This window comes from Nicotiana attenuata, unplaced genomic scaffold, assembly GCF_001879085.1.
Source record: "Nicotiana attenuata strain UT unplaced genomic scaffold, NIATTr2, whole genome shotgun sequence".
Classification (NCBI taxonomy): domain Eukaryota; kingdom Viridiplantae; phylum Streptophyta; class Magnoliopsida; order Solanales; family Solanaceae; genus Nicotiana; species Nicotiana attenuata.
The window spans coordinates 1-63,244 of record NW_017674595.1 but is presented as its reverse complement, the minus strand read 5'-3'; the positions used below and the strand labels follow the sequence as shown (position 1 = coordinate 63,244).

The 63,244-nt window shown below is 38.3% G+C and overlaps 4 protein-coding genes across 4 annotated transcripts; 3 read left to right on the top strand and 1 right to left on the bottom strand.

Annotated features, from left to right (window-relative positions):
* The first annotated feature begins 16,087 nt into the window (after positions 1–16,087).
* On the top strand, positions 16,088–17,526 carry LOC109218972 (craniofacial development protein 2-like). Its single transcript, XM_019383374.1, has 2 exons — positions 16,088–16,697; positions 17,066–17,526. The coding sequence occupies exons 1-2, from the start codon at positions 16,088–16,090 to the stop codon at positions 17,524–17,526; spliced, it is 1,071 nt and encodes a 356-aa protein (XP_019238919.1).
* A 10,321-nt stretch (positions 17,527–27,847) lies between these two features.
* LOC109218973 (cytochrome b5 domain-containing protein RLF) lies at positions 27,848–34,313 on the top strand. The gene is made up of 6 exons (XM_019383375.1): positions 27,848–27,986; positions 28,732–28,815; positions 28,950–29,334; positions 30,799–30,933; positions 33,086–33,136; positions 33,896–34,313. The coding sequence occupies exons 2-6, from the start codon at positions 28,783–28,785 to the stop codon at positions 33,970–33,972; spliced, it is 681 nt and encodes a 226-aa protein (XP_019238920.1). The 5' UTR covers positions 27,848–27,986; positions 28,732–28,782; the 3' UTR covers positions 33,973–34,313.
* A 1,462-nt stretch (positions 34,314–35,775) lies between these two features.
* LOC109218974 lies at positions 35,776–38,620 on the bottom strand. The gene is made up of 3 exons (XM_019383376.1): positions 38,366–38,620; positions 37,150–37,650; positions 35,776–36,565 (listed from the first exon to the last, which is right to left on the bottom strand). The coding sequence occupies exons 1-3, from the start codon at positions 38,445–38,447 to the stop codon at positions 36,045–36,047; spliced, it is 1,104 nt and encodes a 367-aa protein (XP_019238921.1). The 5' UTR covers positions 38,448–38,620; the 3' UTR covers positions 35,776–36,044.
* A 1,849-nt stretch (positions 38,621–40,469) lies between these two features.
* On the top strand, positions 40,470–44,413 carry LOC109218971. Its single transcript, XM_019383373.1, has 6 exons — positions 40,470–40,521; positions 40,603–40,676; positions 40,734–40,899; positions 41,425–43,015; positions 43,084–43,672; positions 43,775–44,413. Exons 1-6 carry the CDS (start codon positions 40,470–40,472, stop codon positions 44,411–44,413), a joined length of 3,111 nt encoding a protein of 1,036 aa, XP_019238918.1.
* The last annotated feature ends 18,831 nt before the right edge of the window (positions 44,414–63,244 follow it).

Sequence of the window (63,244 nt, the reverse complement as noted above, 5' to 3'; positions counted from 1 at the left end):
AACCCTAACTATTCGAGGTTTTCTTCGATTTTTCTTAGATCTGTTGTGTATCCATTTGAGTTTTCAAACGGTTTCCCCAACTTTCTTTCAAAAATTCTCTATACCCTGCTCCCACATGTTTATCTCACTGTGTTTCCTATATCATGTTCTCGCATGCTTTCTACTGTGTTCTTGTGCTTTTTCTTTTACCATGTTCTTGTATGGTCTTTTACTGAGTTTTATACTCCGTTATTGAATGTTCTTTACTGTGTTCTATATGTTCCACGCTTGTGTTTCTTCTACCATATTTTTCATATTATGTTCTCATAGGCTTTCTACTATGTTCTGGTATTTCTTCTACTATGTCCTACTATACCTTTCTACTGTGTTCTTTGATATTTTCCTTCTACTGATCCTTGTTTAGGTTTTTTCTGAGAAAAAACTTTCTTAAGCATGTTTCTTCTACTCTTTCTACTGTGTTTGCATGTGTTCTCATGAGTTCTGAAAGAAACCCCTAAGCCTGTTTCGACTACTTGCTTCCTCATCTCTGTATAGAACCCTTGACTCTCTCAGACTAACTTTTGAGTTTTTTGAACTAAGTCTGAACTTCTTTGCTTATATACAACTCTGAACTTTTAAATTTCTTCTACACTAGACTCTTCTACTGATTAGCATGACAGTTCTTTCATGTGTAAACGTGTCTGTATGCTTTATATGTGTGATAAATCTTTCTTCAAAGAGGTTTTCAAACTAGTGATTGACTCAGAATTCCTTTTTAATAGGTCATTGTTTACCGATTTTCCTTAAGTGAAAACCTTTTCCATCTTTCTGACTTGGTTCATTCATACCAAATCTCAGACTTTGCGCTTTCTTGGCTGTTAATTGATTTTTTTTCCTTAAATTGTACAACCGTGTATTTCAGAGACCTTGCCCTTAAATAACCTTTATGTATTTACCCTCAATTGCATGCTTTACACAAGTGTTTGATTAATTTCTTTCCTCAATTGTTTTATACCCGTTTGAATTTGAATCCCTTAATTAAAGGGAGTCTTATGTGATTGATTTACAATCAGTCTTCAATTATTTTCTTACCTTATTTCCTCATGACATCCACACTATAAACACACAATTGAACACACGATTAGCACATTTCAGACCTCACAATTTCACAATCTCTCTTGAACTCACACTCATAGTATTGTGTCTTCCTGTTTGCACTTTGGCTTTTACAAGACTACTGCTCTTCTTACTTGTTTTCTTGAAACCGGTATGTCCTAATTTTAGTTTTCAGCATCACCCCAATGTGTTTACTTACAGTCTTCATATCCATGTCTACTTTACTGTCTATGTAGAGTTCAATATTTAATTTAGCATGCCTATGTTTTATTGCCTGTTTCTACTGTGAATCTTTGCTCCCTATCCCATTACCCCTATGTGTTTGTGAGTAGTGACTTAGGGCATGGCAACAGCAGTTGTTGTCCATGAGCTGGGTTCTAAATCAATGAGGTCTTAACCTCTAAAACAGGCTGGAGGGTATGCCAGCACATCCAATTACTAGGTATGCCCGTCAGCCTGCTCTTCTTGTGTTCTTGCAAATTCCCCACTTCCCTATGCCCCTATGTGCACTGATTTTAAGCTATTCCCTTTTCCTCTCCCCTTTCAGAGATTTCCCCTTCTGCACTTACACTCTCTCCTAGTTTCTAAGTTTTGCCCCTCTCTTGTAAGCCTTGCTTTGGGACCTTAAGTTCCCTCAGAACTTGGACACCTGAGGGCTGGCCCTTCCACACTACACTATGTCTTAATCCTGTAATGTATTTGGGTGTGAGCACTGCCCGGAGTCCACATGAGGCTCTTAGGGAACTCTAACACACCCCAAATGAGAGAAAGGCTTTTGAAATCGGATCTTTGGAGTTGGTTCATCTCATGTTTCAGACAAGGAGCCTGAATTAGGCTCCCCTTGGTTGTACTTTTAAGTCCTGATGTAATTTTGCTTTTCTTATCCATTCTGGGCTGTAATAACTTTGTAATAAACCTGCGGGATGTTTAGTGAAAAGGGAGGGGTGACTATGCATGAAAAGGGTAGATAATTTGCCTATAGGAATCTCTAATTTCAGCGTTTTCATATAGTTACCATGCCTATAAGATTTCTGCACTTTCATATAGCTACCATGCCTATAAGATTTCTGCACTTTCATATAGTTACCATGCCTATAAAATTTTTGCACTTTCATATAGTTACCATGCCTATAAGACTTATGCATTTTCATGTAGTTATCATGCCTATAAGATTTCTGCATCTCATTTAGCTATCATGTCTATAAGAAACTCTGCATTCTCATTTAGCTATCATGTCTATAAGAAACTCTGCATTCTCATTTAGATACCATGACTATAGGGATTCTACACTTTCATGTAGATATTATGTCTATAGCTTCTACACACGCACGTAGAGAATATGCCTATAGGTCTTGTCTGATTCTTGCATACCCGCTTTTCACTAGGCAAACGTGTTTATAGGCCTCAAGTAAAACAATGCAACACCTAGATATCATGTTATAGGATTTCTGCACTCTTCTATGTCTACAACAATATTCTAAGTTGGCAAACACATAGAAAGCATGCCTATAGGGGTTCTAATTCAAATATGAATAGCCTCACTCGCTTATGAGTCTAAAATTAGCAGTAATAATGCGTTACCAATAGCAGAACTCGTGTTTTCTAAAATTCCTTTTTAACGAGCAACTTCCCTTTAAATCAGCATGTAATCAGTTCATTTTCTTATTTCTGAAATCTGTAGACATCATGCCTATAGGTTTTCGTCTATCACTTGGGCAGGCCTTAGTGTAAAAGTAATAAACTGCACCAGTCTTTATTAATTACAACCAGCGGGCAGGTCTAACTCGGACTTCTTATCTGAAAATATGTGAAAAATCAGCCTGCTTTAACTTTTAAGTTTAATCAGACCCTAATCAGTACGTGCAAGACATGCTAAACTATATGCTTTCTCTGATCTAAGGAGGTCTGTTTGAGCGTTATGTGTTTGAATGCCTTTCCCATATTTGCTCTATGTGTTTTGATTGTCGCCCTAGAATTTTGTCCTTTTAAAACTATAAAACCTCATACCCTTTCCCTTTAGGATTAGTAGTCCCAAATGCCTCCGGGACTGATAGGATTGGGGCGGGTAATAGCATGCAATAAGTAAAACGAGACCATCCCGCATTTAATACCTTAATGGGGTGGGAAAGGGTAGATATGGATATGATGACCACGCGATAACACCACGTGTATAATTGGTTACCGGGTGTTGTGTGGGGTAATCCATATTATTTATAAACCTAGGACCCCCCTCTCTTTTACTGGTTTATTTCATTGTTTATTTTCAAATTTCTCAAACTATTTTTTTCCTCTCAAAATTCAGCTTTTCTTTCGTTTCTTTTCACTCCATCTATTTGCAACCTTTATGTGAAAATCCCCTCTTATTTGAAGCCTTATTTGTCTATATGTTATTTGTACCCTAAAGTCACAACAATAGCTTGGCCGGGAACCACACTAGTGGATTCTGAGGGGTGCCTAACACCTTCCCCTTGGAATAATTCCAAGCCCTTACCCAATCTCTGGTTATCCAAACAAAACACCCAATCTCTGGTTATCCAAACAAAACCCTTCTTAGTGTCCTAATGCACTTTAATCATTAGGTGGTGACTCTTCACTTCTCTTAAACCCAATTCCCAAAAGGGAACGAGTTGCCCTCCCAAATGTCATAAACCCGATTTTCGCGAAGGAAAAAGGGGGCATCGACAAGTTGTATATTTTTTTATCACGGGCTAAAACCCTCTTCCAGAAATGTGATAGATGCAGCTGCAGGAGGTTCAGTAATGGGAAAAACCACAGAGGAAGTATTGCAATTGTTGAATGAAATGTCTGAGAATGCCATCCAATGGCCATTTGAGCGTGTAATTATCAAGAAGGCTGCTGCAGTAAATCAGGCAGATGCTTTAAATACACTAACACAACAGATTGTTTCTTTGGCACAAAAGTTTGAATCTTTTCAGGTGAATACACAACAACCAAACCAGTCTGAAGTTTGTGATATGTGTGGAGGAAATCATCTAAACCATGAATGCCAAGCAATCCATCAAAATAATGAACAAGTCAATGTTATCGGCTACAAATCTTACCCTTTTGGAAGTCCAATGGCACATAAACATCCAAGATTTCAATGGAGCAATCCAAATGGTGGCAAGAACTCTCAAAACTTTCAGAAGCAACCTGTACAGGGTCCGCCCAGATATCAGAATCAAAATCGAGGGAAATTTAATTTTAAACCTTATCAGCAAGAAGCCCCATATCAACAAAGGCCTCAACAAGCTCATCCAAATCTTGATGACCTTATGTACAAGTACATTAAGGCCACTGATGAAAAGATGGAGAGTCAGAATTCTGCCCTTAAAATTTTAGAAATTCAGTTGAGCCAATTGGCAACTCTTGTGTCAGAAAAGATTCAAGGTCCCTTATCAAGTAATACAGAAAAAATCCAAAAGAGCACCTTAAAGCCATCACCTTACGGTCAGGTAAGGAGCTGGATGAACCCTATGCAGACCGATTAGGACAACAGGTACACAAGGGTAAGAATGTTGAAACACCCTCTGAACCATCAGAAGAGATGTCATGACCCAAAATACACTAAGGGTCGTGATGGCGCCGGACACCATTGTCAGGTGAGCCAACACCAAATAACTAGTAATTTCTCGTTTTAGATATTTCTGAAATCATTTCTTTTATACATTTAAACAATAGATAATAAATTCTATTGAATAAATGATGATACCTTTAACAATTTTAAAATACTGAATAATATCATAGACATCCCAAAATCCGGTGTCACAAGTGCATGAGCTATCTCTAGGGAACAATATAACACAACAACCATCCGGAATACAAATTGGACAGAAAGTAAACACAGTAATCTGAAAGAGACTCTGCTGGCTGCGGGTCATCACGAGAAGTGCATCTCACCTAAGTCTTCGTATCAATCATGCTGCTACGCCCACTAGGCCACTAGAGATACATATGCCTGTGCAAAAAAAATGAACAACAAGTGTAGCATGAGTACAAAAACAACGTGTACTCAGTAAGTATCCCGTCTAATCTCGAAGAAGTAGAGATGAGAGGTCGACTTCGACACTTACTAGTGGTCCAATAATAATATACCAATAATATAGTAAAGCGAGAATTTATGTAAAAATAGTTGTAACTCAATAGCATGAAGCAGGTGAACCATTCCTTTATTAATAGGAACTTTCCAAATTCATTTTCGTCATTTATGCATTTATCTCAGGCTAGGGAGAAACAAATATCAACATCAATGAATTTCAAAGCAAGCAATACAAGCATGCGCAAATCATGTCGAGGTCGTATGACCCGATCAAACAATATTTAAACTGTGCACTGCCAGAGGGTCGAATGGCGCGAACCATAGATGCATCTATTAGCCCGCTCGCGAATCATACATGCGACACAGTCAAATTTAAATAAACACACCAAATAGTCAATCAAGAATTCATCAGGGAATGAATTATCCAATAAAAGGCAACCTCTATTTTAAAAGTCAAGAAACGATGTCTCTTTATTTAGAAAATTCATTTACACATTCAATATGTTTTAAGCATTTCAAATTGACAACAAGATTTCAAATATTACAAGTAACACATGCTTTTGGGTCCTAGACTACCCGGACTTAAGCATAATAGTAGCTACACACGGACTCTCGTCACTTCGTGCGTACGTAGCCCCCCACATATAGAAGCACATATCCAATTAATTCACCTATGGGGACAATTCCCTCTTACAAGGTTAGAAAGGAGACTCACCTCGCTCCGAAGTTCCATAACCGGCATTCCACGCCCTTCCGAAGACTCAAATTGATGCACAACGCTCCAAAACTAGCCAATAATTATGTAAACCCACTAATACATGTTCAATTACTCATAATAATCCAATTCATAGCAATTTCTAACCCCGATAGAAAAGTTGACAAAAATGCCCTCGGGCCCACGTGCCCGGATTTCGAAATTTTTCGAAGATAAAGTTTGCCCATAACCTCACGAACTCAAATATATAATTTACTCTCAATTTCATGTCCAAAATCGTGGTCAAAATTCAAGAACACCAATTTCTAGGTTTTTCCCTCAAACCCCAATTTTCTACCAATTTTCATACTAAAACCTATACATAATCAATCTATTTAACTCAAGATAGGTGGGGATAGCTTACCTTGTCGTTGATGATGAAAATCCCCACTTGATGCTCTCCAAAAATCGTCCAAACAAGAGTAAAATGGAAGAGAATGGGCCAAACCCCCGTTTTAAAGAAACCTTACTGCCTCCAGCATTTTTGCACCTGCGGTGCATAGACCGCTCCTGCGGCCCCGCTTCTGCGGCGCATGTGCCGCTTCTGCGGTCCCAGGCTCAAGTCCAAAAATCTACTTCTGCGGTCTCCTTAGCACAGATGCGCACCCGCATCTGCGGGTAAAGTTCCGCACCTGCGGTCACTGCCCTTCTTCGCCCAAACCGCACTTGTGACCATTCTCCCGCTTCTGCGATCACGCACCTGCGGTCAAACTTGCGCAGGTGCGATTACACCAAAACTGGTGCACCTCAGCCATTCCTTATGTTTCATTTTCGATCCGTTAACCACCTGGATTCCACCCGAGGCCCCCAAGACCCCGTCCAATCATACCAACCAGTCCCAATACATAATGCGAACCTGGTGGAGACCTCAAATCACATCAAACGATGCAAAAATCACAAATCACACCCCAACTCGAGCCTTATGAACTTTAGAATTCCAAACTTCTACATTCGATGCTGAAACCTATCAAATCACGTCCGATTGACCTCAAATTTTGCACACAAGTCATATTTGACATAACAGGCCTATTCCAACTTCCCGAATCGGAATCCGACCCCGATATCAAAAAGTCCACCTCCGGTCAAACTTTTCAAAAACCTTCAAATTTCTAACTTTAGCCAAATGACTCCAAAATAACCGACGGACCTCCAAATCCACTTTCGATCGTGCTCCCAATACTAAATCACCATACGGAGCTATTCCCAGACTTGAAATCCCCAAAGGGATATCGATAACACTGAAATGCACTCCAACCCAAACTTATGAAATTCTTCCAAAATGCTAACTTCCACAATAGGTGCTGAAACGCTCCCGGGTAATCCAAAACTCGATCCGGACATACGCCCAAGTCCAAAATCATCATATGAACCTGCTGAAACCTTCAAATCCCAACTCCGAGTTCGTTTACTCATAAATCAAACCTTACTCAATTCTTTCAACTTAAATCTTCAGAAATAAGAGTTTCCTTTCCAAGTCAACTCCGAGCTTACCAAAATTCAATTCCGACCATGCGTACGAGTCATAATACCTGAAGTGAAGCTGCTCATGGCCTCAAACTACCGAACGATACGCTAGAGCTCAAAATGACCGATCGGGTCGTTACAAGAGAAAGAAGTCAAGAAAAAAGAAGAAAAAAATATTGAAAAAATGACTCCTCTCCCTGTGACTATTCCCTTCCACAAAAAATGAAAAGAGAAAAGCTTGACAGCCAATTTGCAAAAATTTTGGATATTTTAAAATAAATTCACATCAATATTCCTTTTACTGATGCTTCGTTACAAATGCCTTCATACGCCAAAATTTTAAAGAAAATTTTGTCAAGTAAAAGAATATTGGAAGAAGTTTCTGTGGTAGTTCTTATAAAAAAATGCATTACTATACTTCAAAATAAGCTACCACAAAAATTTGGTGATCCAGACAGTTTTAAAATTCCATGCACTTTGGGAGGAGTATAATTTAAAAAAAAATACTTTGTGATTCTGGAGCTTCAATAAATTTGATGCCATTTTCTATCTTTAAAAAGTTAGATCTTGGTGAAATGAAAGACACAAGTGTTTCTCTTCAGTTTGCAGATCAAAGTACTAAGAAACCTAAGGTAATAATTGAAAATGTACTCGTAAGAGTAGATAAGTTTATTTTCCCTGTAGATTTTATAGTCCTTGAAATGAAAGAATGTCCCAATAAACCAATAATTTTAGGTAGACCATTTTTCGCTACAGGAAGAGTAATTATAGATGTTCATCAAGGAAAACTAATTTTCAGAGTTGATGAAGAAAGAGTCATCTTTGATATGCAAAAAATACTAAGATATTCAGGAAATGAAACTTCATCTTCATGTTTTTCAATTGACATGATTAGTTATCTTACAGATGAATTCAAAGATGATCAATTAATTCCAGATTCAATGGAAAGATGCTTGATCAAATCAGGCACCACACAGGACGATGATCCCACCATCAGAAGAGAAGCTGAAATATTGGACAAAGATTCAGAGGAAGAAGAGATAAAGTCCGAAGAAGTTCAATCAAAAATTGAACTCAAAACTCTCCCTTCTCATTTGAAATATGTTTATCTTGAGCAAGAATTATTTCCAGTAATTATTTCATCTTCTCTTACTGCAGAACAAGAAAATAGTTTGATTAAAGGATTGAAAGCACACAAAGGAGCCTCGAGGTGGAATGTAGAAGATATTAAAGGGATTAGTCCGGCTATTTGTACACACAGAATCCTCATGGAGGACAGCTACAAGCCAATAGTCCAACCGCAAAGAAGATTGAATCCAGCAATGCAGAAAGTAGTGAAAAAAGAGATCATAAAATTGTTGGTAGCAGGTATTATATACCCCATTTCCGACAACCCGTGGGTAAGTCCCATTCAGGTAGTACCAATGAAAGGAGGTATGACAGTTATAAAAAATAAAAATAATGAGCTCATACCTACTAGGACTGTTACAGGAAGGAGAGTCTGTATTGATTATAGACGTCTAAATGATGCCACTAGAAAAGATCATTTTCCTTTGCCATTTATTGATCAAATGTTGGAAAGAATTGCAGGATATGTTTTTTACTGTTTTCTTGATGGCTACTGAAGATATAATCAGATACCAATCTCACCAGAATATCAAGATAAGACAACCTTCACATGCCCTCATGGAACTTATGCCTACAGAAGAATGCCATTTGGTTTGTGCAACACCCCCGCAGCATTTCAGCATTGCATGTCGGCAATTTTTGCTGACATGACTGACAAATTTCTTGAAATTTTAATGGATAATTTACACTCTTTGGCAAAACATATAAGGATTATCTTAACCACTTGACCTTAGTTCTTAAAAGATGTAAAGAAACAAACTTAGTTCTTAATTGGGAAAATGTCATTTTATGGTAATAGAAGGAATTATTTTAGGACATAAAATCACTGCTAAAGGGATAGAAGTTGACCTTCCTACAAATGTGAAACACATTAGAAGCTTTCTAGGTCATGCAAGTTTTTACAGACGATTCATAAAAGACTTCTCAAAGATTTCAAAACCACTAACTAACCTCTCGATGAAAGACATTAAGTTTGATTTTAGGGTGACTGTGTGAAAGCATTTGAAACCCTTAAGGAAAAGTTATCAACTACACCTATAGTTGGGTCCCCTAATTGGAACCAGCCTTTTGAGGTCATGTGTGATGCTAGTGATAAAGCAGTTGGAGTTGTTTTAGATCAAAGAAAGGATAAGGTTTTCCGTCCTATTTACTATTCTAGTAGGAGTTGAGTGAGATTCAGGTGAATTATGCCACAACAGAAAAAGAGTTACTAGCAGTAGTGTTTGTTTTTGATAAGTTTCGCTCCTATTTGATAGGAACCAAGGTTACTAATTTTACTGATCATGTAGCTTTAAAATACCTCTTAGCTAAGAAAGATGCTCGACCTAGATTATTAAGATGGATTTTACTTCTGCAAGAATTTGACCTTGAGATAAAGGACAAAAAAGGGATAGAGAACCAAGTAGCTGACCATTTGTCTAAATTACAAAACCCTCCCCTTGAGTTTAATGAGATAAAAGAAGAATTTCCTGATGAACATATTTTTTTAGTTGACAAAATTGTGACTCAACCACCCTGGTTTGCAGATATCGCAAACTACTTGGTTGGAAAGTGGATACCGCAAGATTTCTCCTACCAACAAAGAAAAAAGCTTATATCTGATGCAAAGTATTATCTGTGGGATGAACCTTACTTATTTAAAATTGTGCAGATAATATCATTAGAAGGTGTGTACCTAAAGAAGAGATGAATAAAATTCTATACCATTGTCATGATGGAGCAATTAGAGGATATTATCCAGCAAATCGAACGGCTTTTAAAGTTTTAGAAGCCGGATTCTTCTGGCCCACACACTTCAAAGATGCCCGAGCATATGTAGCACAATGTGACAGGTGTCAGAGAACAGGTAATACCACCAAGAGAGATGACATGCCACTGCAATCAATACAGGTATGTGAAATATTTGATGTTTGGGGAATATATTTTATGGGTCCTTTTCCTTCTTCTCACTCTTTTGAATATATCCTTGTGGCTGTGGATTATGTGTCAAGATGGCTTGAAGCCATCCCCACAAGAAAGAATGATGCTCGTACAGTGTTCAATTTTCTTAGAAAAAATATTTTTACCAAATTTGGCACATCGCGAGTCATCATTAGTGACCAAGGAACTCATTTCATCAATAGGCAGTTTTCTGCTTTACTGTCAAAATATAATGTGACTCACAAAACAGGAACACCATATCATGCAAACTCAAGGGCAAGTTGAAGTTTCCAACCGCGAGTTAAAAAGAATTCTTGAAAAAACTGTTAGAATCTCAAGAAAAGACTGGGCTTTAAAATTAGATGATGCACTATGGGCGTACCGATGTCACGACACAAAATGCAATAAAGGTTGTGATGGCACCGGACACAGCTGTCAGGCAAGCCAACCATAATTACTCAATTTAGTTCTCGTTTTAGTATTTTTGAAATCAAGATTTTTCTTCAATTCAATAGTAAAAAGATAAAATTTCAGGATGGATAATATTATTTTCAAACATGTCAATAATGAATAATCCATAATCATCCAAGAACCCGGTGTCACAAGTGCATGAGCATCAAGTAGGAAGAATAAAATGAATACAGCATCTGCCCGGAATACAATTTGGACAGGAATAGAAAATACAACTACTCTGAAGGACACTCTGTTGGCTGCGGGTCGTCTCGAGAGATGCAGCTCACCTAAGTCTCCGTATCAACCATGCCTCTGCGCCCATTAGGCCCTAGACATACAGGTGCCTGTGCAACAAAAACGCACAGCAAGTGTAGTATTAGTACGAAAACAACGCGTACCCAGTAAGTATCCAGTCTAAATTCGAAGAAATAGTAACGAGAGGTCGACTCCGACACTCACTATGGCCATCAATAATATAATCAGTCGTGGATTTATTAAAAACGAAAGTAAACTCAAGGAAATCATGAAGCAAGCAGACAATTCTTTTGATAATAAGAGATTTCCAAATTCATATTTCATCATTTATCAATTTATCGCAGACCAAGGAAGCAATATCATTATTTATAAATTACAGGGCAAGCAATCCAAGCATGCACAAATCATGCCGAGGTCGTACGGCCCGTCCAACATAATATTTAAATTGTGAACTGCCAGTGGGTCGAATGGCGCGAACCATAGATGCTTCTATTTAATCTACTGAGGCGACCCGTTCCACAAAAGATAAACACATTCAAACAGTTAATCAAGAATTCATCAAAGGATAATTATCAAAGGAAATGGCAATTCCTCTTTTATCGGTCAAGAAAATGTTTTTTAGCCTTTTAGAAGTTTATTTACCAAGTTCGATAATATTTAAGCATTTTAAATTGACAATCAGGTTACAAATATTACAATTAAAACATGCTTTTGGGTCCTAGACTACCCGGACTTAAGCATAATAGTAGCTACGCATGGACTCTCGTCACCTCATGCGTACGTAGCCCCCACAAATAGGAGCACACATTAAATTATTTCACCTAGGAGGTTAATTCCCTCTTACAAGGTTAGAAGGGAGACTTACCTCGCTCCGAAGTTCCATAACCGGCTTCCGAGCCCTTCAAACAACTCGAATCGATGCCCAACTCTCCAAAACTAGCCAATAATTATGTAAACCCATTAACATACGCTCGAATACTCATTATAATCCAATTTATAAATAATTTCTAACCCCGATCGAAAAGTCGATAAAAATCACCCTCGGGCCCACGTGCCCGGATTCCGAAATTTTTCGAAGATAAACTTTACCCATAGCCCCACGAACTCAAATATATAATTTATTCTAAACTCCATGTCCAATTTCGTAGTCAAAAACCAAAAATATCAATTTTTAGGTCTTATACCAAAACCCGCAATTTCTACTAATTTCCATGTTCCGATCCATGTATAATTCATGTATTTAACTCACAAATGGAAAGAAATCACTTACCTAGTGATGGTAACGAAGAAGCTCCTCCAAAATCGCCCTAAGCTCGGCTCCCATGAAAGATTTTGAGATAAAATGAGCCAAAACCCGTTTTTAAAACAACTCACTACCCAGTCCGACCCTTCTTCGCGAACGCGGCACAACCCTTGCGTTAGCGAAGCTCTACGACCTCGCGCCTAGAATTCTCACTTCGCCTTCACTACTCTTTGATCACGTCGTGAAGGCCAGCTGACCCGCTCCTTCGCATTCGCATTCGCGTTCGCGTAGGCCAAATGGCCTTAGGCACAGCTCCCTCATTTCTTCTTCGCGTTCACGGTTGGGCCTCCGCGTTTGCGAGACACTTCCAGGCCCACCTACGCGTTCGCAAGCCCCTCAGCGCGTTCGCGTAGGGAAAAAATCACCAGCCCAAAAACTCTTCTACGCGAACGCGATCTTCCCTCGCGTTCGCGTAAGACAAAACCAGCACCAGCAAACCAGCACCAGCTTTTCATCCAAAATCGATCAGATACCACCCCGAAACACAACACAAGCCCCTAGGACCCCGTCCAATCACACAACCCAGTCCCATAACATCACACGGTCGTGCTCGAGGCCTCAAATCACATCAAATAACGCTAAAACCATGAATCGCACTCCAATTCAAGCTTAATGAACTTTAGAATTTCAAACTTCTATATTCGATGCTGAAACCTATCAATCACGTCCAATTGACCTCAAATTTTGTACACAAGTCATATTCAATATTACGGACCTACTCCAACTTCCGAAATCAGAATCCAACCCCGATATTAAATAGTCCACCTCCGGTCAAACTTCTCAAAACCTTTAAATTTCTAACTTTAGCCAAATGACTCCAAAATGACCTACAGACCTCCAAATCCACTTCCCGATGCGCTCCCAATACCAGAATCACCATAAGGAGCTATTCCCAGACTCCGAATCCCAAACGGGCATCTATAACACTGAAATGCACTGCAACCCAAATTTATGAAATTCTTCCCAAAATGCTAACTTCCACAATAGGCGCCGAAATGCTCCCGGGTCATCCAAAACCCAATCCGGACATACGTCCAAGTCCAAAATCATCGTACGAACCTATTGGAACCTTCAAATCCTGATTCTGAGGTCGTTTACTCAAAATCAATCCTTAGTCAGATTATTCCCACTTTATGCTTCCGAAATGAGAATTCTCTTTCTAAATCAACTCTGAACTCCTCGAATTTCAATTCCGACTACGCGTACAAGTCATACTACCTGAAGTGAAGCTGCTCATAGCCTCATACTGTTGAACGATGCGCTAGAGCTCAAAATGACCGGTTGGGTCATTACAACCGAACGGCATTCAGAACGCCAATTGGAACATCTCCATATAGATTAGTCTTTGGAAAAGCTTGTCATTTGCCCGTAGAATTAGAACACAAAGCTTTTTGGGCATTGAAAGCACTGAACTTTGATTTAACCTTTGCTGGTAAAAACCGATTTATTCAGGTTAATGAATTGGAAGAACTGAGATTGGGAGCCTACCAAAATGCTAAAATTTTCAAAGAAAAAATAAAAATATGGCATGACAAGTTGACCCGACCAATGAGTTTCAAAATTGGAGATCAGGTAATTCTTTACAATAGCCGACTCAGGTTATTCCGGAAAAATTAAAATCCAGGAGTTTCAAAATTGGAGATCAGGTAATTCTTTACAATAGCCGATTCAGGTTATTCCGGGAAAATTAAAATCCAGGTGGACAGGTCCTTACAATGTTATAGGTGTAACTCCATACGGGACAATTGAAATTCAGAAAAATGGAGGAAACAAGTTTAAGGTAAATGGTCACATGCTAAAATTGTACTTTGGAAGACACTTTGAACAACATCCATTGGTTAATTTGATAGACTGATGAATTCTGCAATTAATAAGTCGAGCTGACGATGTTAAACTCAAAACTAAGATACAAAACCCGTAGCCATTGAGGGAGAAGCAATGGAGCCTCATAATCCCGACATAGATTTGGGTAATTAAATGCTTAGTCAATTGATCTGGTCAATATCCAGGTTGTTGTACAACCAGAACATCTCATGAAGGCCTCTACAAAAATAGAGTCACCTGTATAGGAGTAACTCCATGGTGATCGGTATGTCTAAGTAACTGGTTGATTAATCATTTAATGAATCAATTCAAAATGTTGGCACAGGTAAATTTGTTGGTTTATATATAACCAGGACCAAATGACTGATAAGGTCTTAAATTAGTCAGTCTATTACATATAAAAACATGTGTAGTCACACACTCTTTCAAGTTTTTTCTTCTCTCTCTCTCTCTCTCTCTCTCTCTCTCTCTCTCTCTCTCTCTCTCTATATATATACAACTTTTATTTTGTTCTTAATTGTTGTTCTTGTACAATATTAAAGTTTTAAAGTAAATGTTTGCATATTTTTAAAACATAATATTTTTCATTTATGCCATATAACTTCCAAGTTTGTGATTTTATTTTTGTGAAGGAAAGAACGAGTATCTCCAAATTTGAGAAAGTGTTGGAATTGAGAAGCATTATGATCTCAAGTCTCAACAGGTAGAATCAATAAAATTCTGCTAGCACTTGCCCCAAATGTCTATCAAGGCGAAATTCTAGACAACACTATTTTTAGAATGAAATTAGGCTTTCTTTGACACACTTTTTAGCCTATCTATTTTTAACCACAAATATTTATATTTTCCCTTTTAGCACCCAACTTTGAGCCAAAAAAAAAGAACAAAAAAAGAGAAAAAAAAAAGGGGGGATAAACCAAATTTTATTGATACACCATATTGGTTTATCCTACAAAAAGATCGATACTACTCCTTCCGGCTATAGTTGAGGAAAAAACCAGGTTCTAACGTTCCTACTCTATTACTTTATATTGCATATTTGTTCTTTGATATTGGTGTAATTGCACCCCTTTTTCTTTAAAGAATCTAAACAATCTGTTTCATCCTTTCAATACGTATAATTCCACCCTTTTTCCTTAAGAATCTAAACAATCTGTTTCTGGGTGTTAATCTTTTTAGTTATTATTTTTAAAGTTTTGTTCTTCTTAGTATTAGCCACTTTTAAATCTGTTTCTTGTTACAATTGAAGTGATATCTTGTTTGATTTGGCTGTATAGTGTAATTCTTCTGTTCACTTTAGCTTAAGAATGGGTATTTTGGATTTTTTTTTTAAAATGCAAAGTTTGGTTCTTTTTAGCATTCACCACTTTTAAATCTGCTTCTTGTTACAGTTCAAGTGATAACTTGTTCGATATGGTTGTATATTGGGATCTTTCTTTTCAATTTAGAAACTGCGTACTGGAATTTAAATTGTAGGTTTGGCTGGTATTAGTCACTTTTGGGTCTGCTTCTTGTTACAGTTTAATTGACATCTTGTTTGATTTGGTTGTACATTGGAATTTTTCTGTTCAACTTTGTAAAAATTGGTAGGGTTTCGTCTATCCATTTTAATTCTGTTTGTCACTCCCTTGAGTTGTTTTTAGCTCTCGGGTTCGTAGCTTGTAGTCCTTCGTTCCCGTTTTTTGTTCTCAGTGGCAGTGTTTGCCTAATACATTTTGCTTATAGTGGCGGTAGTGAATGATGTGAGAGTAAGGTCATGTCCTCGGCGGGGCTGGGGATGGGGTCCAGGGGTGAGAAGGGAGGTAAGAAAGCCTCTAGGTTGCGAATTGGGTCTTAGAACATTCGGACGTTGATGGTGAAGTCTATAGAGTTAGGTAAGATTCTTCAGAAGAGGAAGATCAACATAGCGTGTGTTCAGGAGACTAGATGGAAGGTTACTAAGGAACGAGATGTAGACGGGTTTAAACTATGGTACTCAAGGAGCGCTGGAGGTAAGAATGTTGTAGGTACTTTAGTAGACAGGGATCTCAGGGAGCTCGTGGTTGAGTTTAGGAGGGTAAATGATAGGTTGATGAGTATTAAGTTGGTAGTTGGTGGGTTTACTGTAAACGCGATTAGTGCATACGCTCCTCGGGTAGGTTTGAACCAGGAGGTCAAGAAGCAATTTTGGGATGATTTGGTCGAGATGGTGCGTAGTATCCCGCACACAGAGAAGTTGTTCATTGGCGGAGATTTCAATGGTCATATTGGGGCTGGTGCTGGGGGCTATGATGATGTGCATGGCGGGTACGGTTTTGGGGACAGGAATGAGGGAGGTAATTCGCTGTTGGAGTTTGCTAGAGCTTTTGATTTGGTTATAGCTAACTCGAGTTTCCCGAAGAGGGAAGAGCACCTGGTCACTTTTCGAAGTTTAATGGGCAAGACTCAGATTGATTATCTTCTCTGCAGGAAATGCGATAAAGGTTTGTACACTGACTGCAAGGTCATCCCGAATGAGCACCTCACGACCCTACATAGGCTCCTAGTTATGGACCTGGAGATCAAGAGGAGTATGAGGAAGAGGGTGGGGTGCAGGTAACCTAAGATCAAGTGGGGTAACTTGACCAAGGACAAAGCTCAAGAGTTAGGGGAGAAGTTGTTGGCTATGAAGGCCTGGACGAGTATGGGGCACGCGTTTAGTATGTGGTCCATGACTGCGGATTGCATTAGGGTAGCTATGGGAGAGGTCTTAGGGGTAACGAAGGGTTCTCCTAGGGGTCATATAGGGGACTGGTGGTGGAATGGAGAGGTTCAAGGTAAAGTGGAAGCTAAGAAAGCTGCTTATTTGAAGCTAGTAGAGAATACAAACGAGGAGGAAAAAAGGACTTATCGGAGTGTTACATAAAGGAGAAGAAAGAAGCAAAGTTAGCAGTTACGACGCCTAAGAACGCAGCGTTTGCTCGTTTGTACGAGGAGCTCGAGGGCAAAGGAGGGGACAAGAGGTTGTACCGGTTGGCCAAGGTGAGGGAGAGGAAAGCCCGTGACTTAGACCAAGTCAATTGCATCAAGGACGAGGATGGCAAAGTGTTGATGGACGAGGCACTCATTAGGAGAAGGTGTCAGACATACTTCCATAAACTATTGAATGAGGAGGGGGATAGACACATTGTGATGGGTGAGTTGGAGCACTCCGAGAGTCGACGGGATTTTGGGTACTGTAGGCGGCTTATGGTAGAGGAGGTGGAAGGGGCAATGTGTAAGATGTGCAGGGGCAGAGCAACGGGGCCATATGAAATCTTGGTGGAATTCTAGAAGAGCGCAGGGTTGGTAGGTTTGGAGTGGCTCACTGGGTTGTTTAATGTTGTTTTTAAGACAAAGAAGATGCCTGAATAATGGAGGTGGAGTACGATGGTTCCGCTTTACAAGAACAAGGGTGATATCCAAAATTGCAACAATTATAGGGGTATCAAGTTATTGAGTCACACTATGAAGGTTTGGGAGAGGGTGGTGGAGGCTAGGGTGAGGAGGTGTGTGTCTATTTCCGAGTATTAGTTTGGATTCATGCCGGGGCGTTGGCTACAGAAGCAGTTCATCTAGTAAGGAGATTAGTGGAGCAGTACAGGGAGAGGAAAAAGGATTTGCATATGGTGTTTATTGACCTTGAGAAGGCATACAATAAAGTTCCAAAGGAGGTCCTGTTGAGGTGTTTGGAGGTTAGCGGCGTCCCGATAACGTACATTAGGGTGATTAAGGATATGTACGATGATGCTAAGACTCGGGTGAGGACTGTGGGTGGTGACTCGGAGCATTTCCCTGTGGTGATGGGGTTACACCAGGGATCGGCTCTTAGCCCAATTTTGTTTGCCTTGGCGATAGATGTACTGTCGCGTCACATCCAAGGGGAGGTGCCTTGGTGCATGATATTTTCCGATGATATAGTGTTTATTGACAAGACGCTAGCGGAGTTAATGCGAGGTTGGAGGTTTGGAGACAGACCTTGGAGTCTAAAGGTTTCAAACTAAGTAGAACCAAGATAGAATACTTGGAGTGCAAATTCAGTGAGACCCATGATGCAGACGTAGAAGTTATGCTTGATGGTCAAGTTATCCCCAAGAGAGCGAGTTTTAAGCATCTCGGGTCTATCATCAAGGCTAACTGGGAGATTGACGAAGATGTCACACATCGTGTCGGAGCGGGATGGATGAAGTGGAGGCTCACTTCCGGTCCTATATGATAGGAATGTGCCGTAAAGACTTAAGGGTAAGTTTTATCGAGTGGTGGTTCGACCCGCTATGCTATATGGGGTTGAGTGTTGGCCAGTCAAGAACTCCCACGTGCAAAAGATGAGAGTAGCAGAGATGAGGATGTTGAGATGGATGTGTGGGTGTACCAGGCGAGATATGATTAAGAATGAAGCTATCCGGGACAGAGTGGGAGTGCCTCCGTGGAGGACAAAATGCGGGAGTCACGACTGAGATGGTTCGGACATGTTAGGAGAAGAAGCATTGATGCCCCTGTTAGGAGGTGTGAGAGGTTGGACATGGAGAGTTTGAGAAGGGGTCGAGGTAGGCCTAAGAAGTATTGGGGAGTAGTGATTAGGCAGGACATGGCGCTGCTTCAGCTCACTGAGGACATGACCCTTGATAGGAGGGTGTGGAGGTCGAGGATTAAGGTAGAAGGTTAATAGGTAGCTTATAGTGTTTGCCTATAGGCTTAGTAGCGTGCATGTCCCTTCATATTCTTAGATTTTTATTACGATATGTAATTTTGTTCGCCTCGGGTATTGTATTCCCTGTTGCTATTATTTGATACTACTTATCCTTTATCTCTCCCTTTTTTCTCTTCTATCTTTCTTCCTTCCTTGCTTCCCTCTTCTTCTTCTTGCCCTTCCTGAGCCGAGGGTCTATTGGAAACAGCCTCTCTACCTGCATTAGATAGTAAGGTCTGCGTACAGACTACCCTCCCCAGACCCCACATGTTGGGATCAAACTGGGTTTGTTGTTGTTGTTGTTGTTGTTGTTGTTGTTTATTTGGAGAAATGATGACTTAAGTGATATTAATTATGGAATTGGAGACCGGGACCTTTAGCCCAATCTCTAGAGTTATTTTCTTTATGTTGAGTTGTACATAGTTACTTTGGTAAAATAATCGGCTCTCATAATAAAGCTGGATGGAACAAAGTCACTACAAATATATCCCTTTACCTTACCATCATTAAGCCTATCATTACAAGCCTGAAAAAGTCCTAAAATATTAGAAATTAGTGTTTATTCTATATTAGTGGAGACTGACATGAAGGGCTTATGGACAAAAACTTGAGAAACTCGAAATTGTGATCATAATGTTATCAATCTCAAAAGGTTCATAAAAAGAGGAGTTGAAAGTTTTTGGCAAACAAAAGCAGAAACAGAAACAAGGTATAGATTTGGCGACTTGAAAAACTTATAGGTTTTGAATATGTAAAATTTTATTTTCTTACTTTTCTACTCTACAAGAAACAACAATTATTAATAAAATTATTGTCTCGAGGACGAGCAAGGATTCAACTCCCCCCTGAATTGACACTCCTCAAGCCGGGCTCGTAACAAAACCACCCGAGCTTGGATATCACTGCACTAGGCTTCGACTCCCTTGCTGAGCTCGAGTTCTTCCTCCTTTATCCCAAACGTCCCCACCAGGACGCTGCACTTCCCCACCATCCGCACCTACTCCTCATCTCTGGCCTTCAAGTCCTCCCTCAATTGGCGTATGTCGCCGCCCTCACGAAGCTAACACCAAAGCTCTCGGTACTTCTCAAGGACTCTGAAGTACTTGTCCTTCAACTTCATATAGATATCTTTACACCTCTGCTCCCTACGAGCACTCTCAATTTATAAGACGACCGTCTATAAAACAAACAAAGGAAGTTAGAGACAGTGAAAGAACAAAACCAAAGGAAAACAGCTAACAACGAATGTACTTACCCGAAGGGCAAGGCCAGCAATGTTATTCGACAAGCCGGTGTCATTCATAGTCTTGAGGGTCGTACCCTCAACATCAGAACTCATGGGGACAAGCTAGGGGATAATCTTCTTGGTTTCCACAAGACGATTGCGATCCATCAAGATCGTAATAGTCCTTGAACCTCCTCCAACCTCACTTGAAGTTGAGTAAGCCCCTCGTCGATCATCCTCAGCTCGTCTACATCCATGTCGGAATCGGATCCAACATCCCCCTCAGCAACAACCTTCCCTCTATCATTAGTTGAAGAACGAGCATCTGCCGTAACCCTAGAAGATGAGGCCTCTTCGCACCTTGGAAGAACAGGCTGTTACTTCCCACCACGCCTTCAACCGCATCCCTCAACGGTCGTATATCCATATCCTCCAAACATATGGCCTCGGGACTTTCTTCTGGGCTCTCCCCAATATGCACTGTGGCCGTCTCCCGGAGGACAAAACCATAGTCTCCTATATCGGTGGCCGCCGACCTCTCTCCCCCGGCATCCAGGCCCTCCTCTTACGAGGCATCAAATCTCCATCACTGAGCAAAGGTTCATCGTCCTCGTCTATAAGAGCATATAAGGGAGAAGCCGAGATCTCCACAGCTGACGTCTCCACGGATAAAGGAAGGACAGATCAGATGCAGCAACAGGAGGGACCAGGATAATGACAGGCTTAGGCGCAGTCGAAGCAGGGGTGGGAGCCGAGGACGTAGTAGCTTTCCTCTTTCGGAACGAGGGTGCGGGAGCTCTTGACCTCCTCGAAGATCCCCGGGCCGGAGCTAAGAAAACACAGGGAAAGGGAAAGGTCGACGAAGGTAAACAAAAAAAAAGCTAAGATACTGATGGTAAAAGGGGATTACTAGTCAAAGAAAGAGCGGGCCCAAACTTCTTGAAAAAAGTTGGCCATTCACGAATCCCGGCGATGTGAGGGAGGAGCTGGTCAACCTAGTCAGAAATGTGAGTGACCGAAGGAGAAGGCGAGGTCTTGGCTGCATAAGAAGAGGACGAGAAGGCAAAGCCCATGACCAAGCACAAGAGAAAAATTAGATACCTATAAGCAAGGAAATTAGGTACTTACGAGCATAACTCCAAGCCTCAGGAAAACCCTCGACATTGACCACCACGTTCTCGGTTCTAACAAAAAAGAAGTTGAATCAGAATTGGCAGTTGGCTTTGTCGTCCATCTTCACCTCCAAGCACTTTCCCCATAGGTGGTGAAGATTCAACATTGTTCCCCTATAAAAGCTAGGGGAGAACAAATGTATTAAGTGCTGAAGTGTCAACTCGACCCCGGCTATCTCGACAAATTTAGTAAGCATCTTTATAAGTTTATAAACGTACCGCACGATGTGAGCTGGGCAAACATCGTAATAACGATAGAATTCCTCCGCCAGCAGAAGGAGAGGGAGAGAGTAGTCGACTTGGAAGGGGTAGACGTAGAAGGCGCAATACACAAACGGTGGACCTGCACCGTATCCCATCCAGCCGAGATTATTTCAATGTGATTGGAAAGGCCAAAATTAGCCTTAAGTTCTTCCAATTCCTTTACCGTCATCACTGACTAAAAGGCTCCAGGTTCAGCATTAGGTGATTTACTGAAATCAGATCTAGTTGCGAGGAATAATCTCCTCCACCAACGGGAAGTTTCCATACTTAACGGTGGTAGGATCACTCTCCTTATGGGAAGGAAACACCACTGCTAAGGGGGCCACACGACTTCCCTCACTAGACTCAGAAGGCATGTTAGACATAGTTTGATAAAGGAAAGAGAGGTATCAAACGAAGATGAACTAAGAACGATACAAATCACTGGAACGAACAGAGAAGAGAAGTTCGAAGCAAGAAGAGCAAGAGAAAAATATGGGATTTTGAAACAACAGAAAACTTAAACCTCAAAATCGCGTCCAAATACCTATATTTATAAGGGTCTTGGCACCAGACCGAAAACGGTTCATCATTATTGGCATAAAAACTGAAGCGGTAGGTTTTAATTAGAGATCACACACGAAACGAAGCAACGCATCGGAAATTTATGTCATAATGACGCATGACGTCATGACATCATTCTAACTCATAGACAGCATGATTCCAGCAAATCGCCCGGGAAAATCGAAGCTTTTGAAATGTGCGGCCCACGTAGGGCCACGCTGCTAGTTTGCCAAAACCACCACGAGCTTCATAGCCCGCTCGATTGTTTCGACCATAAAGAACAAGATCCGCTCATCGAACCCTCCTGAAGTCAGCCTCAATAAGCGGTGGAACTAACTGTATGGGTCAAAATCTATCTTTAGAATATTAAAGCGAAGATACTACCAAGGGAAGAGCTTCCTAGTCGTCGGTTGTCGAAATGGCCTAATAAGCGGCAAAGTTTGAGGTCGAAGAGTCAACAAGGGCCGAGGTCGAGTACTTTTGAAGGAGTTATAACGGCTAGTTTCAAGATAGGGTATTAAAGAGAATATTCTAGTAAATATTCTCTGCACTTGTACTATTAGGTTTTTTTGAGGAGCATGTTCCCTATAAATATAAAACGGAAAAAGTCCTGAAATATCTCTATACTATTAAAAATTATTTAAAATTATCCTCCGTTATACTATTGGATCAGCAAAAACCCTTACCGTCTTACAATTCAAACATATATACCCTTTCTTTGATGGACTGTACATGTGGCACGCATCCAAGGCTCTTGGTCCATCTAGTTTTAAATTAGATTCCGCCCGCCCCATTACCCGGTACCCGATCCATTAAAGTTGACCCTCTCCAACCAAGTTTCTTCTCTTTCACTCAATAGAATACTCTCTCATTTCCTCCACACGAAAATATTATCTCTGCAGCCACTTTGTAACCCTAAGCCCGCCTCTCACTATTGTTCCTCCCTTACCCCTCCCAATTCTGTATCTCTCAAAACCCTAAAACTCATTCCCACTCCCAAACCTCCTAGAAACTTCTACCCTACCGTCCATTTCATCCTCCAGTACAACCGCAACCTCGACTCGTCGGATAAACCCCAAAAGTCGTCGTCATTGCCCCCGCAAAGACGGCATTGGTAAAACCACCACCATTGCCAATACCGTTGTTAAGGTTCTCAATGGCGATTGTTATCTCAATCAGGTCCTCGTACACGACAAGCGTTGGTCCGATTTTGAATATTTCCAAAAAACAACCACTATTTCCCTCTTAATGAGATTCATCTTATTCCTCAAAGTTGTCATCATTGAAGATCTTCATTTTCAGCATGGAATAACTGGACTTTGGTCATGGAATAACTAGATCCATCATGTCAATCATCTGGTTTTCTATTGCGGGATAATCAATGTTGGTTGCAATCTGATATGGCATGTCCTTTGCTTTCTTCTAGTTCTCAAAACCAGAAATGAAGTTTTATCTCACTGTCCTCTTCCAATTGTTGATCCATGTAATAACTAACTCCCACAATGTATAAGTATATAAATAAGTGATTGAATCATCTTTATATAAACGATCCATGCCACATTTCTTATTAACTATGGAGTTACTATCGTGTAATGAGGCGATTTGAATTTGTTGGTGAGAGTCAAATCTAATGACTCAGGTATTGGGTAATGGGTGGGTCAAGTCTAATTTAAGACTAGATGGAACAAGAGCCTTGGATACGTGCCACGTGTCTAGTCCGTCAAAGAAGGGGTATATGTGTTTAAATAGTGAGACGGTTGAGGTTTTTTCTGATCCAATAATATAACGGAGGGTAATTTAAACAAATTCTAATGATAGAGGGATATTTCAAGACATTTTATATAACGACCCGACCGGTCATTTTGAGCTTTAGCGCGCCGTTCACCGGTTTGAAGCCCTTAGTAGCTTCACTTCAGATATTATGACTTGTACGCTTGGTTGGAATTGAGTTCCGGGAAGTTCGGAGTTGATTGGAGAAGAATTCTCATTTCGGAAGCTTTAAGTTGAAAGAATTGACTAAGATTGGATTTTTGAGTAAACGACCTCAGAATCGGGATTCGAAGGTTCCAGCAGGTTTGTATGATGATTTCGGACTTGGGCGTATGTCCGAACTGGGTTTTGGAAGACCCGGGAACGTTTCGGCACCTATTGTGGAAGTTAGCATTTTTGGAAAAATTTCATGAGTTTGGGTTAAAGTGCATTTCAGTGTTACCGATGTCCGTTTTGGATTCCGAGTCTGGGAATAGCTCCGTATGGTGATACTGGTGTTGGGAGCGCGATCGGAAGTGAATTCGGAGGTTCATGGGTCATTTTGGAGTCATTTGGCTAAAGATAGAAATTTGAAGGTTTTTGAGAAGTTTGACCGGGAGTGGACTTTTTGATATCAGGGTCGGATTCCGATTTCGGAAGTTGGAGTAGGTCCATAATGTCGAATACGACTTGTGTGCAAAATTTGAGGTCAATCGGACGTGATTTGATAGGTTTAAGCATCGAAAGTAGAAGTTTGAAATTTTAAAGTTCATCAAGTTTGATTTGGAGTGTGATTCGTGATTCTAGCGTTGTTTGATGCGATTTAAAGCCTTGAGCAAGTCCGTATTATGTTCTTATACTTGTGCGGGTGGTTAGTTTGGAGCCCCGGGGGCTCGGATGAGTTTCGGAGTAGCTTCCGAGCATTTTGCTAAGAAATGGGATTGCTGGTACTGGTATGATCGCAATTGCGATGTTTTGGTCGCAAATGCGGTCATCGCATTTGCGAGGTGTTGTTCGCATTTGTGAACCTGGGCGGCTGAGGGGATGGTTCGCATTTGCGACAAATGGGTCGCTTTTGCGAGGCCTGAAGGGTTCGCATTTGCGAAACCCTTATCACATTTGCGAAATGGGCCAGTCCAGTCGGGGGTCGCATTTGCGATGCAATCTTCGCATTTGCGAAGCTCGCATTTGCGATCTTCTTGTCGCAAAAGGGGAGCAGGCTTCGCATTTGCGAGCCTTTTGTCGCATTTGCGAGCCTTTTGTCGCATTTGCGAACCTGGTGTCGCAAATGCGACATCAGAGGCTTGTGTCCAGCTTTTAAAAAACGGGACTTAGGCCATTTATTTCATTTCACTTCTACACTTGGGCGATTAGGGAGCTTTCAAAGAGGGGATTTCAACCTAGCATTGTGAGGTAAGTTATTTCTACTCAATGTGAGTTTAATACTTAGGTTTTGGGTAGATTAACACACAAAAATTAATAAAAATTATGGGAATTGAGTAAAACCTAGGGTTTTGATAAAAGCAAGATTTAACCACGAAATTTATTATGGAATGGAGTAGAAAATATATATTATTGATCCTTAGGTTATGGGTAACAACTTTCTTCAAAAAAAATTTCGAAATCCGGGCACGTGGGCCCGGGGATGAATTTTAGGAACCTTGTATTTAGGGTTGGGAAATTGGTTTAATAAGTAGAATATGAACTTTTGAGCATGAATNGACTAGTTCTTACCCCATTTGAATAGTTTTGGATCGTTCGGCTCCAATTTGGAGGTTTGAGCGCGTTCGTGTATTTGGATATAGGCTTCGGAGCGAGGTGAGTTTTTTTTCTAACCTTGTAAGAGGGAATTGTCCTCATAGGTGAATTAATTAAATATGTGCTGCTATTTGTGGAGGCTACGTACGCACGAGGTGACGAGAGTCCGTGCGTAGCTACTATTATGCTTAAGTCCGGGTAGTCTAGGACCCAAAAGCATGCTTTACTTGCAATATTTGAAATCTCGTTGTCAATTTAAAAGTGCTTAAAACATATCGAATGTGTAAATGAATATCTAAAAGACTAGTCATCATTTTCTTGATTTTTAAAAGTGAAATCTGCCTTTTACTTGAGTAATTGTTTCCTTGATGAATGTCTTGATTGACTGTTTGAATATGTGTTTATATGTGTACCTGCGTCGCATGTATGATTCGTGAGCAGGGTGATTGTTTATTTATATTTGACCGCGTTGCATGTATGATTCGCGAGCGGGGTAATAGATGCATCTATGGTTCGCGCCATTCGATCCTCTGGCAGTGCACAGTTTAAATATTGTTGGATCGGGCCGTACGACCTCAGCATGATTTGCGCATGCTTGTATTGCTTGCCTTGAAATTTATTGAAGTGATATTGTTTCTTTCCGATTTGAGAATAAATGTATAAATGATGAAAAGAAATTTGGGAATTTCCTATAAAAGAAAGAATTGCTTACTTGCTTCATTCTATTGAATTACAATCATGTTTATAAAAATCCTCGATTTATTATATCACTGACGTATCATTATTGGACCCCTAGTAAGTGTCGAAGTCGACCTCTCGTCTCTACTTCTTCGAAATTAGACGGGATACTTACTGAGTACACGTTATTTTCGTACTCATGCTACACTTGCTGTGCATTTTTGTTGCACAGGTACTTGTATTTCTAGCGGCCTACTGGGTGTAGCAGCATGGATGATACGAGGACTAGGTGAGCTGCATTTCTCGAGGCGACCCCGCAGCCAGTATAGTCTCTTTCAGCGTATTATATTTATTTTCTGTCCAAATTTGTATTCCGGACAGTTATTGTACTTTATTCGATTCCTTAGTAATTGCTCATGCACTTGTGACACCGGGTTCTGGGATGTCTATGGGATTAGTCAGTATTTTGAAATTGTTAAAGATAACATTATTTATTCAGTGAAATTTATTGTTTATTGTTTAAATGTATAAAAGGAGTGAATTCAGAAATATCTAAACAGAGAAGTTACTAGTAGTTAGTGTTGGCTTGCCTGACAATGGTGTCCGGCGCCATCACAACCCTTAGTGGATTTTGGGTCGTGACATTTTCTGAATACAAAAAGACACAATGGTAGGTGATAGGTGATATTCATTTGTAAAAAACACACTTTAACTTGAGAAAGCGAATCGGATCTGATTTGCTAAGATACAAACATCACCTTTTCACTGAGATTCTTGTCTATACTTTTCCACTAGATCCGAATAACTAAAATATTCAAGGGATTGTCTATCATTCATCATTGTCAGAAAGAGGATCCACTTATTCCATCCTTTCCTGGGTGACTCATTCATTCTATTTACTTAAATATCATTTATTGCTATTTATTGATATTGAATGCTACATTATTGCCTCTGATTTCTAGAATATCTATTGTATGCCACTGCACTGTCCGATTATATCCACATAGTATTTGTTGCTTCTACAAGAGCTCTATCTAGGGATATTATTGTTAGCTAAGATTAACCCTTGTTTATATAAATTTAATAATTTGACCAAGATCTATATTTTTTGTCAAACAGTATGGCTGTAAAAATTTTGAAACTTGTGGTGTGACACATGTCATATCACTAGTGTGGCTATAAATATTTTATATAAAAATATTGAAAGGTTTCAATCTTTTTGAAACTAATTAATAATAAAATAATATCAATTTTTTTAAAGCAAAAGGAGTACAATATATTTTTTTCTTCCCACGAAACGAGAAGATAGGTGAACATAACCTTTTACAATTTGAATAAAAAAAAAGTTATTTAAAAATTTATTTTATATTATTTTGAGATCTTTTATGTGTAAAAGTAAAATCTCTTATTAAAAATAACAAAATCAAGAGGGGTAAAAAAAGGAGTAAATGGGTAGTTTATTACTACAGTTGGTGGTACTCCTCTTTATGCACATGGTACAACACCAAATGCATAAGGAATCAGAAAAGGGAAAAGAAACTCAAGAATGTAGCGTAGCTAGTCCGCCCATCATCTTTGAACGAACATTGTGTCATTGTAGCAGTTAAAAAGAAAAGGTCAGCTTCCGGAAGCAGCAAGCAGGGAAAAACAACACATCAAGAATCACAAGAGAAAGGTGAATTTTAACACCCTCTGCAATTTTTTAACTATGTTTAGTTTCTGAATTATCTGAGAATTTGTAATTTGAATTGATAATTCGTCTTTGAAGAGTTGTGGCAATTATCTGACCATTTTAGAATTCTTTAACTTGATTCAATAATTGGTGAAAAGTTGACCCTTTTACTGATTATTGGTAATTGGGATGAGAATGGGGTTTTTGATGGATTTAAGCTAATGTTATTAATGTGGTTCTTTGATTTCATGATATTATGACTGTTGTAGATTTTCTTGAACTTGATTGAGAGTTTAACTGCTTGATTGATTTCTTGAGAGTTAACTCATTTTTTGGTTACTTGTGTTTGGGATGAACTTGATGATTTTGGTAAACATCAGCTAAATGTGATCAATCTCAGCGCTTTAAATTCATGATTTTAGGTATGTTGTAGAGTTTCTTCAAGTTAGATGTAAGTTAAACTGCTTTGATAGGTGAAAAATTTGACCCTTTTCTTCATTACTTGTGCATGATTTAGCCAATGTTATTAAAAGCTCTTGCATCGTCGCTTAAAGCTATGCACCACAGTCTTTGAATACAAATACTAATGTCAGCTATATAGGGCACTCATATCACCCTACTGGACAATCGAACACTACTTCAATACTGTGCCTTCTAAATACAAGTTAACAATTTTAGAAGAATGATGAGCGTGGAAAAGGAAGAGGAACTGACTTTTGTTATCAATGTTAATTTTTTTTTTCACCAGATTCCTTGAAGAGGACCTTTTGGTTGGTGTCATTCCACAGCTGAGCTAGCAATGGCTAATGATGATGATTTCACGTTCTGTCAGGTAAGTGAGATAATAAGTAATAACACCATGTAATGAAGGACATGTGAGACATTCATGCTTGAAGATCAAGTCGTATTACCTTGTTAAATTCCTCTTTTATCAGTTGAACCTGAAAGATCAATTGGGCCTTTTAGGTTGGTGGACCTGATAATGTAGACGTACAGAAGTTCGCTCAAGATATTAGTGAAATTAGAATAAAAGATGAGCCCTCAAATGATGCTGGTATTAGTCAAAATAATGATGCACCATGGGAAGGTAAATTGGGCAGCAATGCTACCACAAAGAAGGAGGGAACAGTTGGTTCTTTGTCTTTCAATGTTATAGACACATCTCCAGGCAAGCAAGTGAGCGGAACTTCTGGTCAAGTAGCATCAAGAGATGGTGGATTTTCCGTCACAGTTTCTAAAGAACAGATAAAGCCTGCTAGGAAGTCTGCAGCTCGAGCCAAGGTTCCCTTTGAGAAGGGTTATAGCCAGATGGACTGGCTTAAGCTTACAAGAACACATCCTGACCTTGCAGGTAAGAATCTCTTGGTGTAATCTTCCGCACTTTATTCTGAAATTTGTCATTCTTCCAATTATATATTGATAAGTATAGAAAAGAAACAGGGTCAGACCCCACCTGTGGGATTATACTGGGTATGTTGTTGTTGTAGAAAAGAAACAGGGTATAAATGGATTTCCAAGTTCGCCTTTTTGGCTTTATTGCCGAGTTTTATACAGGTTATAATTCAATAGACGTATAAGTATAGTACTTCATATGTGGAATGCTTTCCAGAATAACAAAAAAGATGTATTACTTGTTTGCATTATTCTATATCAGGTAAAAAATGTGATTTTGTTGCTATGCCTAGATGCATTTGTAGTTTATTTTGCTAATGAAAGTAGTTAATAGATCAACTAGACTTGGCTCGTTAAATCCATTAGGTAGCACAAGATAAGGAGCGAATATGTGAATGTCTAATACTGGATATTGTATCCTTTCTTAGCTTGAGCTGTAACAGAGCCTAAAAATCCTGTCCAATAATGGACCAGAAAACTTGTTGATGCACTTCGTCCTTGTTAGTCCATTTATCAGGCTTCGCATGCTATGTTGCGCAACTTTTGAAAAGGAGGATTTGAACCCAAGGCTGGTTGGAAATCCTACAAGCCAATTGAGGAATAAGAAACCTTTGATATAAAAGACTTCCGATGAACGGAAGAACTACTTCAGAAGGTCATGCAATATCAATCAATCAATTGATCTATTGTGCCTTTATTCTAAGCTAGTTGGGGCAAGATATATGAATATTCTAAACCTATGCCACTTTAGTTTGGGATCATTTCATTCCAATACTAAATAGTTTGTCTTTTAGGGTTAATTAAGGGTCCCCTAAATGTATAGGTTGTCTAAAAGGTCCTTTGATATGAAGATATTATTCCGTATACAAACTCTAGACAAGTACCTATTGTGTGTAGAATGAGGTTCCGTCGTGCATGATACTTGCAGATGATATTGTGTTAATATACGCTACTGTTTTATTATAAAAGATATTGCATATTACTGTTTTACAAGTGAAATTGATCCTGTTTCATTTGAGTGTCTAAGCCTCAAGCATAGAACAGGCTTTAGTGGGAAATAGGAAGTAGCTATTACTCACCAACATAGAATTGTAAAACCTTTCAAAATTGCAGCTTGCTCTGCAGTTAACTTTCATTTTATATGTCCTTTGGAATCAATCTTCAGATGCCTTGATGCACTAAACCAAGGTTAAAAGTTTATTGTACTCATTACTATGGCTAGTCTAGTAAAAATTTCTCCCACCATAATAGAAGTAGAGTAAACAAATGAAGGGAGCATGCAAATCCTTGTTGTACTACAGTAATTTTCTACTCTATGTCTGACATATTAAGTGCATAATCGTCAATCACTTGGTTGGCTTCCTCCCGTGGAACTTCTCTTTCTTTTGCTTCTTATTCCGGTCTTCTTGTATCTGTTGTTCAGGATTAAAAGGACAGTCCAATAGGAGACTTATATCAATAAATGAAGTTAAGCAACACCAAAATGAAGATTCAATGTGGACTGTTCTTAAAGGCCATGTCTACAATATAACACCATACATGAAGTTTCACCCAGGAGGTATGGATCAAATTTTGCTTTGCTCTATCTCGTTAATTAGTTATGGAAATCATTTCTTGTCCCATCTTGGCTTTCTACTGTACCATGTTGTGCCAGATGCATTTCAATCTCAATAGTTCTTTTCTCCTCAAAGATACTCGGTGTTTCAGTTCACAGTCTGTGCTTGCCAGTTTGTCAACTTAGTAGCATACAATTTGACACATTTTCTTTTGCTTCTGAGACTTTAACTAGTTATTTAGCTGAGTCTTGCTGGTGAGCTACATCATTCATTGTTTGAAATTCATTCTCCTTGAGTATTAATGAAGAGTTGTCCTAGCGGGTGGGATTACGAGGTGCACCATACATACCAAAGGAGTTCGTGAACTGTTATGTTCTTGCACCTTGATGTGGCAGGTTCAGTGATGCTCACATTGCCCTGGGTGTAATGAATATTTAAATATTACATGTGGTATAATGCCATAGAACTTTTGTAGCATTTGATATAACTTATAAGTGTGTTGACCTTGCCTCTTAAAGAGTTTTTCATTTTACCGGAACCTTTAGTATGATTGAGCATTAACTTCTGTGGTAACCTCGAGTTTCACATGTTAGTCTCCCTTAACGTTTACGTTGTCTTTCATTGACCAATGTTCTTGTGTAACTGACCTTTTGAGGTAATGTGTATGAAGTGTATTTATTATAATTTCCCTAGTATAACATGAGAACCAGAAATTATGAGTAACAAAATTTAGAAGGTTTCTCAAGAACAACCACAGGAGATGGTTGAGAACCATTCCTTACATGTAGTTTTTGGACAGCCTGCTAAGAGAGGAACCAAAGATGTTTTACAGAAATCTTTTGTGTTAACTTTTGTAAAGATCCAATGCTTATGATACATAAGTTTTTGGTGCAGTATTGCTTTTGTAAATAACACTGACAATGTATTGGATTTCATTTGAGTCCATGGACACATAGGGCAAATAGTCCAGAGAAGGCTTTTGTAGCTCCGCACAGCATCAACTTGGTGCTAGAATTCTGAATAAAACATCTTACTTTTCCAAAAATAAATCTCAAAGGGGAAGATTTTTGAAGATATGATCTCTGGTCCATGTATATCACAATGTGAGACTTGACTGTGAGGGTGGATTCCTCCATTCCCTGCTTTTATGAAGAGGATATGGAAAGGATGGGATGGTGGCATGAGGTTTATGGACCTAAGTTATATGCTAAATGTTGCCCTCAGTAAGCAGTAAATCATATAGAATCGCCATACTAGATGTATGCTGTGTGCGGACCTAGGAAACCAGCATAGTTAACTCTATCTGAAAAAGTATACATCCTCTGCCATCTTCCTTGCCTTGGGAATCCCTTGTGAAAACATTATCAGAGAACCACTGGATAATCTTTTTTGACCTAATTGTTTCCTGATTTCCATGTGCTCTCAACTCGGAATTCATTGTCTGCTAACGCATTCTTTTTCTCTTTTTTTTCTTTTCTGGGAATTTTCCAGCGGTGGGGGCAGATTTGGACTTTGGAGGCTCAAGTGAGCCTCTTAAATAGAATTCCTTCTAAAGCCTCGAAATTAGACTTTTTTTTTAGCTGGAATCCTCATGATTCTTTGTAGTTCAACTCCTATTTATGTATAGCAAAAAAAGGAATGTTTATGGATTTGGTGATATGCCAGACTGCTGGTAAAGATTCCGGAATGGTCAAGAACTAAACTCTTTTTAAGTCAATAGTTCTTTTATATTTGACATGAAAGTTCTTTTAATTTCCTATATTATTTTGACCTATTTTTGCAAGTGATAGCTGATAAACTGTCATGGAATTTGTAAAAGATGGAAATGTTCTGATTTCAAGGAGCTGTTGCTGAAGTTAACTATGAAATCAACTGGTGACATTTTCACTTCCTATTTTTCACTGATGCTTTGACAGAAGTATATATAAGTAGTTCATCATTCCTTTCCCGCGTTCTACCTCTTGTAAATTGTTTGCACTCCGAGATACTTGTCTATCCTCTGCGCTGTTGGTTTTGTCCCATCCCTCACGATTACTGTTCGCTTGTTCATGCATTCAATAGATTCCTTTAGTAATAACCAAGGAAAATTTTAATTTGATATTAAGTTATGAATTTTATTTACTTGGACTAGTTTGCTTACCTTCTCTTTTTCAGGTGTTGACATGCTGATGAAGGCCGTAGGAAAAGATTGCACGGCATTGTTTAGTATCCTCTGCTAGCTCTTGTTATTTTCCTAGTTTGTAAAACTCATATAGCCGTACTAAATTCAACTAAAGTTTAATGGGATCTCCATATCGAATCTGTTAAAGATTACTAATTGTCGGATTGGTTATACACAAAGTACATGAAAAGTGGATCCTCTTCTGCCATTGCTGATGGAGCTCCTCTTCCATCAGCAATACTAATATCAGGCTTTATGTGTACCATGTGTACATTATTCTGCATCTGCTAAAGTTATCCTGACCCTCCTCACCCTGCTCTGACTCCCCTCCTCCCTGCCGCGAGAGAGAGAGAGAGAGAGAGAGAGAGAGAGAGAGAGTGAACATATAGGAAATATTAATAATGGTCGTTGTCCCCAAGGGGATGGTCAATGGTCTAGTGGTTGAAGCATGGAGTAACCACCTTCAGATTCCAGGTTTGAATCATAGTTACAACTATTGGTGTGAGCCCATGTGGCCCAACTTTAGTCGGCATGATTAACTTGGTGACCTGTGCTTGTGGTTTGGATAGACTGCCTGGTGGATTAGTCAAGATGCTCGTATTAACAATTGTGATAGGATGATATTTGACGTAAAATTATGAGCCTTTTAAAAGGCAATAAGGATATATTTTCTTAAATGGATCTGATGAATGGCAGGGCAAAGAACTTTCTAATGTTAGAGTTTGCAACACTAGTATCCCTTGCTTAGAATTTGAATTTTTCTTTGTTTCATCAAAACTTGCATTCTTTAACACTTTGTTCAGACAAATACCATGCCTGGGTTAATGCTGAATTTCTATTGGAGAAGTGTCTTGTGGGCATTTTGGATGACAGCAAATGAAGAATCCTTGTTTCATGAGCTCTCTTTTATGGCAGAGATCTCTCCATTGTATCAGATGAGCATTGTCACTACAAGCAGATGACTTGAACAGAAGACATTCGCTTCTTTTGTGGAAAAGTCTATAAGCCATAGTACATTGGACTAACCATTCTATAGAAAAGGAGTTTGATTCTCATTCTCTATAAGCTGTATGACAAAGGAACTATTTGAATCTCCTTTTTATTAATCTCATAATAAGAAATGAATAGAATAAAAATGTATTCCTCCGGTTGAACACCTGTACAAGTTTCTCTTATTTTTCTTTCCTTTTTTTCCCAAGAAGTCAGAATTATCTTCTGTTATATTCATTATTTGGCTAATTGTGTACGAATTTTAATTGCTTGTCTGAATGATCTTGTGTTTCTTTATCACTAAGCAGATTGAGATTGTAGGTAAACTGAAACCTGAAAGTGATTTATTTCACTTTGCCCCTTAGAATTAGTTGTTTCTGGCTATTCTGGGGTGCAGCCACTGAAGAGAACAAAGCAGTATATATACAAGCCTATTAAGCTTTATGAAAAGACAGTTTCTTCTTTTAAAGGAAGGCCATGAGCCAGAAACACTTTAGGGGTATGCGTTTGAAGAGGAGTTGGAATTGATTAGAGATACATTCCTGACAAAGGGATTGTGAGATTGTACAGTGACCAGAAAAATTAGACAGAAAGGGTATAACAAAAAGAAAGAAAAAGAAATCCAACTAAGTGACTAAAGTGACAAGATTAGTAATGTAATTTATATTGAGTTAATACCCTAAAACCCGTCTAAACTATACAATCTTTGTCAGTTGCTTACCTAAACTATCACATGTCCCCGAAGACCTCTTGATCTATATCTCCCTTCATAATAAGCCCCCTCGTCGCATTCTTACTAGTGCATGTAATACACTCTCCAAATTATTTTTAAAATCTGCCACATGCCAATCTACATGAATATTTCTTTATCTTAATCTAAAAAACAGACTTAAATAAGATTTTAGTACCCTTTATTATATCATTGTAAAAATTTACATCGTAAAAATAAAAAAGGGGGCTAGGGTTAAATCTAGTGGGTCAATTGTAAAAAACTCATTTTCTCTTTGCTCTCATCAGAGAATGGCTATACTCAGTAGCGATTTTCTCCATTAATCTTGGTTCTAACCTTGATTGCATTGTCTATTCTTGCTTCCGTTTGAAAATCGGAAAAACTAGGGTTTCTTCTCCTAAATCGGTATAGAAGATTAGGGTTTTGATATACCTAAATTCTGAAGATTGTTGAAAGGAGATACCTAAATTGTTAAAGAAGATAGCTACACACGGGTCCTATTTCTCTATTCCCCAATTTCTTGAAAGGCATTAAACTTCATTCTCTACAAACACTTGAAGGGTGTCCCTTCTTTCAAATAAATTTAGAAGAAATGAAGGACGGATAAAACGAGAAAGATAAGAAAAAAAAATTGATAAGAGAGAAAATTTCAATTCAAATGATGAAAGGTGAAAAAAATAAGGAAGGAAGGTGAAATATAGAGAAAAAGAGGAGAAAATAAAAAGAAATATAATTTTCAAAAAAAAGGGCTAATTAGCTTTTAGACACGCCATTTTAATGGGGTATTTGTTAGCCCTCGCAGCTCTTGGGCGATTTATTACACACATAACGCCACATAAGCGACGAGGGGATTTTATTATATGAAGGGGATATAGTTCGAAGGGATTTTCGGGAACATGCGATAGAGCTAGACATTTGACAAAAGCTATATAATTTAGACGGGTTTTAGGGTATTAACTCATCTATATTTCATCCTTGCTAGTACAATTTTATATATTACTTCTTGACTATCTAAGAATCAAGATCAAAGTGCACATAGTAAAGGAGAGGAAGTTCAACTAGATCCACACTTCCTTGAAAGCAATGGTACACGTCCCACAGCAGGCCTAATTCATAGTTTTAAGCAATCACATAGGTAAAAGACAGCAATTGCCTCAGTGGTAGCTTGATAAGTATGAAATTAACATTGCATAAAAACTCTATTGACTCTTACAAAAGCTCTGAGTGTACTTCTAAGCAGCAGGGGTAACCTTAACTTCATCCACAACAGGACCACAAAGAGCTCCATAGTCATTGATCTTTGTATGGTAATAAGAGCTGTAGAAAGTAATTCTTGTCCTGTCTGCAATAGCTGTGAACTTGAAACTAACAGTCTTAAAGCTGCCTTTTCCTTGTGACTTGAAGGGAACTTTGAATGTTTCTTTAGCAGCAAATGCTTCAACCATCATATCGCCATGGCAACCGTTCTTTGCATCACCAACAGTGAACGCGAAGGCGTACACCTTCTTAGGGACTGTCCTAATGATTTGGGCAATGGCACTTTCTCTCCCTGCAAGTAGTTCAACTGCAGCTCGGCCAAACGGGACATTGAAATGAGCTGAATCCAAGAATTTCACTGCTTTGAGTGACTCAATGATCCAGCCTGGAAGTGGGGATGTCAAATCTTCCTGTTTGGGAGGGAGGAGAACTCCGTGCGAAGAGTTCATCAAGAGGTGAGGTCCTTCTTCAAAACCAGGATTTTTAACCAAGTTCACTGCAGGACACCAAAGAGCAAAATCAAGAAATCAAAAATTTCACACTTGCACCCCAACAAAATCCTTCATATATTGGATACATGGTTATAAATGTATTATTTCACTAAAACATACCACAGAAAACATGGAAGGTATATTAAACATAGAAGTGAAAAGAAACATTCAACATATTAAAAACTTTATTACTTTGTATAGAATCCATTGATTCTTTCAAATTTGGAGTCTATTTGTTTTTCTTCCATATGCCAGGCACATGGATCCCAGGGTACAACAAGCAATGATATCAAAATATAGTAACCTTAGGAGAAACAATTGAAATAAATAAATCCAACAATCAATCAACTACAACTCAAACTAGTTGGGTTAGCTACACGAGTCCTCTATATCCATTTCGCTTTTCTTGGTCCATCTCGTTCCAAAGAAAGTTAAAATATCTAAGAACAGATATCCATTTGATAGGACTTCTTCATATACCTTTGAAGTATTAGATCCACAAATAATACATCTTTAACATTACCTTTGATCTTATAATGCCAATCACTAAAAAGCCAGATAAAAGCATAAATAAGGTCCGAAAATATACCTCTGGTAGGGCGAGGAGGGAAAAGTTCTTTGATAGCAACAGCATCCAAGAGAGGACCACAAGCTGGATCCTCTTGAACTCCAGGATTATGAAAGATAACTTTAACTACATTAGAAGTAGCATAGAAACCCCAAGCATAAGTATCACCGCCATTGCTGCTATAAAGGGTCTGCAAAGGAAGGTCCCCGGTTTGAGGAGGTACCGACACCCTCAAGACCTCATCTTGAGCACAGGTTCTTGATGCCCCAAATGTGAGTGCATACAAAGAGCCTTTCTTTACTGGAATTGTTTGCGAAATTGAGGCATCATTCCCCAGCCTCACGGCATGGATGCCGTGGGCGACTGGGAAGTACATCCCGCCGGGCTGTGGCCCGCCGGAGATGTACTCCACAAAGCCGTTGATTTCCCACTTGGGCAAAGCATATTTGCCTACAAGTACTGTTTTTTTCTTGAGGTCTTTTGGCTTTGGCTGCTCTTCAAAATTCCCATTTGGAAGTAGTCCTGAAAACAGAATATTTAATCAATCATCAACTGTAACATGGCTATCCAAGAAAACGTTCATTATATAAAAACCCTGTTCTCTTGAGCACAGAAACAATCTTTGCAAGAGGTGGATGCAATGTAGTTCCAGTATTTTTTAGGCGGAACATAATATATGTGAAATATCAATACAACTTCAACAATACTAAGTTCTGAAGCCATAATTGCAAGACCACTACAGATTTAATGGCGAGAAAATAAATATCGAACCCATCAAATTCATATACTGAATCCGCTTCTACCTTACCCCTCACCACTTAAAAAGAAAAACTCCATCAAGCAAACAAGAGTAACATACTATATAAAAGTAGAGATCCTAACAGAATGTTCTTTAACACAATGTTGAGCACAAAAGATACACAAACAAACAAGAGAAGCATACCTTTTTATGAAGAACAAAGCAGCTCAAAAAACAGAGATATAGTGTGAAGCCTAAGTAAATGCTCTTTTACAATGTGAACCCTCCTCTCTAAACGGAGCTGAGTAGCATTTCATAGCTAAACCTTCTTTAACACATAAGAGCATAATATAAAGTTAACAGTCATAACGACTTTTTGGTAGGAGATAGTTCCAAGACTGCATTTTTATACTAAAATAAGTAACAAAATTGACCATATTAAGTAATGGGAAGTAAATTATAGCATATTAAAAGATTAATGTTTGAGCTTTGTATTACCTTCAAGAGGAGGAGCCGGGCGAACGGCAGAGACAGTGAAGAGCAATGAGAAAAGAAGCAAAACTGAAACCTTCACCACCATATTTGCAGAGAGAAGTAGTAGATGCAAGAAGAAAGAAGAAGGAAGAGGGTATATAAAAGGTTTAAGGAATAAGGACTAGTGTTCTTCACTTGTCCCTATGTTCCATTTATCTCACTGTCGGTCTTGTTTCAAAATCAATGACGTTTCTATAATTTTAAGATTTTCATTTTATTCTTAATACGATGGATTACCTTGGGTTGTTATTGATTCTTAATATAATATATTATAATCAATAGTGAAATCACAATTTTTAAAGTATTTTTGATGTGTTCAAAAAAATTTCTTCTTCTTCTAAATTTTATGTACAATTATTAATATTATAGTAAAAACTGAATACACATATTGATATCTATAAATTTTAGTATATATACGAAATGTAAATAAAAAATATCGATTTTACGTAGATCTGCCCCTGGTTTGGATAAGAAGTAAGGGCGGACGCGGCATAAAACTATCGGGCTCAATTGAATCCAGTACTTTCGACGCGGTATATAAATTTGCGTATAAAAAATTATTAAAATTATAATAAATAGTAAATATAAACTCATAACTTTAAATGTTAGAACATACTCCCTCCGGTCCAAAATAAGTGATTTTTTTGGATATTTTCACACATATTAAAAAATTCACCTTTTAGCATTAATTAGCAATTAAATTGACTATATTAACCTTTACTATCTCACATAAGCAGTCCTAACAGTAACACATACTCCACCACTATTTACTCCAAGGGCAATGTAGGAAAAAATAATTAATTCATTCTTGAAATCTGGAAAAATTACTTATTTTAGACCACAAAAAAAAGGCCAAAAAATCGGGTGATTTTTAAAAATAGCCAGATTTACAACAGGTCGTTCAAAAATAGCCCAATTCCAAAAGTAATCGAAATTTAGCCACTTTTTATGTAAAGATAAATCTGAGCGAAAACATTGTTCAAAACCCGGAAAATACTCCAGTATATTATGCTGGAGTTCCAGCATAAGTATACTTGAACTCCAGCATATTATACTGGAGTTCCAGGATAGTATGTTGGAACTCCAGCATAATATGATGGAGTTCCAGCATGAATACACTAGAACTCCAGCATAATATATTGGAGTTCCAACAAGTATAATGGTCCAGTATAATATACTGGAGTTTGGAGCACCAGTGCTCCAGTCTCCAGTATATTATACTGGAGCCAGCAAAGTATACCGCTCCAGCATAATATGCTGGAGTTCATACACAAGTGCACCGAAACTCCAGTATATTATACTGGACCGGTCTCTATTGCAGCAAAACGGTGGCTATTTTTTATTGACTTGATAAACGCTGGCTATTTTTGATTGACCAGTTCGAAAACTGACTATACCGTAAAATTTTAGCCAAAAAATTACTTATTTTGGATCTTAAAGAGTATAAAACTAAAATTTTAGATCCTATGGACAGAATTGAGGGAACCATTCAAGTTACTGATAATTTTGACCGAATGTCGAAAGACCGGTCCCTCTGCTTTAGATACTTTGAACACTTTTTCTCCGTAATCCATGCAATAAAACATAAACTAATCAGATTTTGCATTATTCTATTTTTTTGAGCACTGCAGTTTAAGCGCGCGAGTAGAATCAAATTTAACAAAATAATTCTTTAGTACTCATAGTGGAGTACCTTTTCTCAGTGTAATTAGCAAGAGAAGTTAATTTTTCGTTAACAGAAAAGATTACGACTGTCAACATAAGGTCATCCAGAAGCTCCAATTTGAAAACGTTGTTTCTACTCATGGTACGTCAATCATTGTTCTTTAAACAGTAGTATTAAACTAATTAATTGTCTGTTTGACCAAATTTTTAAAATTTGCTTATTTTGTGTCACGAATTAGTGTGACAGAATTTGAATTAGAGATCAAGAAGGAATTGAGAAGGGCCTTAGTTAATTATAATTGTTTATAAGTCCTTATGTTATAGTCCCCTAGTTTAGGAATATTACAATTTAGTCTTTAGTACATAGTCTAATGAATCAAGGACACCTGTCCATTAGGTACCAATGGCCAGTACAGCTGTGCCTCTATCATCTTTATATTCTCTTCCTATGCATTGTAATCAGCACTCAAATATTATGAATCCCAATTACTGTTTTGCTTAGTTTTTTTTATTCTTTTCTTCTCTTGGTTCACGAGCTGCCTTCAATCCAACTGCTGTAGCTCTACACGCTACAATTTTGGTATCAGAGCATCCATCTTGGGCAACCATGGTGGATAAGACCTGACACTCCGACGACGGGGGTGGTACTTCCAACCTCGAAACACAGATCCAAGCTTTCATAGCAACCTCTAGCAAGAGGATTGAGGACTTGGAGGAGTTGCAGAAGAAACGAGAAATTGCAGTCCAACGTTGGGAATCGTTGGTGGTGGATATTCATCGGAGGGAAGCTTTCTGGCAGGATGTACAGTCTAACATGGCGCTAGCTCAGGAAGGTACGTATTTGGAGTCGGGGACAGTCATCTGTTCATAGAGCTCGTCGAGCTACATCGGCACAGGTAACCCCATCGTCAGAAATAGGGGTTACTCATCCTAATTCAGCCCCACTAATACCGGCTTACACTGGTGTCACCGGTGGGTTGTGGTTGCCGCCGGCCCCGACGACTCCCATTTATTCCGGTGCAATAAGCGGCTTACCTCTTCCCACGCCTACCCCTCTACCCAGATTAACCTATACAACACCATCTAGTGACCCTTTGACATTTGCCCCCATGAGCCCTTATTTTTCACACAACCAGCCACATCTTCAACCTTCAATACCCGGTCTACCTTGTACCACTTCTGGTTTTTCCCGTTCCATGCCTAGTCGAATTTCCCCTTCCTACTCAAACTCGGTGATGCCCTTAACCTTTGGAATTTTCAACTCCACAACTTCATCTTCCCAATTGCCATCCTACCCATCCTCAGCCCCTTTCTCCTCGTATACACCAATAATGACCACAACCCAAATTCCGTCACAGGCCCAGATGGGAATTTCGACCCAAATACCTACATACCATACACTACTTTCATATCCCATCCTTATCACACACCAGCCCATTTTCCTACCCCACCTGAAGCCCAACCTCAACAGTTGCGTATGCCAAAAGGGAAATTGCCTTTCCCAGAATTTGATGGTATTAATCCTCGATCTTGGATTCGGCGTTATGATCATTATTTCAACCTGTACCATGTCCCTGAGGTCGAAAAAATGACATATGTTGCCATCAATACCAGGGAGGCCATTGATAACTGGTATGATTCTTATATGATAGACCATGGAGGTTATGTTACTTGGCCCCAATTTTGTGTGGATATTTGTGAACGTTATGGTCAATCCAAGGCCTTTAATGAAATCACAGAGTTCAACCGATTGCAACAATGGGCTGATGTGGACAGTTTTCAAAAGAAGTTCGAGGATCTACGCTGCCATGTCTTACGAGCTAGGCCCCATTTAGATGAGGCCTATTTCATTGAATGCTTTGTGGGCGGCCTAAAAGAAGAACTTGGGCCCTTGGTTGATGTGGCTAACCCACAAACTTTGTTAGAAGCATACAAGTTTGCCAAACGTTATGAGCGTTCTCTCAATGCTTCTGCCAGACAGACCTTGTCCAAAATGCCCAAGCCCAACCCATCACAGTATCCAGCCAAAGCCCAGGTTCCTTTTTCTGCTGGTCGAAGCTCGGGAAATAACTTCAAGGTGACGGGCCAGAAAAACCTTTCTATCGAGGCCTTGAGAGAGCAGAACCTATGGTTCAAGTGCTATGATAAATACTCTCCTGGTCACCAATGCAAGCCCAAGGCATTGAATACGATGGAAGGTGATGAGACATTTATGGAGGCCCTTGATGAAGAATTGCAGAATGATGCAACGGGTGAAGGAGAGACTGAACAAGCAGAGGTAGTGATTAATGCTATGCTGGGCCAAAATGGGTCCTCCACTGCAATACGCATTGAAGGGCGGATAAGGAAATTTCCCGTCATGGTCCTTATCGATAGCGGAGCAACGCATAGCTTTGTGGATCCCCGAGTTATTAAGCAATTGCGACTGAACATGGTACCTACTGATCGGATCATGAATGTGAAGGTGGCTAATGGTCAGATAATGAAATGCAACCAAAGGTGCTCAAAATTTTCGTGGACAATGAATGGAGAGGCCTTTGTGTGGGACTTGAATGTGTTAGGAGCAGGTGGTAGTGACATTGTACTTGGAATGGATTGGCTCGATTCTGTAACGCCTGTTTTGCTGCACACCCATCCTCGTAGCATCTCATTTTTCAGAGGTGAAAGGCTGGTCACATTAAATAGCAGTGACGATGTGGGCTTGATTGAATCGGCGGATGCTAAATCTAAACAACGATTGTTGAAGGTGGGCCGCTGTGTCATGACAACCCAGTTGCTATCCAGTGTAGCTGCTGACCCTCTGTTGGAATTAGCTGAGCCCATTAAGTCTTTAATTAGAGACTTTGCTGATATTTTTAAAGAACCTCACGGACTTCCACCAAAAAGAGACCGTGACCATGCAATTGAACTAGAACCTGGAGCTAAGCCCATCAACCAAAGACCTTACAAGTATTCGTTTGAACAAAAGAACACTATTGAAAGAATGGTGAAAGAGATGCTGGATGCGCGAATTGTAGTACCCAGTACTTCCCATTTGCTTCTCCAGTTATTTTAGTGAAGAAGAAGGATGCCACATGGAGGTTTTGTGTGGATTACTGGAGGCTTAATGACATCACAATCAAGAATAAATATCCAATTCCAGTAGTTGAAGATTTGCTTGACGAACTTAATGGGGCTGCTTACTTTTCCAAGTTAGATCTGAGGTCCGGATACCATCAAATACGTATGAGGCAAGGGGATGAATTCAAGACAGCATTTAAAACTCATCATGGATTGTGGGAGTTTAGAGTAATGCCTTTCGGCCTTACTAATGCACCAGCTACATTTCAAGCTTTGATGCATAAACTTTTCAGTCCATATTTAAGGAAATTTGTCCTTGTTTTCTTTGATGACATATTAGTATACAGTATGTCCCTAGAAGATCATTTGCAGCATTTGAAAATGGTATTTGAAGTTCTAAGGGCCAATTTGTTGTTCGTTAAGATGTCAAAATGTTGTTTTGGCCGACCCCAAATTGAATACTTGGGCCATTTGATATCAGGCCAAGGGGTGAGTACTGACCCATCAAAGGTTGAAGCAATGGTGGATTGGCCTTATCCACAAAATGTACGAGAGCTGAGGGGATTTCTTGGGTTAACCGGCTATTATTGACGATTCATTAAGCATTTTGCAATTATTAGCCGGCCCCTAACTGAATTGTTAAAAAAGGGAGCATTTAGTTGGAGTGAAAAAGCTTCTTTGGCGTTTGATGAACTGAAAAATGCCATGATTAGAGCTCCTGTTCTGGGACCTCCTGATTTCTCTGTTCCATTTATTATTGAGGTTGATGCAAGTGGGACAGGGATTGGAGCAGTCTTGATGCAAAATCACAAGGCAATAGCTTTTCTAAGCCAAGCCTTGTGCCCAAAACATTTGGGCTTGACCACGTACGAGAAGGAGCTGTTGGCCTTACTGATGGCAGTAGACAAATGGCGGCATTACCTTCAGCCCAACCATTTTATTATCCGGACAGACCACTTCAGCCTCAAATTCTTGAAGGATCAAAGGGTGACTACGACTTTGCAACATAAAGGTGTCTCCAAACTTATGGGCCTCAGCTATGAAATACAATTTCGTAAAGGGGTTGATAACGTTGTGGCAGACGCTTTATCCAGAAAATTTGAATCCAATAGCGAAGATATTGGGCCATCAGAATGCTATGGACTATCAGTTGTTCAGCCCAAATGGGTTCACGAGCTAATTGACAGCTATGATGGGGACCAAGAAGCCCAAAAGTTGATGGCACAATTAACTCTGGACTCCACTGCTGTTCCAAATGTCACTTTCATCAAGGAGTCTTACGAATGAATGGCAAGTTATGGGTGGGTAATAATGGCCAAATCAGAGACAAGATAATTGAGCAAATGCATTGCACCCCGTGAGGAGGTCATTCTGGAATCTTGGGTACTCAGCAAAGGGTGAAAGATAACTTCTTTTGGCCGAGTATGATGAAGGATATCAAGGAAAAGGTCAAAGCTTGTGATACTTGCTAGAGAAACAAAGCTGAACATGTACCATACCCGGGCCTTTTGCAACCTCTGCCAGTACCATCTAAAGCTTGGGAACATATGACTATGGACTTTATTGAAGGCCTGGCTAACTCCTTTGGAAAGAATACAATTCTGGTGGTTATTGACAGATTCACAAAGTATGCACATCTCTTTACTCTAACTCATCCCTATAATGCTTTACAGGTAGCTCAATTATTCTTGGATAAATTTTGCAAGCTACATGGGGGTCCCAAAATCCATCTTTTCCGACAGAGATCCCATATTCACTAGTTTGTTTTGGAAGGAAATGTTCAAAGGATTACAGGTAGAGCAACGCCTAAGTTCGGCTTATCATCCACAAACTGATGGCCAATCGGAGAGGCTAAACCAATGTGTTGAAACTTACCTACGATTCATGACTGGTTACAAGCCCAAGGATTGGAGCAAATGGATTTCTATGGCTGAATATTTGTACAACACAAATTTCCAATCAGCTATTGGCATGACACCCTTTAGGGCCCTCTATGGCTATGACCCCCCCACTTCCCAGTTTCGAGCTTGTTGCACAATCAAAGGTGGAATCCGTGGATCGAGTATTGAAAGAGAGGCAGTTACTGGATCGGATATTGAACGATAATTTGGTCCAAGCTCAGAACCGCATGAAACAATTTGCAGATTTGAAAAGGGGTGAAAGGGAATTCAAGGTGGGAGATATGGTCTACCTTAAACTTCAACCTTATCGGCAAATGTATGTGGCTGTTCGGAAGAACCTTAAATTATCAACAAGATTTTTTGGCCCATATGAAGTTAGTCGAAAAGTTGGAGATGTCGCTTATGAGCTCAAGCTGCCAGTGGGTTCGAAAATCCACCCTGTCTTTCATCTATGCAACTAAAAAAGAAGATTGGCAATCAAGTGGTGCCTTCCATGGACCCTCCCTACTGCAGCAATGAAGGACAAATACTAACCGAGCCCATAGCTATTCTAGAACGAAAAATGATCAAGAAAGGGAACAAAGCAGTTGTCCAAGTGCTTGTCCAGTGCGCAAATCTTTCAAAAGAAGAAGCAACATGTGAGAATTATCATTTCCTTAAATCACAGTTTCCTGGATTTGATGTTTGACACCATGGATTTCCTTAAGGGGAGTGGAATTGTCACGAATTAGTGTGACAGAATTTGAATTAGAGATCAAGAAGGAATTGAGAAGGGGCCTTAGTTAATTATAATTGTTTATCAGTCCTTATGTTATAGTCCCCTAGTTTAGGAATATGACAATTTAGTCTTTAGTACACATTCTAATGAATCAAGGACACCTGTCCATTAGGTACCAATGGCCAGTACAGCTGTGCCTCTATCATCTTTATATTCTTTTCCTATGCATTGTAATCAGCACTCAGATTTTATGAATCCAAATTACTGTTTTGCTTAGTTTTTTTATTCTTTTCTTCTCTTGGTTCACGAGCTGCCTTCAATCCAACTGCTGTAGCTCTACACGCTACATTTTGAAAAATATTTTTTTCTCAAAAGTACTTTTGGTGAGAAGCAATTTGTGTTTGGTTAATTAATTTGAAAAGCACTTCTGAGCAGCAATTAGTGTTTGACCAAGCTTTTAAAAAGTATTCTAAGTATATTTTTCTCAAAAATACTTCTCAAAAACGTGCTTTTGGAGAGAAATTACTTTTTTCTGCTTCTGGTTCTTATCAAAAGCACCTTTTTTTTTTCTTCCAAAAACTTGACCAAACACTTCAACTTTAAAAAAAAAAAAAAATGCTTCAAGCTATAAGTGAATTACAATTCTACAATAAAAAGGTTGAAGGATTGTCTAATAAATATTCTGAGATTACTCAAAAATTTAATAATTACAGGATACATCATACATACAGTTCGTATTGATAGATTCAAATATTTTGTTTCTTTTGCACACACATGTGAAAATATGATATTCGTAAGTGTAGTTTCAACCGTGCAAGCGTATGTCCGCGTGAGGTTGCTTATTGCTTTTGGGTAGTCTCTCAATCTTGAATTATGTTACGCGGAAAACGGAAGAATAAATGGTGTTTATTGATGTTGACGGTTAGAAAATTGAACAAGAAGCGTCATAAATCTTCTGCTAATGGGCGCAGGGGGCGGAGGATAGTGCGGGATGCAGGTTCGGCTGAACCCAATAACTTTTGTTCAAATTATGTATTTATCTTAAAAAATTCATTAAATATGTACAACTTATTAATAATCAATAACTTAAAAAATTACAACCCCGGACCAATAAGGTTTAAATGTTGTGCTCCGCCTCTGAATGGGCGGCTCCGTTTGGATACTCTATCTAATCTATTATTATTATTATTATTATTATTATTATTATTATTATTATTAGGGTTTATGTGATACTTTTACTTTTTATTCTACAAAAAACTAACACCGTTATATACTTGCAAAATCTATAGATATAACTTTTTCGTTTTATTTTTAATGAGATGTTCTTATATGAATGATAAAATAAATTAAATATCATAGTGTTCTAAGAGTACTTATAGGATGTTACAAATAAACTTGAGTGTCAAACGAGATGAGCATATAAATGTTAATATCATATGGCTTCAACTAAGATAATAATGGTAAATATTATTTTAACAAGTACTTATACAGACTAAATTAATAAATACATATCATGTCTTTCATAAAAACTTAGTATTTTCTAGCCATGGTAAAGTAATATATTTTTACTCTAATATAACATTAGATCATTACTAATTAACCAATGCAATGCAATATAAATATAGTGTATGAGTAAAAAAGAATTTAAAAAAAAAAAAACTAGTGGTGAGCCATTAAGTTGATGACAGTATTTGGAGTTACATCGAATTGGGGATTGAAGATGATGGGAGCCGAAGTTCTGGGGCCCATTTTGGTGTTTAACTAAAAATGTAGGGGTTTGTTGCCGTGATTTACTCTTTGCCATGTGAAATTTGGGACATTATTTTCCTCCCTGACCCACAACTCCATACCTTTCCCGGTCCTCCACATGGGGGTTGTACATTTATCATTGCATTTCTTTGGATGTTGTTATTCTATTATTATTATTAAATTTACGAATTGTTAACGCGTCGCCATTTAATGATTTCGACGATTTAATGCTTAGAAATCGCTAAATTAACTTGTAGTTCAACCACAAAACCTTCATAACTTCAATGACAAGAGAGACTTTAATTAGACTTTAATTTCTGCAATAAATTAAGTATAAGTTGGGGAAATATCTTTAATTTCTGCAAACGTTTCTTTGCTTAATTTTAAAAGCTTGTCTCTAAAAAAAAAACTGTGGAAGAAGGTAGCAAAATTATGAAAATGTCATCTCATCACATTCATCTACATCAACATAAACCACTTACTACTAACACTGGCACTATTATAACCCACATTTTAGGCACTGGTTTGAAGAGCAGACCATTCATAATATATATAATTAGGAGAAATTTTTTCAAAGTTGATTGAATTTGTAAATTGGAAAGGAAGAACTTCAAGTAAGAGTGAGGTTAGGGAGTCAATATTATATAATCATAAAACTCGACAACGAGCTTATCTCTACAAAAGAAATGTTGCAACTTCAATATTGAACTTAGACAATTTTTTCCTTGGCATTTAAAATTATATGTACACAGCACCACTTAGAATTTCATATATGTAAATGCTTTTATGAGTTGGTACCTACTCCATGAGTATTTTACTACCAAATTTGTAGATAATAGTAAGGATTTAGAATAAAAGAAGGGCAACTATGAATACGATGCTTCTTCCTTTTCAAATTGCAGTTTCTGAATTTACTTTAGAATATCTTTGAGATGCTTGTAAATGGAGCTTAAAATACGAATTATTACACAAATAAAACTAGGGATTTTTACCTTCCTATACCACATATGAAACCTTATTACCCTCAATGTTTAAGGTTTGAGTTAATTACATTTCAGCATACCAAATTACCATTTATATACCATAATTAATTTAGAGGTATAATTAATTGACAGTTTTTTACTCCTTAATTAAAGATGTCCATATATCCCACGTTTCTCTCTCTCCTTAATTCCCAAGATCTGACCAGCACTGTTTTCCCCCTCCCATTTCTTTCTCTTCTCCATTCCTTCTTCTTCTAAAAAAATACAGAGATGAGGCCCATTTTTTTATAATCAGATTTTTAGCCAAAGAGATTCAATATGAAACCCATTGTAAATCCCATACAATAATAACGCCAAATACTGGCGGTGGCGGTGGCCAACACCAATTTGGTACATATACAACCCTGAAGATTTCATTAAGGAGTAGTCATAGGCCTTTGACAAGGATGAAGATGGAATAAGAAAGGATGGTTTATTTGTAGTTTTTTTTTAAATTTTGTAGATGAAGAGAAAATTTTGTAGTCAACATATTTTTTCAACATAGATTATAGTTTAATTGTAGTAATTTTATAGATACCCTTAAAAACAATACAACTTTATACAATACTTAAACTGATTTGTAGTTTATTTGTAGAAATTTTGTAGATAAAGAGAAAATTTTGTAGTTAACATTTTTTTTTCAACATAGATTGTAGTGTAATTGTAGTATAAATGTAGTAATTTTGTAGATACCCTTCAAAACAATACTGCTTTATACATACGTAAACTAATTTGTAGTTTATTTGTAGATTTTTTGTAGAAAATTTGTAGATTAGGAGAAAATTTTGTAGTCAACATTTTTTTTCAACATAGATTGCAGTTTAATTGTAGTATAAATGTAGTAATTTGTAGATACCATTAAAACAATATTGCTTTATACATACTTAAACTGATTTGTAGTTTATTTGTAGAAAATTTGTTGACTGGAGCTAGAGGAATGAAAACTTTGATTCTCTTTTTCTTCTTCATGGGAGACTCCCCGAAATCAGATTCCAATGTATCTTCAGGCGCAACAAATTGCTGGTGAATCTCGTTAATGGATGATGTTGGAGACATGAGTTGACTTACTGGGCGTGGATTAAAAGTTGCAGGGCGAGGACGTGAAAAATGAGGAAAGAGAAGCCTGCAGAAAAAGGAGGAAACAAATCTGATGTGAATATGAAAAAATATTTAGTCCCAAATTTTTAGGCGCCTAATTTGGAAGGAATAAGCTATTCAAATATTTATCCCAGATTTGTAGGCGCCTAATTTGGAAGGAATCAGCTCTTAATATTGGGTATTTAATGAATGGAATAAATTTTGTAGGAAAAATATAAACATGGCGGGTAATAATGAAATTATGCACATTTTTAATAATAAGGTTTCATATATGGTATAGATAGGAAAAAATCCCATAAAGCTACTCGCAAGTCGCAACAATGTCCAACACAGTACTTGGGCCCAAAGGGCTTCACATTTCGCCCAAATAAAAATCAAGAATTAAAAGTGCTAAAGTCATTTAATATACAGAATAAATAAATAGAAAATGAACTCCCAAACAATATAATCTTTTTAATCTATTTTATGTGACACTTTTTTTTATGTGTGCCAAAAATATTGACAACTTTCTATTTTTTAAAACTATTTAACTTTTAACTTCTTATTTACCCTAAATAAACAGATTTATCACTATAACAAACAAAATCCACCCACCAAGGCGATTTTATTGTCATAGCGAGTAAGGTTTAATGATGGAATTACTATAATAGGTAAAGTTTAATTACATAAATGAAAAATATTTTTTTGACGTATTGTTATAGTAGGTAAAGTATAGTTACTTCAGTGTTAAAAATAAAAGATATATGTTATAAATTGTTGTGGGTTAAAAAGTTTATCCAATTAAAGTGACCAATTTGAATAGGGATTATTTTATTTACAGAGTCGCCATTTGAAACTGATCTTTGGATGTTCCAACTCACATTTTATTTGGATCCACAGTCAAAGGAAGGTTTGACTCTATTTTATTGGTTTACGAAAATAAAATCTGGGCAAGGAATTCTGTTGACCGGGGAGAAGGTGTAAGGCATTTCCCGAGTCCCGTTGTTCTAGCACGGTCACTTTATTGACTTAAACTTGGCTTGAATTAATTTTGGACAAACTGTATTTTTATTTGATTTTTATGTTTTGTCTATATCCGCTTTTATTGCTAGATTATTAAAATTATTAAAGGATGTTTTGAATAAATAAAATATCGTAACCACACTACGCAAGCGAATGCGTGAACGAGACGAAATTTATTAATTCTGTCATAACAGCGCTACGCAAGCGAATCTGCAGTCATGACAAAGAATTATTAGCACGTTATTACTTTTGGATAAATAGTTACATTTGAAAAAATTAATTTTTTAAAATTTATTAAATGTCATCTATCGTGCTATGCAAGCGAATTCGCGATTTTAAGAAAGGATTAATTAAATTAAAAATTAACTAAAACTATTGAATATGGTATGAGATTATTGAATTAATTGAATGCCAAACATCACACTACGCACACGAGTCCGTGAAGTTAAAGCGCGCCTACTAGTTGCCTAGCGTTTAAAATTAATTAGAAGGAAATGAGATAATTTAATTAGTAACAAAATTTGATTTTTATTATTATTTTCTAGCCTTATTGTTTGGAAAAATTATGCAATTAAAAATGTTGGACCAACTCTATCTATTTTAAAGAATGAGCCAAATTATGGATTTTTAGAGTAGTTGGGTTGCTGGAATTCATTATAAGAAAATGGGCCAGCTGAAATTATTTGTAAAAAATGGGCTAGCTAGCTTAATTGGCATTGGGCCTGCATAAATTGAGCTTTTGGCCCGTATATTATTCTAGAGATAATCTCCATGGCCCAACCGGATTTGCAAAAAAAAAAAAAAGGATAATGGTCCAAAATAATTATTTCTCATTTTAGTTATTACAAAGGATCACAAATAATAAAGCAATAAAGTCATTGTTAAGGTTCAAAATTCCAAAATCACTCAAAGAAATTTAACATATCATGCTTCATGCTTAAACCAACATTTCTTATTATACAAATTTAAGATAAAATGACATAAGCACATAACAAGGCAATTAAATTAAAGTCAACATGCTTATCATAAATAATTGCATTCAATGCTCAAAACTCGAACAGTTTGAGAAACCTAACGTGTTCTCTTTTATTACTAAGACTGAAAGATCAAAACAAATTTACTTCGAGTTAACTCACTTTTTAAAGCAAGTCACAAGTCCTAGTAGAAGAGAAACACCAAATACTACATCAAGTGACCAACAAACAAACTGATTCTAGCTTAACCTTAAGAGAAAAAAATTATCTTTCTCTATAATAACTTCCTAACAAATCTAAACTTAGCTAGCATGATTCTTGCTCCAGAATTTGTAGGTTTGGTAAAGAGGATATTCTATTAACTTCCTTCTCATGACTTAACTAAGAACAATTTCCTAATGACTTTTAAACAGAGGACTCGTCCATCTTTAAACTAGATCAAAATAGAGTCTTAGAACTTGAACAAATATTAACATTAACCTATTTTCTTATATTGATACATACATTCATACATGTGACTTTCAAAGAAAATCATGGTAGATCAAATCTAAGATGCTTAAACAAACTCAAAAATTTAACCTCATTCAAACATTGCAATAAAGAGTCTAAGATACAAGGTAAAGTGGTTACCTAAATGCTGAAACAAACCAAACAAATCAGCACTGAAGACTTTGATTCCACAAGCTAAAGATCAAAAACCAGAATGCAACTAGTAACAACAACCGAGCAACAACTTATACCCAGTGAAAACTAGTGGAAAGTCCAGAGAACAAACCCAATAAAATAGAAGATTTTGAAGGAACTAAATCCAGAAAAGAAAACTCTTAAAGTCTTTGGTATTCTGGGATATTTTCTCTCAAAGTATGTTCTTTTATTAGTGTGCGAGATGTATAGAAAGTATAAAGATCATGTAGTCTTTTATAGGAGAAGAAGCAATTCCTTCATAATTGAAAATTTGTCCTTAGGACATATTTTCACCAAAAATCTGCTCTAACTATTCAAAGGACAAACTTTTGATTCAAAATCTGTCCAAAATATAGTGCTTTCACCAAACAATGACAGACTTTTTTGGAGTTTTGTACTCCTAAAAGAACATGAACAGTAAAAAAAGTAACCAAATAGGTAACTTATACTCAAGTATTCAGCTTTTATCAACACATGACTGAAATTCAGCTTACACACTCAAACTCAAACCAACTACGAACTAGCAAAGCAGAAACAAGACTTAAAATGTAATCGAACTAAGTATTCAAACAAATTAAACTAAAGCCAATCCATTTATGAAAACTAATAATAGACAATTGAAATTAGGAAACACTTCCTAAAGTACAACTTAAATGAACATTGATAAGCTATCGAACAACGATTAATAGCAACCTAAACAAACGGCTTAGTACCTGACTCTAAAGTATTTAAGCAACGACCAACATTGAAGAATGTTAATGAAATTAAAAACGAACTAACGATCACATATTAACAATTAATTGAAAAACAAAAAATTAAACTAAAACCTAAACTTAAATGGGGAAAAAACAAAAATTACGAAAAAGGGGGAAAAGATTAGGGTGCGAGCTTATACCAAACTCCGGGACATTCGACGTCGAATCGAGCAATGAGACGATGCCCAGGATACCAAGTGGTGGATGTCCAACCCCGAGGCGCATATTTCTTTTTGGTAGACGCTAAACTAATAGATTCCGGTGTCTTGCCAAAAGGAAACAAGTGACTTTGGGTCAAAAAAAATAAGACGGAGAAGCAGTGGCGTGTCAGAGGCGGTAGGCAGTGGTGGTCGCCGGAATTTTGGGTTCAAAATAATACTATGTGATAGATCAAGGAAAGACCTACACACTCATGTAGGTATTAAATGGTAGTGAAGTCTCAAACTTGACGAATTTGAAAAGAAAGGGGTGACTAGGGTTTCGGTTTTTTGGAGATTCATGGAGTTTGGTTGGAATTTTGAGGCCTTGAGTAAGAGATATGGAGAGAGGAGGAGAGGAGGATATGTTGCGATTTTAGGGGTGTTTGGGGGCGGCCGCCACCGGTGGGCAATTTCCGGCGGCGGAGCAAGGCGGTCGTGGGGAGAGTGTGGAGAGGGAGAAGAGAGGTGAAGAAAGAAAGACTAAAGGGAAAATGGGGGTCAAAATTTGGGGATTTCGGGCTTTAAATACTGGGGATGGGGAGTGAATGAAAGCCGTTGGATTATGAGGGAATGAATGGGTGAGATTGAGTCTTGAATTTATTAAGTGAAACGACGTTGTTTTATTATGAAACTACGTCGTTTTGATATGGGTCTTGGCAAGCCAACAATTGGACTGAGTCAAACGAATTGGGCTGCTGATTTTCCTTAAAATTCGGCCCTATTTAGATCACAAATGCTAAAACCCAATATTTTTAACCCTTAAAAAAATAATTAAATTCTAATTCTAAAATCTATAAACAGACCCAATAAACCTAAAAAAGATGTAATGTAGGAGAAATGGAAAAGGCAAAAATTAGGTATTTACAACTGCCCCTCTTTGCTCGAGAACATGAAGTGTTTTCGTGCAAAAAAAAGTGATTACTATAGCAAATTTTGCTCATGTATCACTCTAATGAAAGCATTTGTTGTGAAAAATGTGACTGAACCTTGCTTCCTAGGTTGCCTACATATCCTTGACTACAAAGGAATCAGATCAGTGTAGTTCTAGAATAATTTTGGTAGTTGGGACTACCTGACACTAGAGTTAAGACTGTTGCTGCTGCTGTTGTTGTTTACTGTTACTTGCTGCTTACATCAAAAGAAAATAGAGAAGATAACTACATATGCCCGCAAGCTAAGAGTTACAAAATTCCTATCTATGAGTCTTCTGGAGCTAAATCTTGATTCTTGACCCGCTCGCTTGTGTTGACCGTAGATTGGATCTTGATCCTCTTTGAAGAAAAGATTATGACTCAATATCAATTGCTTGCTTTCCTGATCCGAAACTCAGAAGGTAAATCTTGAGACGCTGAGTTGCTGACACATTATCAAGGTTAACTCCAACTATCATGTGATGGAAAGACTTCTTTCTTCTGATGAGAATTGGAACAAACTTTAAATCGTCGCAATCTGTCTCTACGGCCGAGGCCTGCAAAGCCATCAAAGACGAAGAAAACGAATAAAAAATTTCTACCCCAGTTGGGCACTAGAAAAATTTTGTGAGTTATTAGAGAAAGCTATAAACTGTCTAATTTGTTGAAAGGAAGATAAAGACAGTAGTATAAACTAGCTATGTGAGGATATGTAACCAAGGGGTAGTACCCTATGTTAAAGAGAGAGAACATAACTTGGGGATGGCGCCCGATATTACTAAAAGGAAATGTAATCATGGCTTGGTGCCTTTATATTAAAGGATAGAATGTAACTAGGGGATGATGCCATGTATTACCGAGAGAATGTAACCAGGGGTTGGTACCATGTATTATTGAAAAGGAACGTAACCAGGGGTTGGCACCCTGAATTACTGAAAAGGAACGTAACCAGGGGTTGGCACCCTGAATTACTGAAAAGGAACGTAACCATGGGTTGGCACCCTGTATTAACAAAAAGGAACATAACCAGGAGTTGGTACCCTGTATTACTGAAAGGAACGTAACCAGGAGTTGGTACCCTGTATTACTGAAAGGAAATGTAACCATGGGTTGGCACCCTATATCACTGAAAGGAAATATAATCAGGGGTTGGCGCCCTGTATCACTAGGAGAGAATGTAACCAGGGGTTGGTACCATGTATCATTGAAAAGAATGTAACCAAGGGTTGGTACTCTGTATTACTAAGGAGGAATGTAACCGGGGGTTGGTACCCTGTATTACTGAAAGGAATGTAACCAGGGGTTGGCACCCTGTATTACTGAGGAGGAATGTAACCAGGGTTGTACCCTGTATTACTGAAAAGAATGTAACCAAGGCTTGGCACCCTGTATTATGGATAAAGTGTTGAATCCCTCTAGGTGAAAAAGTTCTACCTGAGTTTAAGCTACGTAAAACAGCCTGAGTGAAGAGTACTTCTACCTGGAAATATGTGCTGGATCCCCTAGGCGAAAAGGTTCTACCTGAGTTGAGCTACGTAAAACAGCCTGAGCGAAGAGTACTTCTACCCGGAAATATGTGCTGGATCCCCCTAGGAGAAAAGGTTCTACATGAGTTGAGCTACGTAAAACAGCCTGAGCGAAGAGTAATTTTACCCGAAAATATGAGCTGGATCCTCCTAGGCGAAAAGGTTCTACCTGAGTTAAGCTACGTAAAACAGCTTGAGCGAAAAGTACTTCTACCTGGAAATATAAGCTGGATCCCCCTAGGCGAAAAGGTTCTACCTGAGTTATGCTACGAAAATGGGAGGTATAAAAAATAGTGATGCATGCTAAAAATAAAAGAAAATGGAGATTTTGCGGAACTTACCTTTAGTGACATTCGTCCTTTGAGAATCGCTATTCTGCATTGCTTTGTTCCTGCTTCAAACAAAGAAAAATTTGTGAGTTTTCAAAGTGGTGGTCAGTTTGTAGTCTTGATATCAGAGTAGTTTGAATTCATGGCCACTCCGCTATCGAAGAACTGATTCTGTCTGTGGTACCGAGGTGCTTGGATACTCTGTATCGCTTTCTGGAGACCTTGGCTTTCCGACGTTACCCTCGACTGTTTCATACCCGGATATCCATGGTACCGCTAATCCTTTTCCCTAAGGCAAGGCAATTTTTCCCTTTAAAATCAAACTTAGTTGTCTTGCACCAGTACCAGTTTGTGTCCGTAGTGCTATCAATTTTTCCGATAAAGCAAATCTTGCTTAGGCGACCTTCTCGGTTTCTTCCAGTCACTTTGTTCGGCTTATCAGAAGAGATCACAAATGGATTCGTGCCTTGGTCAATGCCGTATATGCCCCAAATTATGCTCGGTATTACGGGAAAACTGTATCCAGTTTTGATACCCTTTCTTTGCTTCGCTTTTGATGCAAGATTAGACCGAAAGGGACTCAAAGAAAATTATGGGTAAAAATAGAAGAATAATTGAAAGTGAAAAAGAACCATGTTTAAACAAAAGGTGTCCCTTTCGGGGAAAGAAATAGGGAGACTTATCTGGAGGTATGTGCCGACTTTAATGAATCATGACATGCATTTTGGACTAGACGCCCGATCCGTCTGAGCTGTCTAATTCTCAAAATCTGTCACAAACGTTCATCTTGAAACTGTCTGCTTGTGCTCATGATGGAGTATCAAAGACCCTCATTCGGCTAGTAGTGCCTTTTGCGGGTTTTCGCTAATTGACCTATCTTATTTCTCTACTCACCGTCTACTTATGGTGCCCATATGAGTTTTCACCAATAAGCCTCTCTCATTTCTTTACTCACTGTCGTCTTACGGTGCCCATACGAGTTTTCACCGATAAGACTCTCTCATTTCTATTTTTTACTAAGATATTGTGTGCGACAGGTTGTCCAAAATCTTGGCATGGTGACTTCAACATTATTGTAGATCGATCAGAAGGTCTTAACGGGAAAAGTCAAAAAGAACCTTGAACTGAATTACAACTTTTGGGAACCATTTTTACAGAGAGACCGTAACAAACAAAATAAACTTCTGCCCCAGTTTTGGAGTATGGGATATGAATTTTTTGTTATGACAGGACCAAACCCAGGGCAAGGCTGCCTATATATCCTTTCGGAATTAGGTTGAACGTAGTTCACTCACTCAGAAGATTTGTTGTTTGATTTTCTTTTCTTTTTTGTTTCTTTTTTTCTTTTTCGTTTTTTTTCAAGTACACAGATTCCAAAAGGAGGGAAAATAAAGAAGACAAATGCGGCTCAAAAGGGTTAATAAAAAGGGTGACACCTATTTAGGATAGTGAGCAATGACAGCCTTTGTCATCTCGATCTGAGAAAATCATGCGTGAAAGTTTCGTAGTGGGTATACATCAAACATAATATCTTTTGACTGCATCTATATTAATAGTCATGTCCGGTACTCGTCCTTCTTCATCTACCAAGTACAAGGCCCCTTTTGGTAAGACTTTCTTGATGATGTAGGGTCCTTTCCAGTTCAAGGCGAACTTTCCTTTAGCTTTTACCTAGTGCGAAAGAATGCGTTTCAAGACGAGCTGGCCTACCTCGAAGTACCTTGGGCATACTTTCTTGTTATAAGGACGTGCCATTCTTTGCTGGTATAATCGGCCAAAACACACTGCTGCTAGCCGTTTTCATCAATTAGCATTATCTGTTCTAATCGGGTCTTGACCCACTTAGTATCTTCAATATCCGATTCCATAATGATTCGGAGAGAGGGAATTTCGACTTCAGCCGGTATTACAGCTTCCGTTCCATCTACCAGCAAATAAGGAGTTGCACCAACAGATGTGCGAGCAGTCGTGTGATATCCCAAAAGAACAAAAGGCAACTTTTCATGCCATTACTTGGACCCTTGGATCATCTTCCTAGGAATCTTCTTGATGTTCTTGTTTGCCGCTTCAACGCCTCCATTGGCTTTTGGTCGGCAAGGTTCATCATATGACTATTTAGATTGGTTGTGTTATCAGTGATACTGGTCTTCGGGATACCAAAGCGACAAATGATTTTGGAATGAACAAAGTGATGTTATAAACGTCAATACCACACAAGAGGGGGGGGGTGATTTGTGTGGTACCTAATTTTCGCGTTAGAAGAACCTGGTTCTTCTAAGTGTTCTAACTACAGCAGTTTGCGGAATAATAAATACTGAAAGTAAAGTGCACAGAGATTTTTATGTGGAAAACACCTGGCTCAAAAGGTGAAAAAACCACGACCTACTACTCAGTAGGATTTTCCCAACTCCACTAAAATCACTGAGCCAAAAACTGCATTTACAAAACTCTTTGTAAACCTAAGGATTAACTCTAATCCCAGTGTAGCACACAGTCTCAACTGTTGCGACACTTTCAAGTTAACTCTAACTTGAATACTCAGAGTACCTAATACAATTGCTTCTAAGAAAGCTGAAAGGTACAATATGAAAACCTACAACAATTAAACTAGACTTAGAATAAACACAATGATGAAACTGGTTCTTCTATCTTAATTCATGTAGCTTCAAACGTGCACACTTGTATCTTGCATATGTTGCTTGCAAATCAGACTTGATCTTTTTGCTCTCAAATATGCTTAACTTTTGCTTATGTGAATTCACCTGTAAAAGAGAACAATCGTTATATTTATAGAGTTAGTAATCAGAGTTTGATAAGAACTCGAATTGTGGATCCTTTGGCAATTCGAGTCCAAGAACAACTCTAACTCCTAATCCATATTCTTGATCCGGACGTAATTCTCTTTTCATAAGGAGACTTCAACTCCTTATCCTATATGCAATCTTTTCGATCAGTTCAGAAGATATTCATCAAGATATTGCTGCTTGATCTCAAGGACTTATCTTCTTCACGTGCATCTCATGTGTATGGGCCATAACAACTGTGTCTCCTTAGATGAACCTGGTCCTTCACTGAGTTCGTTTGTCATTCTTCAAAACTTCAACTGATCTTGGGCCAACAAATTCCCCCTTTTTGATGATGACAAACTCTGTGCTTTTACTGATTATAGAACCTGTGGAACTCAGCTAAAATATCATCACTTGAAAATTTTTACTTATCATTAAGGGCCAGATTTAATTAGGTCATAAACATCACTGTTCAGAAAATAGACACAATTTCTTTTAAAGCACAATATCTTCCCCCTTTTGGCATCATCGAAAAGTTGCATAAATATGTGAATCCCAGAATATTAATCATTACTCATGGCCACTGGGGCAACTGCAAGTGAAAGCATGCTTTAGATAATCAAAAATCAACTTGACAAAAATAACTATTAAGAGCAGAATCATCACAAAACAAAAGAAATGCAAATTGTCATTGATAAGGCATTGCTTCTACAGTACAGTCCACAAAAAGAAAGAACAAAAACTACCAACCATGAGCAAAAACAAGAAAAATCCCTAATCTGGGTCACTGGGGGTAACTGAAATGGTACGGAACTAGGACAAAGATGGCTAAGGCTTAGAAGAACTGGAGGGTTGGGATTGGAGTAGGTTGAGCATTGTTTGTAGCATCCCTTCACTCTTTTCCTTTTCTTTTGCAAGTTCTGCCTTCGACCCATTCCTTTCTTCTTCCAATTCAGCTACTCGAGCCTGAAGCCTAGCAATCTCAGCATCTTTGGTCCCACATTCTTGCATCAACGCTCTAACTTTGCTATTTACTGTAGTTTTTACGGATGAACCAGGTTCAACAGGGACAACACTTAGCAGATAATCACAGGCCTGGAGAGTCTTGATTCCAAAGTGCTCCTTACTGGAGGCATTTTCCCATTTCTTCAAAGGGACGTTCATCCTGTCCAGTACAGTTGTCAAAATGAATCCATAAGGAGTAGCATGAGCCTTTGAACCATTTATGACTCTGTCCAGCAATTTGACTATGAAAGCAGGCCAATTGATTTGTTTACCCCTCACAAGACACTCCATGAGAACCAGGTCCATATAATTTGCAGTGTGCCTCCTCTCTTGATGGACCAGGTCCATCTCCTCCTCCTCTTCTACAGCAGCCTCAGAACTTTCTACTACCTTTTCCTTTCCTTTTTCCTTCTTCTTTTTCTTACTCTTGTCTAATGCTTCCTGTAGTTCTGCTTCACTTTGCCTTACTTTACTCCTTGTAGTTCTTCCCCTAGGTACAGAAGTAGCAGCAGTCTTGGGAGATGTTACTTTGCTTTTCTTTGATGGTTTGTCAGCAACTGGGGTCTTTTGTGAAGACGCCTTGCGCTTCTTTGGGTCATAACTGGCCCCTACTTTCTTTAGAATATCTGCTAAAGTCTCCTCCATAGAAGAACCAAGTTCTTCTTGTTGCTCACTCATCTTAACAAGTCCCTCGGCAGCTTCTCCTGATCCGCTTCCCCCTGACTTCAAGCCACCTTCTTCTCCACCACCACATATAGCAAGAACCTCCCCTTTCTTTTTCTTTCTCCTCCTACTAGTCTTAGCCCCTTCAACATTTTTCACAGCACCCACAAGCACAAACCTATTATCTACCTTCTCAGCTATATCAGAAAATACAAAATAGGTGTTTACCTCACCTGGGGTTTCTTGACTCTTGTCATTATCAGAAGACCCAGGTTTTTCTCCTTCACTAGCAGAGATGAACTTTTCAGACTCAGAGCTTGAGCCAGATTCTTCAGCTAAAACCTCTTTCCTTTGACTGGCCTTTAATTTCTCGTTCAAGGCTTTTCTGAGAGAGCCAGATGCTATAGTTTTTCTGGCTAACATCTTTTGCCGGCGAAATTTGGGTTTTGACGTTTCAACTGGAGGTGTTGATGATGAGGTATTAGGGAAAACAGGTGGGGGAGTTCCAGGATTGTCTTGAGGTCAGTCATGGCGGAGTATTTCTGGAAATCTTTTGGGAATTTTTGGAGAAGAAAAGGTAATTATCAGAAGTATTGGAGAAGTGAATGACGGTTATGAGTGATGAGAGAAGGTGTGGAGTGTATTTAAAGAGGGATCATGATTAAGCCTGTAACGGCAGCCTTTTCAGTGGTCAATTAGGAGTCTAATCAAATTAGAATTCCGGTCTCTTTAGAGATTAATGAGTGACGCTAGTTTTTAGGAAAAAATCCCGTTTAAGTTTAGACTCCTAGGATAATGAAACTGGTTCAATGCTCAACGGATAGAATTTATGAAAGTTTGGTGTAATTAGGACTTCTGCTCATGGTTGATAATTTTATCTTTATAATTGTGCAAAGTATAGAAACATACCTGAACTTTCTTATGAGCATATACTGATGAACCAGGTTCTTCAAGTAAAACTTCCCTTGATCATGCCTCAAATGTCAGAATAGAAAAACTTTGTAAGAGATTAAGGATTCATATAAACACATGTCACAGGAGTATACTAATCAAGTATGAGACTGAGTAAGAATTAGTCTAGATATTTACATTGAATTAAGAACTCCTAACCAAAATTTTTTTTTTTATCTTTTTCATAATTTTTTTTCTCATTGTGCATTCTGAACTGGACCTTTTAGGTGATCTTAATCATCCCTAATTTCAACCTGTTCCTTTCAAAGTTTTCTCTACTCAGTGCTTTAGTGAAGATGTCAGCTATTTGTTTATCAGTAGCACAAAATTCTATGGAGATTAACCCTTTCTCATAGTTATCTCTTAAGAAGTGGTGTCTAACATCTATGTGCTTGGTCCTTTTATGATGAACAGGGTTCTTTGTCATACTTATAGCACTAGTGTTATCACAGAATATTGGTATGCATTCTATACCAAAGTCTACTAATTGTTGTTTGATCCACAGTAGTTGAGCACAACAAGAAGCTGCAGCCACATACTCAGCTTCAGCAATAGATAGGGCTACTGAATTTTGTTTCTTGGTAGCCCATGATATAAGACATGAACCAAGAAAGTGAGCCATACCTGAGGTGCTTTTTCTATCCACTAGGAAACCTGCATAGTCAGCATCAGCATAACCTACTAGATCGAAATTACTACCTTTAGGGTACCATAGGCACAATTCAGTAGTCCCCTTCAGATATCTCAATATCCTCCTGACAGCAGTCAAGTGAGACTCTTTAGGATTAGCTTGAAAACGAGCACAAAGTCCTACATTGAAAACAATGTCAGGTCTGCTGGCAGTAAGATACAAGAGTGAACCAATCATACCCCTATACAACTTTTGATCAACTGATGAACCAGGTTCATCAATATCTAATTTAGTGGCAGTTGCAATAGGTGTATCTATTTCTTTAGAGTCTTCCATTTTAAACTTCTTGATTAGTTCTTTTGTATACTTCTGCTGATGAATCATGGTTCCATTTGGACTTTGTTTGATCTGCAAGCCTAGGAAGAAATTTAGTTCGCCCATCATACTCATTTCAAACTCACTTCCCATTAATTTTGCAAAGTCCTTACTCAACCTATCAGAAGTGGCCCCAAATATTATATCATCAACATATATTTGTACAACAAGAAGATCTTTACCTTTTTTCCTTAGGAACAAAGTGCTGTCAATTTTACCTCTTTTGTACCCATGCTCCAGAAGGAATTTTGACAATCTTTCATACCAAGCTCTTGGGGCCTGCTTGAGACCATAGAGAGCTTTATCTAGCTTGTATACATGATCAGGACATTCTTTACTTTCGAATCCTGGAGGTTGTCTCACAAACACTTCTTCTTTGAGATAGCCATTTAGGAAGGCACTTTTGACATCCATTTGATGAAGAGTGAATTCCATATGTGCTGCAAAGGCTATGAGGAGTCTAATTGCTTCAAGTCTAGCCACTGGAGCAAAAGTCTCATCATAATCAATGCCTTCCTCTTGACTATAGCCTTGAACCACCAACCTTGCCTTATTTCTTGTAACTGTTCCATCTTCATCTAGTTTGTTCCTGAAGACCCATTTTGTCCCAATGACTGACCTGTCTTTTGGTTTTGGAACTAAGTGCCAGACTTGACTTCTTTCAAACTGATTGAGCTCATCTTGCATAGCATTGACCCAATCTGCATCTTGTAGAGCTTCACTCACATTTTTAGGCTCAATGAGGGACAGAAAAGCATCAAATGCACACAGGTTCTTCAGTTGTGATCTTGTCTTGACCCCAGATGTTGGATCATTGATGATGTTCTCAATGGGGTGA

Excerpts from the sequence above, each read along its gene's own strand:
- LOC109218972 (XM_019383374.1), top strand. The coding sequence starts at position 16,088 with ATGGTGAAGTCTATAGAGTTAGGTAAGATTCTTCAGAAGAGGAAGATC. Across the intron at positions 16,698-17,065 it reads CTGCAGGAAATGCGATAAAG|CTAGTAGAGAATACAAACGA; the intron begins GTTTGTACACTG and ends GCTTATTTGAAG.
- LOC109218973 (XM_019383375.1), top strand. The coding sequence starts at position 28,783 with ATGGCTAATGATGATGATTTCACGTTCTGTCAG. Across the intron at positions 28,816-28,949 it reads ATGATTTCACGTTCTGTCAG|GTTGGTGGACCTGATAATGT; the intron begins GTAAGTGAGATA and ends TGGGCCTTTTAG. Across the intron at positions 33,137-33,895 it reads AGATTGCACGGCATTGTTTA|ACAAATACCATGCCTGGGTT; the intron begins GTATCCTCTGCT and ends CACTTTGTTCAG.
- LOC109218974 (XM_019383376.1), bottom strand. The coding sequence starts at position 38,447 with ATGGTGGTGAAGGTTTCAGTTTTGCTTCTTTTCTCATTGCTCTTCACT. Across the intron at positions 37,651-38,365 it reads CCCGGCTCCTCCTCTTGAAG|GACTACTTCCAAATGGGAAT; the intron begins GTAATACAAAGC and ends TTCTGTTTTCAG. Across the intron at positions 36,566-37,149 it reads CCCTCCTCGCCCTACCAGAG|TGAACTTGGTTAAAAATCCT; the intron begins GTATATTTTCGG and ends GGTGTCCTGCAG.
- LOC109218971 (XM_019383373.1), top strand. The coding sequence starts at position 40,470 with ATGGCCAGTACAGCTGTGCCTCTATCATCTTTATATTCTCTTCCTATG. Across the intron at positions 40,677-40,733 it reads ATCCATCTTGGGCAACCATG|ATCCAAGCTTTCATAGCAAC; the intron begins GTGGATAAGACC and ends CTCGAAACACAG. Across the intron at positions 43,016-43,083 it reads ATCAACCAAAGACCTTACAA|TACCCAGTACTTCCCATTTG; the intron begins GTATTCGTTTGA and ends CGCGAATTGTAG.